The 60,327-nt window shown below is 43.8% G+C and overlaps 2 protein-coding genes and 1 long non-coding RNA gene across 5 annotated transcripts; 2 read left to right on the forward strand and 1 right to left on the reverse strand.

Moving 5' to 3' along the window:
- Positions 1-20,098: 20,098 nt before the first annotated feature.
- On the forward strand, positions 20,099-20,913 carry LOC136522547 (succinate dehydrogenase assembly factor 4, mitochondrial-like). The gene has a single exon (XM_066516354.1). The coding sequence runs from the start codon at positions 20,235-20,237 to the stop codon at positions 20,577-20,579; it is 345 nt and encodes a 114-aa protein (XP_066372451.1). The 5' UTR covers positions 20,099-20,234; the 3' UTR covers positions 20,580-20,913.
- Positions 20,914-23,326: 2,413 nt separating this feature from the next.
- Positions 23,327-37,478, forward strand: LOC136519676 (long chain acyl-CoA synthetase 4-like). The gene is made up of 19 exons (XM_066513054.1): positions 23,327-23,558; positions 23,754-23,817; positions 24,687-24,776; positions 25,924-25,980; positions 26,139-26,187; positions 26,331-26,407; positions 33,046-33,085; positions 33,171-33,265; positions 34,006-34,173; positions 34,265-34,375; positions 34,457-34,544; positions 34,997-35,063; positions 35,290-35,365; positions 35,478-35,595; positions 35,717-35,962; positions 36,079-36,218; positions 36,718-36,900; positions 36,990-37,109; positions 37,257-37,478. Exons 1-19 carry the CDS (start codon positions 23,434-23,436, stop codon positions 37,290-37,292), a joined length of 1,950 nt encoding a protein of 649 aa, XP_066369151.1. The 5' UTR covers positions 23,327-23,433; the 3' UTR covers positions 37,293-37,478.
- On the reverse strand, positions 28,509-31,313 carry LOC136519677 (uncharacterized). 3 transcript variants are annotated; one of them, XR_010775016.1, is made up of 5 exons: positions 30,856-31,313; positions 30,699-30,766; positions 30,455-30,599; positions 30,124-30,310; positions 28,509-29,326 (listed from the first exon to the last, which is right to left on the reverse strand). It is a non-coding gene; the product is annotated as an uncharacterized lncRNA (long non-coding RNA). The 3 variants fall into 3 exon arrangements; XR_010775015.1 differs by lacking the exon at positions 28,509-29,326 and adding an exon at positions 29,435-29,754; XR_010775014.1 differs by lacking the exon at positions 28,509-29,326 and having other exon boundaries at positions 29,435-30,310; positions 30,856-31,311.
- Positions 37,479-60,327: the final 22,849 nt, after the last annotated feature.

Consider the following 60,327-nt stretch of genomic DNA (forward strand, 5'->3'; position numbering starts at 1 on the left):
CGTAGTTAAAGATCCTGCACCACAGATGATGACAGGAGCCGCGGTTCGTGCTCAGTTAGACGCTCTCGAGGTCAATAAACAAGAAGGTGGTTTTGTGGGATATGGCGAGCAACATGCCTGGACTCAGAAGTCGTGCTTGTGCAACCTCCCCTATTTTGATGATCTTCTTCTTCCACATAACATTGATGTAATGCACACTGAAAAGAACATCGCCGAGGCAATTTTTGGTACAATCATGGACATTCCTGATAAGACAAAGGATAACGTTAAGGCTAGAGTGGATCAAGCGAGGTTATGCGACAGACCAAAGCTGAACATGGCGCCTCCTAGAGCCGGCAAGTCGTGGAGAAAGCCTAAGGCCGATTTCGTCCTAACGAGGGCCTAAAGGAGGGAGGTACTAGAATGGTTCCAAACATTAATGTTCCCTGATAGGTATGCAGCGAATCTGAAGAGGGGAGTGAACTTAGCTACTATGCGAATCAACGGGCTCAAGAGTCATGATTACCACATATGGCTTGAGCGCCTACTTCCGGTGATGGTTTGAGGCTATGTCCCTGAGCATGTCTGGCAGGTGCTAGCGGAGTTGAGTAATTTCTTCCGCCAGCTTTGTGCCAAGGAGTTATCTCGTACCGTGGTTGCAGAAATGGAAAGAATGGCGCCTGTGTTGCTCTATAAGTTGGAGAAGATTTTTCCACCCGGCTTCTTCAATCCGATGCAGCATATGATTCTGCACCTCCCGTATGAAGCACGAATGGGGGGGTTGTGCAAGGCCGTTGGTGCTATTCAATTGAGAGATGTCAAAAGGTTCTTCGAACTAAATGTAAAAATAAATGCAAAATTGAAGCATCCATTGCAGAGGCATACATTCTGGAGGAGGTGTCAAACTTCACAACAAAATACTATGCTGACAACCTTCCTAGCGTGCATAATCCACCCCCTCATTACAATGCTGGCGAAGATGAATCGAGCCTTAGCCTTTTCCGAGGGCAACTCGGAAGTGCAAGTGGTGCGACCAACAAGACCTTGAAACATGAAGAGTGGCGCACTATCATGCTGTATGTGTTAATCAACCTATCCGAAGTGGAGCCATACATGTTGTAAGTTCTCAACAAACTTGTTCTCAAGTAGTCACTATTTTGTGTCCAACTCCCATGTTTCTCGTTGGTACAGGGAATTTCATCGTCAATTCTGGCGTGAATCAAGGGAGCCTACCCCGCACGAAGCTGAGACCCTTCTCAGAGAGGGTGCGGGAAATGGAATGCCTGATTTTAATTTCTTGGTTCAAACAGAAGGTACAGTCCAATTTAGCTCGTACTTAGTTTGACATTACAACTTGCTCGTACATGCGAATAATATAACGAACCACCCTGCTTGAACTTGCAGGGCCAAACTGATGTGTCTATGAGTGCCGAGTTGAGACAGGTTGCCGATGGCTGTGCCTATAGGGTCAAGTCGTTGGCAAGGCAGGTTCATAGGCCACAGTTTAATCTGAGCACCCAGGATCTTGATGGAGAAATCATGATGAGGGTGGGAGGAGGCAAGAAGCATGGCCGGTACTGGATTAGCGACAGTACAATCGACACGGCCTCTACTCCCACTCTCTCCCAGATCCGAGCAAGGAGCACAAGCGCGAGCCCGGCGATACGCCCTCGGCCAACTGCTACACAGTACCAAATGGAGGCTCTCTAGGTCATTTCTTATTTATTCATCGTTCGTTGATTGTTACGTACTTTAGCTTTGCATTGTAACATTGGGATGAAATGTTATAGGCCCGGGTGGAAGCAGAAATGAAGCAACAGGAGGAGATGGAGGCGAGGATGGCGGAGATGGAGGCGAAGATGGCGGCCGAGCGGCAGAACATGGAGGAAGAACAACGGCGGACGATGCAGAGGATAGAGGAAGAAATCGGTTGAGGATTGACCAAATGTTCCAATACATGCAGAATTTTGCATCGAGTATGGGTCAAGCTTTGCCACCGCCACCGGTGCTATTCCCTCCACCTCAGCCACCCACAACTACTCCTGTGAGTCACTTGACACCTTATACTGGATCAGTTTTTACCATATGCAGTGATGCCAAAATGTTAGTTAAGTATAATCAGACAAGAATTTTTGGGTACCAAAATGTAAACCGAGCCAATTAAGTATAACTAAATTCCCTAGAATCACATCTGCAAAAGGTTGCAGTTTAGTATGGCGCCACTTGGAAAAATAAAAATTGTAAGAAACGTATAGGAGATAATCAACTTTTAGCCACTACTAGGAATGTTTAAAGGCTGCCTTCAACTTGTGCCTATGTACTGTTATCGTTTACACTATGGGAAACGCGTGCTTTGCCGAGTGCAATTGCATTTGGCAAAGAGGCTTTGCACTCGGCAAAGCCTTTGCCGAGTGCTGCACTCGGCAAAGAGCTGTCGGCATATCTTTTCACGGCAAAGGCTTCTTTGTCGAGGGCCGCATGTCGGACACTCGGCAAAGCCTTTGCCGAGTGCCGCATGTCGGACACTCGGCAAAGCCTTTGCCGAGTGCCGGAAAAGCAATTGGCAAAGATTTACACTCGGCAAAATGAAAATGCGAAAAAAACCCCAAAAATAATAGCAAAATTTTTCAAATTTTTTTTCGAGGGAGGCCGCCACCGGCCAGCGCCCGCCCGTCTTCATCGAAGTCGGTGCATTTTTTGCGCTAAGCTTGCGGCTAACGCGGCCGGCGGGATTCGAACTCACGACCTCTCCCTTGCGTTTCTGCTGCTCTACCACTGCACTACACTGTCACTTTGTGTCTAGATTCCGTTATCTATCCTCATATATTATACTAAACCGAGAGTAAATTGCTTATTTGAGGTCCTAAATGAATTCAAATCAAACAGTGGTAAACTACAAAGTTTCATAACTTTTCGGGATCTACAATTTTCATTTAGGAAGTTTTTTCATCCGAGGTCGTTTGAAAAATTTGAATTTTAAATTTGAGAGATTCAAACGTAGTTTTGCATGATAAGATGATTTCAAATCAAAAAGTTGTCAACTACATAGTTTCATAACTTTTGGAGATCTACAATTTTCATTTAGGAAGTTTTTCCATCCGAGGTCTTTTTAAAAATTCAAATTTTAAAATTTTCAAATTAAAACGTCGTTTTTGCATGACAAGATGATTTCAAATCAAAATGTTGCCAACTACAAAATTTCATAACTTCTCAAGATCTAGAAAGTTTATTTTGGTCATTTGTTCATCCGACATAGTGGTAGTAACATTGTTAACAAATGTTATATATCTCTCTTCTACTTTTATGAAACTAATATGAGAGATGTAGACTTTATAAACAACGTTATTGTCGTTTTGTCAAATGAAGAAATGACCAAAATAAACTTTGTAGATCTTGAGAAGTTATACAACTTTGTAGTTGAAAAGTTTTTCATTTGAATTCATTTAGGGCCTCAAAAATTGCTTTGAAAAACTGATTTGCCGAGGGCCAAAAAATGCACTCGGCAAAATGCCTCTTTGTCGAGTGCCAGAAAAAAGCACTCGGCAAAGACGCATTTTGCCGTGTGCCGAAAAATAGCACTCAGCAAAATACATCTTTGCCGAGTGCCAGAAAAAAGGCACTCGGCAAAGACGCATTTTGTCGAGTGTATTTTATTTGGCACTCGGCAAAGACCGTCTTTGCCGAGTGCCCGAAAAAAAACACTCGGCAAAGCCTCCGGCACTCGGCAAAGTTTGCCGAGTGCTTTTGGCGCGACACTCGGCAAAGTTTGCCGAGTGCTTTCGTCTTGGCACTCGACAAACTTTATAACCTTTACTGAGTGTTTTGCTCTTCACACTCGGCAAATAGTTTCTAACCTTTACCGGGTGTTTTGCTCTTCACACTCGGCAAACTTTAGGAACTTTGCCGAATGTTTTCGATCTGACACTCGGTAAAGTTTAGAAACTTTGCCGAGTGTTTTGCGCTTGACACTCGGCAAACTTGAGAAACTTTACCGAGTGTTTTTCCATGGTGCACTCGGCAAAATCGCCGTCACTGTGCCATCCCGTTATCATTTTTTTGCCGAGAGTTTCTCTTTGCCGAGTGTTTATTGACACTCGGCAAACTACTGTTTGCCAATAAAATAATATCGTGTATGCCGAGTGTTACACTTGGCAAAGCATTTGCCGAGTGCCCCTGACACTCGGCAAAGCTACTGTATCCCGTAGTGCATGTCGTGCGGAAAGATCTATACAGTTTGTGAGTCTACGACGCCGTGTTGTGCGTGGCCGTTAATTTCACGAACTTTGCTTTTTAGATTAACGTGCGTATTTAATTTTACAGTATTGTTATCTTATCGTGCGATCCGTGTGCTTTTAGTATAAAAGTTTAGTTATCCCGTAGCAACGTACGGGCACGCTACCTAGTATATAAATAAATTAATCTATTATACTACACCTAAAAAATCTCTAGGGGTATCGTCAGCGTAGGAAATAATCGCCTCGCTCTGCTCTTCTCTCCGTCCCGCGTGACTTCCTTCCTGCATACGTGACTCTGTTACCTATAGTTCCCTAATCCCTACGTGACCAACTCAGTTTCCTACTTGACTTCTGTTTAAACCTCTAGGTTGGGATAAGTGCCGAATAAAAAAAACAAAAAAAGGCCATCATGAAACGGGCTTTACATTGTTGACATAATTAAATTTGTATATTTCTTGATATGTCCGTCTAAGCCGTAAGCCACGTAGGTCGCTGTAGGTGGGAAAATTTCATGGCCCTGTGCGACGCACGGGCACATATCCGGTATGTGAACGAAAAACAAATACAAATCGAAAACGACTCCTGTTGGTCACTGCCGAGTCCGAGTGCACCACCACGCGGCCGCCAAGTCACGCCGCCGCTCGGCTGCCAAGCGAAGGGATCTTGCCTGCCACTGCCACTCGCGTCGGGAAGGTTGCTGACGCGCCAACTCGCTGCCCACCAAGTACCACGACGCCGAGGGGAGAGCTTACGTGACGGCTAGCTCTTCCCGCCAAAGGTGGGAGACATCGACGGACCGAGGGAGGGAGGGAGGGAGCTGCTAGAACCCTGAGCCAAGTCTCCATGCGAGATCCCTTCGCGCAAGCTTGCCATAGTCAGCCTGTTCGGAATTGTTGGCTTGTTCGTTGCTGGTTTGTAAAAAAGTACTACCGGCTGATTTGTGTGAGAAAAAAATATTGTTTCTGACTGAAAATACTGTTTATGTGATCAATGCTCATGTGAGAGGGCTGGCCAGCACCAGCCAGCCAGCCGCTCCAGCCGAACAGGCGGAGTACCAGCTGCACCGCCATCGTGACAGCACGCTGGGGACTCGCCGCGCATGCGCGCCAAGACCAGCCACCAGCGCTAGCCCGTCGGGCCAGCTTGCCGTCGTGTCGGCAAGCCCCACTAGCTCGCCGGCTCCAGTGGTGAGCTACACCGTGCCGCTCCCACTGCGTTTTTTTTTTTTCATCGAGCTGCGCAGTTAGAGAGGAAGAGCATAAAGAAAGAAAGCGATATGATTATGTGAGGGAGGCAGGTGGTGGCGTACATGAAAGGATAAAGGATGGTGGTTGACGGCAGGTAATAAATGAGGTACCTTATCTCTAACCGCTCCACTTTCTGAAATTTTGAATGAATAATGATCACAACTAAAAATAAGGTGCTATTTAGATAATGATATGGACTTCATATTTTTAATGTAATTGATTTGTGGATTTGTTATTATGTCCGTCTAAACTGCAAGCCATGTGCATCGGTGTAGATAAATACGTGACCTTCGTACAACTCACGGGCATATATCTAGTAAAAAGTTAAAAACATGGTGACAAGAATGTAAATGCCATTTTTTCCCATCGAATAATCTGCCTAAATTTCTCAATTTCTGGGCGGACCACCAGTCCACCACATTGTTTGACGTCATCAGATGGAGAACAGAAAGTCCCGGCGCGGCGTTGCCTCGCCGCGCGCCTAGTCTCTGGTACGGCCACTACAGCAGCCAGTGGCTTCCCCGAGTGCAACACTCGGGGAAGACCCTCCGGCTAATCTTCATCCGGTAAAGGCATCTTTTCCGAGTGCCGAAAATCGTACACTCGGGGAAGGCTTTGCCGAGTGCCGTGCTGACACTCGGGAAAGATTTGACGCTGTTGGCCGACGGCTGACGTCGTTTTCTTTTTTTTTTCTTTCCCGAGTGCAACCCTCGGGGAAGATTTTTGAATTTTTTTTTAAATAATCTTTGCCGAGTGCCATAGCTCAGGCATTCGGCAAAGAAATTTGTTTTTTTTTAAACCCTCTTTGCCGAGTGCCGCAGCTCAGGCACTCGGGGAAGCCACCTCTAAAAATTCTTTTTTTTTGTTTTTTCCTTTTCCATGTAAACAATAAAGCATATATATATCACAAACCACAAATCAACAACAATATATCACAAACCACATTTATATATCACAAACGACCAAATTTATCTGAAATCCACAATATATTACAAACCACATGTTCAAAAATACACACTATTCCAAGTTCACAAGTTCAATACATAAAAATGACTCCGCAGGCAGCTCAAGGCGACTGTGAGGGTTGGGACGCCCCAGGGTGCGATCCTGGCGAGTGTCCAGGTGGGGATGGCCCGACGTGCGATGACGGCGACCCTCCGACATGGTTCGACGCTGCCCCCGATTGATGCTGCAAAAAAGAGAAGAGATTGCACGTGAGTGACAAGATAAAAATGTAAGGAGTTTAAAGAAAAGTTGAAAATTTCGGTAGCACCTCCCCTGCACGGGGAGGTTTCCAAAACCTGCAAGAAAAACGTCGGCACGAAGGCCGACAACCACATTTCCGGCACGAAGGCCGACACATCAACAAATCATGTGCCGACACATTTCCGGCACGAAGGCCGACACATCCCAAATTTGAACAAGGAGTTTTAAATAATGTGAGAAGGCCTCACAAAAAATGGGGCAAAAAAAACAAAAAAAAATCTCCTGGCAATGTGAAACTAGACCCAGAAACAGCATTAGAGGGAGTACTGCACAACTGTGACCATTCATGATATGCATGAATAAGAATTAATAAACACAAGAAACTCAGAATTTTAAACAACACCATAATTATGCACAAGTGTCTAATGCGATAAACCCTGAAAAGAATTACCAGTATTAAACACGCATGGTGCTTGCATGATAATAAAGATTATTGATACTTTCCATTCATTCTTGTTAATAATGGTCCTACAGCAAACTAACAAACTTTAAAGGCTTACATAAAAATGTTCAACCGGAGGCAGGAAATTCAAAGAAAGAAATCCTGGGCAGTGGTTTACTTGGATAATGCTATCATTGTTTAGATGACGAAGCAACTGAATCCTCTTCCTATAGAACACTAAACAAATATATGTATATAAAAAAAGGTGTTTGGAGATAATGCTAGCAACTTGGTCCCTCGTAATCAATCAGCTGTATGATATTGCCTTTTCCTTTCGACTTATTTAGGTACTCGATTTCCTGACAAAAGCCATAGGCAGTTGGGTAGTCACGGCCTTTAAGCTTGATCTTTTTCAAGGCATATATTATGCACTCAGCTGATATAACTTTGTGAACCTCACTGCTACCCCCAGAGCCGAATTTTACCAAGCTTCTGGTAAAGTTTCCCATTCACCTTAAAGAATACATTGGGATCATAATTCTTCTTACGACGCTCCTTCTCAACCTTGCTAGTCCGGGAACCACTAACATCCCTAGCAGACATAGACTGGTCATTCGACAAACGACTACCAATGCCAGAAACAGCCTTGTCCGTGGCACCATTGTCCACATTCTGAACTTGTTGACTATGGGGATTCCAATCACCAACACCAGTCACACCTGCATGTTGTTTCTGAGGACCATGGTCATGTACACTCCTACATGATTCTCCCAACAAGCCTCTCTGCGGCTGCATAACTTTTCCTTCGGAGCTCTGCGAAACAGAAGGGCTGTTACCAGGTTTATTTGCACCCTCTCCTCTGGACAGAAGAACTCGGGTCGCTCGCGGAACATTGGGCTGCATTGAACCTGGGGCAAGGTGAGTCAAAATCAAATAATTACACACCTTTTATAAACCCATTCAGATATGGCTAAATCAGAAGCCTGTTCAAATTCAATCTTAGACAACTATGCAGTAGCATTTTTTTTTGGATAAAATCTACAGAAACTTCTCTTACGAAAGCATGTACTGTTGTCAGCTACAAATCTCAGATTACTATTTTCTTACATTGATTCTTTGCATCTACTACCCAAGTAAACCACAAAGTACAACACACGTGTCTGCCGCGCCTCTGTTCTAGTGTTCTGTTATACAGTTACAGATGATAATGCTATGTTCCTGTGACAGGTTCTCAGAAGCCGCAAGCCTCCGGACTGCTTGCTGGTTGGAAATCCGCGGCAAGATACAAAGCAAGATGCTCTAAAAAAAACTCGAGTTATGCCGCTTACCTTGTGTTCAAGATAGCTGATAGATCCTAGTAACCTATGGACTGGATTCACTTGCCAAAGAGGCATCAGTTAGCATTGGAGAGATGAAATCAACAGGCCAGGTTTGCGTTCATGACAGCGAGGATGATGAAGACGAAGAGCCTCAGGATACCTCAGAAAAGGGTGGACGATTGGATGGAGTTGGAGCCCGGGAGCGGCGCGTCCGCGTGCGGGGGCCGGGGGCTGCGCGTCCGCGTGCTCGGTGTCGAGCGGGAGGCCGGGAGCTCGTCGGAGTCAGACGACGCCGTGGATCGCCCAGGTGTCCAGCGCGCTCGCGTCCAGGACGGCCAGCACGAGGAGCTGCAGCCGGAGGAGGAGCCACGCTTGGAGGGTTGGCCGACCGCCGACGAGCGCGAGCCGCGAGGAGGTGCCCCTGCGTCGTTCGTGCGAGCCACCGCCGGAAGGGACAGAGGGAGATTGGGTAAATTTGGGGGCGATTTTAGGGTTTTGGGGGTGTATACGCGTGTGGGCTGGCGGGGAAACGGAAATTGGGCCGGATTGGCGCGGGTGATCGAATTCGTGTGAAATTTTTTGACCGGTACGAATATTTATCGGGACCCACCGATAAAACGGGTCCCGATAAAACCGAAATTTTGAGTTTACCGGCGAAATTCCGCCGAAATTTTGAACTCTTGAAGAAGTGAGCAAGGATCGAGGGAGAGAGGAGTTGGCGCGTGTGGGAACTGTGAAAGGGACGTGACGAAAAGGGAGGGGCACCGGCGCAGCGAGCTGCAGACTGGCCTTCTTCCTCACTCCGGTCTCCGAGGCGAGGATGATGTTTTGGCCACTACGACACGGTGCGCGTTCAATGCCGGGCTCTACTACGTCACAAGCCCCGATACCACAATCTCGACGACGAGCGCTAGGATTCTTTACGGTGTTAATTAGATTTGAACGAGCATGATGATCGCTGCTAATTAGTAGGCGAAGTAGGGAGTGGTAAAGAGGAGAGAAAAAAACAAGTCTGAAGATGTGAACATAAACACTGCAATGGGCGCGGCCAGATCGGTCTGAGCTGAACTGAAAATTTCAGTTGGGGTGGAGAAAAATTCCAGGGAAGGGTCGTCTATACGTACACCGATATTTAACAAGAAATTCCAGCTCCGGAGGACAATAAGTCCAGAGAAGTGTCCTCTGTACACGATCAATAATTAACTAGAATTTCTGGCTCGGGAGACGAATAATTCCAGATAATGTACTGAGAAGAAGTGAGAAAACAAGTGCCCTGGACAATAATGACCAACAAGCAAAATGTGAGGTTAATTCTGTGTACTTATGAATTTTTCTATATGCTTATGATGATCTGTCAAACTTACGGTTGTTGTATGTTTATAAATTAATTTGGTTGTATGCTTCTGATATATAGTCTGTGTACTTATATTTTGTATGGCCTAATTAATTAAAGCACAAACACATAAGTCATAGGACTAGTTCACAGGATATCAACTCAAAAGACAATAGTTTAAAATTGCAAAATTGAACCTTTAAAAATAGGAAAAAAAATTAAAATTTTAAAAAAATAAAGTCAAAACTACTAAAATAATTTTGAGACACAAATGATCTCAAATGAAAATTTGATAAACATCAAAGTTGTAGAGGTCATGAAGATCTACAACTTTTATTTTGGTCATCTTGTCATTTGACAAAATTTGAACATTTCAAATTTGAAATTTTAAAAAATGACAAGTTCGAACCAAAATTTGAGACCCAAAATGATTTCAACATAAAAAGTGATGACTACCAAAGTTGTTCAAATCATTAATATCTACAACTTTTATTTTAGTAATCTTGTCATTTGACAAAATTTGAACCTTTTAAATTTGAAATTTTGAAAAACGACAAGTTCGAACCAAAATTTAAGACCCAAATTGATTTCAACATAAAAAGTGATGAATACCAAAGTTGTTCAACTCACGAATATCTACAACTTTTATTTTGGTCATTTCTTCATTTGACAAATTCTTAGCACACATTGTTTACTAATCTTACACATGTCTCATATAGTTTATAAAACCATATGAGAGATGTATCACATTTGTGAACAATGTCATTACCACTTTGTCATATGAAGAAATGAGCAATACAAAATTTGTAGATCTTGATGAGTTATTCAACTTTGGTATTTATCACTTTTTCAGCTAAAATCATTTGGGGTACCAAAATCTTGTCTGAAGTTGCATTTTTTTGAAATTCAAAATTTAAATTGCTCAAACCTTTCATATGTATATATTGACAAAACCAACAGAATAAATTGATATAGAATAATTTTAGAAAAATTTAGGAAAAAAAATCATCAGATTTGGAGTTAGTATGAGGAAGAAAAACTAGTTACAAAGTTGACCCACAAATTAAAAAAAGAAATCATACTGTTCACTATAATTATGTAAGGATCATCTAGAACAGTGTCATTTCTCTTTTTAATCTATGGGTAAACTTTGTAACTAGTTGTTCTCCCTCATACTAACTCCAAATGTGATGGTTTTATTTTCTAAAAATTTCTAAAATCATGATTCAACATTTAAGTTTGATCAAACTTGGATGTGACAATGTTTTACACATTTTAAATTTTGAAATTTGACAAGTTCCAACTAAATTTTAAAACCCTAAATGATTTCAGATGTAAAAGTGATGAATACAAAAGTTGTTCAACTCATCAAGATCTAAAACTTTTATTTTGGTCATCTTGTCATTTGACAAAATTTAAACCTTTCAAATTTGAAATTTTAAAAAATGACAAGTTCAAACCAAAATTTGAGACCCAAAATTATTTCAACATAAAACGTGATGAATACCAAAGTTTTTCAAATCATTAACATCTACAACTTTTATTTTAGTAATCTTGTCATTTGACAAAATTTGAACCTTTCAAATTTGAAATTTTGAAAAATGACAAGTTCGAACCAAAATTTAAGACCCAAATTGATTTCAACATAAAAAGTGATGAGTACCAAAGTTGTTCAACTCATGAATATCTACAACTTTTATTTTGGTCATTTCTTCATTTGACAAATTCTTAGCACACATTGTTCACTAATCTTACACATGTCTTATATAGTTTATAAAACCATATGAGAGATGTGTCACATTTGTGAACAATGTCATTACCACTTTGTCATATGAAGAAATGATCAATATAAAAGTTGTAGATTTTGATGAGTTATTCAACTTTGGTATTTATCACTTTTTCAGCTCAAATCATTTGGGGTACCAAAATCTTGTCTGAAGTTACATTTTTTTGAAATTCAAAATTTAAATTGCTCAAACTTTTCATATGTATATATTGACAAAACCAACAAAATAAATTGATAGAGAATGATTTTAGAAAATTTTAGGAAAAAAAATCATCAGATTTGGAGTTAGTATGAGGAAGAAAAACTAGTTACAAAGTTGACCCACAGATTAAAAAAAAGAAATCACACTGTTCACTGTGATCACGTAAGGATCATCTAGAACAGTGTGATTTCTCTTTTTAATCTGTGGATAAACTTTGTAACTAGTTGTTCTCCCTCATACTAACTCCAAATGTGATGGTTTTTTTTCCTAAAAAATTCTAAAATCATGATTCAGCATTTAAGTTTGATCAAACTTGGATGTGACAATATTTTACACATTTTAAAATTTGAAATTTGACAAGTTCCAACCAAATTTTAAAACCCTAAATGATTTCAGATGTAAAAGTGATGAATACAAAAGTTGTTCAACTCATCAAGATCTACAACTTTTATTTTGGTCATCTTGTCATTTGACAAAATTTGAACCTTTCAAATTTGAAATTTTAAAAAATGACAAGTTCGAACCAAAATTTGAGACCCAAAATGATTTAAATACACTTTTCCCGCAAGTACCTCGTCATGTTACGTCAACAAGATGCTCGACATTTCATGTGAGTTCCTGGATACGGCCTCAACATACACCAAATATCATGCATATCATTTTTTGAATCACCAAATTCTATTATTTCATGCACCTGCAGTTCAAATTTGAAGTATGCAAAAAAAATTCAACGAAACGAAAAAAATTAACGAAATATACCAAAAAAAGTCAAAATTGTCCCAAATTTGAACAAGGAGTTTTAAATAATGTGAGAAGGCCTCACAAAAAAATTGGGCAAAAAAATTGCTTTGCCGAGTGCCATGACAGGGCACTCGGGGAAGCCAGCCTCTTTACCGAGTGCCAGGGTGCGACACTCGGCAAAGCAATTTTTTTAGTTTTAACGGCGTGGGCCGTCAAGTAGCATTTTTCTTTGCCGAGTGCCGCTCTTCCCCGAGTGTTGCACTCGGGGAAGAGGACCTTTGCCGAGTGCCGCTCTTTACCGAGTGCTAGGCACTCTGCGGCACTCGGCAAAGGCTCTCTTCCCCGAGTGCTATTCTTCCCCGAGTGCAACATTCGGAGAAGATTGGCTTTGCCAAGTGCCCGATTTTTGACACTCGGAGAAACCTGCGACACTTGGGGAATTTTGCGTCTCCCATAGTGGGCGTCGTCATCGCAACGACGACAAGAGTCCCTGTGCCCTAGCGTTTTCCTTTCTTTCTACCAACGGCCCGCTGATGTTTCCGGGAGTTCTTTTTGTTTTTGTCCCAAAGTTTCCGGGCCCAATTATCATACAGGGTGGTGGGCGCCGTTCGTTCATTCACCTTGCAAATTGACATGGGCCGGCCCCTTGGCTTTTGCTGCAAGCGGCATGCCGGCATCGGTTCCCTCTAAAAACTACGGAACCGTTTGGCAGAGGTAGCAGTAGTTATTCACTCGTGAAGTGGGAGACCATTCGGTAAAACAACTTCGCCAATAGTCGATAGATGTAAAATATCCATACTATCCATATTTATTTTCTTTTTTCTTTTTTCCATTCCTTTCTTTTCTTTTCTTTTCTTTTTCCTACCAGTATCTTCTCTCTCCTTATCTTCTTCACCGAGACGACGCACGCGTCTCTTCTTTCCTGCCTGTCTCCATCGTCTCTTGCATCCCTGCCCAGCGCTCCCGGAGGAGGCTCGCAACCGTGCTCAGGTCGCCGCTCCCGGCCGCGCTCAGGTCGCCGTCGCGGCCTCGCCCGCGGTCGGCCACGCCGTCGCGGCTGCGCCCGCGGTTTGCCTCGCCGTCGATGCCAGGCCTGCGGTCCGCCTCGTCGTCGCGGTCGTGGCCGTGATTCACCGCACCATCGCTGCTGCGCCCGTGTTCCCCTCGACGTCGCGGCCCGCGCCTGCGCTCCGTTTCGCCGCCTGCCGCCATCGACAAAGGGGCATTTCGGGACTGGCCCCACAAGGACGAAGGTTGGAGCCGGCGAAGCTAGTTTTTTGGCCTCCTCCTTCTCCAAACGGCTCCAGTCAGCGCGTTTTGCGAAGATCCATGCGTGAATCTGTTTGTTCGGATGCCGTTTGGTTGTCGAAGGCGAAAAAGAGCTCTCCGAGCTGCTCATGGAGCCCATACCAAACGGCCCCTACGGCACCCACATCTGCTGCGGAAGCTGATATGTGCCCGTTTCTACGTTCTTTATTAGTTTTGTTTATTAAATTTATTTATAGCAAAATACATAAATAAACCCTACGACATCAACGTATATTTATTAGATCCATTGTAAAATAATTTTTGATATTGAACTTTCTTAACATTGTACTCTAGATCTTCTAGATAAAAGGAATAAATTTTTTTGAGAAACTTCGGATTCAATTAATGAACAATTATTTTTGGATACAAACGTCTTTCCCGGTGTGTAAGTAGCCACACATGTCTACCTAAACTAGCATAAATATTACTTCTTTGCTAAATTATGTGCATGTGTGTTATGTCCGGTGACGAAGCCAGAAAAAAATTTAGGAGTGACTGAACAAAAGAATAAAGGTTTTTTTATTTTCTCTTAACCTTAGCCCCTTCTACCTAATACATGTATGCATAAAATTTTAAGAGAGGACTTAGGAAAACTCCACGTGCTCAGGATGGGTAGGGGGCTGCCAGACTATTTGTCCATAATTAAGCTCCCAACGATTCCTCATTCAAGCTTTTTATCACGGATTCACGGGTAGACAGTCAGACACCACTAGATCTTACGGAGAAGCAAATCGCGTGATAAAACTAATGTTTTTCTTTTGAATATGCAAAAGATTTTCGTATCATTATATTAAGTAAAAGAATTTAAGCATATAAACAACACGCTTCTATCGAGCGCTGATAAAGCTAATGCTTCTCTGTACGCTAAGGCTTCCAGGGATTTTGCATCGGTCGTTGTGCCATGAAATAGCACCGCTGAGGCGCCCAAGTACCTTCCATCTCCCGATCTTTCGATCGCTGCAACTGCTTGTTCTTCTTCGACGTGGCCGCATCCACACTAATTTTCACTATGGCGAGTGCAAATCGCGTGATAATGGGCTCTGGAAAGTGTTTTCATGCATTGCCTTCCTGTGTGCATACCAGATTAACGTGACTAGCACGCAAATGGGCCTATCGCATGCTTCAATGAATCTATCAATAAGAAAATCCAACCTTTTGCATCAGGTTCATGAACACGGAAAATATATAGGTTCATGAATCTACCGATTGAGAATGAGAGAACGGAAAGAATGCTCCGCCAGACCGGATCCGTATGAACGAGGAGAGAGAGAAACAAGTTTTATGTTACTGGTTCTGGTTAGATTGATCTCTCAACCAATAAGCTCAACGGTTTATTAGGCCTTGGTCACGCGTTCTGATCGGGGGCGCCCAACCCTACATGGTTGGTGGGTCTCCGTCGCACTGCGCTATATATAGAGGTGGGGGGCCGGCGGCTCGAGGTACGAGGTTCACCGTGAGCCGCAAGCCCCACCGACAAACCCTAGACCGATCTAAGAGGGCGCGTAGCCAGCGACGGGAAGCTCCGCTGACTTCGCCGTCGTCACTGCTACGCCGTCCGTCTGCACTGCATCAACGTCCGTGCAACCTCTACTCCACCCGTTGTTGCCCGTGTGATGCCTCCATCACCGAAGCTGAGATGGCCAGCTCAACCGCGACTCCCTCCGAGGGCTCAGGTTCAACACCAGCACCCCTCTCCTTTCTCCCACTCTCTGCTTGTTCTAGTTCATCATGTTCAACAGCACATCCACCTAGATCTACCCTAGTCGATCCACAGAAACTAACAATGGTACCGGAGCCTTTTTAACGGTAGATCTGGACCGGGGGAAAAAGAAAACAGTGGCCATCCCAACCCTAACCCTAACCCTAATCGGCAAATCGGGCCAAAATCCGAACAAATGAATCAAAGAAAGGGGAAGAAAGGGAAGGGGTGGCCTACCTCGCCGTCGCGCGGCACCGCAGTCACGCCGGCGCGCGGGGAAAAGAAAGGCCGGCCGGGGCTCCGCTCACCGGGATCCGGCCACAGGGGCGTCGCGGCCAGGCCGCTCGACGGCGGCGCGCTCACCCGCTGGGGAGCGCGCACGCCGGCGAGGGGGCCGGCGATGGCGCCAGGACCTCACTGCTTCACCGTGGTCGCTCGCTCTCTCAGATTTAGAACAATGTAGAGATTGCATAAAAGGAAAGTATGTAAAGAAAATTAAGAAAGATGCCAAACAAAGCGCAGGAATTCTACAGATTATTCACACAGACATATGTGGTCCTTTTCCTGTGAAAAGTGTGGATGGTTATGATTCATTCATAACATTCACAGACGATTACTCTCGCTTTGGCTATATTTATTCAATTAAAGAAAGAACAGAAGCGTTGGATAAATTCAAAATATTTAAAGCAGAAGTTGAAAATCAGCATGATTTAAAGATTAAGATAGTCAGGTCTGACCATGGGGGAGAGTACTACGGTCAGCATACCCCATATGGACAAGTTCCTGGACCTTTTGCAAGGTTCTTACAGGAGAATGGTATAGTCGCCCAGTATTCAACACCGGGCGAACCTCAGCAGAATGGAGTAGCTGAAAGGCGTAACCGTACCCTGATAGATATGATGCGTAGTATGATAAGTTACTCCACTTTACCGATGAGTCTGTGGATGGAGGCGTTAAAAACCGCCATTCATATTCTAAATAAAGTACCAAGTAAGTCGGTGTCTAAAACACCGTATGAGTTGTGGACAGGAAGAGTACCCTCACTTAACCACTTGCGTGTGTGGGGGAGCCCTGCTAAGGTTAAAGTTTTTAACCCAAATATTGGGAAGCTAGATCCCAAAACAGTGAGTTGCCATTTCATTGGCTACCCAGAAAAGTCAAAAGGTTTTTATTTCTACTGTCCTAACAGACATATAAAGTTTATGGAAACGAGACACGCTGTCTTCCTAGAGGATGAAATGATTAGGGGGAGCATTGTAGCTCGAGAAATTGACCTTGAAGAGAAGCGGGTGTATGCACCCACTCCAATCATTCATGAGCCATTTTTCTCACTATCTGTTGTTGCTGCACCAACAGTACAAGACACTATGGTGCCAGCACCTGTTGTTATCCCGTCTATGACAACAATGAATGATGATGAGGAACCTGTGCCTCAGGATCCTATAGAACTTATTGCCACACATGAGGGGGAGCAACAACAGCCTCAAACAGAAAATGTGCCAAATGAGGAGGCCCCTAGAATGTCTCAAAGAATTAGAAAATCAGCTATTCCTGCTGATTATGAAGTGTACAACACTAAAAAAATTCAAATGGAGGATGATCCCACCTCATTTGAAGAAGCCATAAAAAGTGGTCATTCATCAAAGTGGCTTGAGGCCATGGAAGATGAAATGAGATCAATGAATGCAAATAAAGTTTGGGACTTGGAGATAATTCCTAAAGAAGCCAAAACAGTAAGCTATAAATGGGTCTACAAAACAAAACTTGACTCTCAAGGGAATATAAAGAGATATAAAGCCCGACTTGTGGCAAAAGGCTTTACACAAAGAGAAGTGATTGATTACAATGAGACCTTTTCTCCAGTCTCATGTAAGGATTCCTTCAGAATCATAATGGCATTAGTGGCACATTACGATTTATAATTACATCAGATGGATGTAAAGACGGCATTTCTCAACAGAGACTTAGAAGAAAATGTTTACATGGCACAATCGAAAGGTTTTGTCATGGAAGGAAAAGAACGTTTGGGATGTCGCCTAAAGAAATCCATTTATGGATTAAAACAAGCTTCAAGACAGTGGTACTTGAAGTTTGATCAGACAATAAAGAATTTTGGGTTTAAAGATAATGTTGAGGACAATTGTGTCTACGCAAAGTTTAAGAATGGGAAGTTTATCTTCCTTGTCCTGTATGTGGATGATATCTTACTTGCTAGTAGTGATGTCAGTCTATTATTGGAAACAAAGAAGTTTTTGTCCTCAAAATTTGATATGAAAGATCTTGGTGAAGCTTCGTTCGTTCTAGGGATCGAGATTCACTGAGATAGAAGTAAAGGGGTATTAGGACTGTCACAAAAGGCATACATAGAAAAAGTCTTAAAGAAATTCAGTATGCACAAATGTAGTCCCTCACCTGCTCCTATAGTCAAGGGCGACAGATATGGGGATTTTCAATGCCCTAGGAACCAATATGAGATCGATCAAATGAAAGTGGTTCCATATGCTTTAGCTGTCGGAAGCTTGCAATATGCTCAAGTGTGTACGCGCCCTGACTTGGCATTTGTTATCGGGTTACTTGGCAGATTCCAGAGCAATCCTAGAATAGAACACTGGAAATTGGTAAAGAAAGTCTTACGTTATTTGCAAGGAACGAAAGGCCTCATGATGACGTATAGAAGATCTGATTCACTCCATATAGTGGGATATTCAGATTCTGATTATGCGGGAGATAATAGAAAATCCATGTCTGGATATGTGTTTACTCTCGCAGGGGGAGCTATTTCATGAAAAAGCTCAAAGTAAACCGTCACTACATCGTTCATAATGTATGCCGAGTTTGTAGCATGTTATGAGGCAACGGGGCAAGTGAACTGGCTAAAGAAGTTTATACCCGGTTTGAAGGTGGTTGACGACATCAATAGACCACTGAAGTTATACTGCGATAATAATCCAACAGTACAGTATGCTCACAACAATATGTCAAGTGGTGTTGTTAAACACATTGACATAAAGTATTATGTTGTGAAGGATAAAGTCCGGGATCAAATGATAAGTCTTGAGCATATAAGTACCGAAAAAATACTCGCGGATCCGCTTATAAAAGGCTTACCACCCAACGTGTTCAGAGAACATATAGCCGGCATGGGTTTAAGGGAAAGCCTATGATTCTTGGACTATAAAGGGCCCAAAAGTTAAAGTAACTATTTCAGATCAGAGACGTGCATTGTAGCTGTTAAATCTATCGGCGATTGACCGTGACGATGAGACATGCTCTATGCATCATCTGTGAAGAAATGAGTAAGGATAAAAGGATTGAAGTTTAAAGTTTAAAGATAAAAGTAATAGTGAGATCAAGAGGGAGAATGTTAGATTGATCTCCCAACCAATAAGCCCAACGGTCTATTGGGCCTTGGTCACGCGCCCTAATTGGGGGCGCCCAACCCTACATGGTTGGTGGGCCCCCGTCGCACTGCGCTATATATAGAGGTGGGGGCCGGCGGCTCGAGGTACGAGGTTCACCGTGAGCCGCAAGCCCCACCGACAAACCCTAGACCGATCTAAGAGGGCGCGCAGCCAGCGACGGGAAGCTCCGCTGACTTCGCCGTCGTCACTGCTACGCCGTCCGTCTGCACTGCATTGACGTCCGTGCAACCTCTACTCCACCCGTCGCTGCCCGTGTGCTGCCTCCATCACCGAAGCTGAGATGGCCAGCTCAACCGCGACTCCCTCCGAGGGCTCAGGTTCAACACCAGCACCCCTCTCCTTTCTCCCACTCTCTGCTTGTTCTAGTTCATCATGTTCAACAGCACATCCGCCTAGATCTACCCTAGTCGATCCACAGAAACTAACAATTCTCACTAAATTTTTTGTTAGATAAAGAGGGTTTATTTCATCAAGCAAATGAAAATGTCCCGGTCTACATCACACAGTGTATCTGACCAAATCAAATAAAAGATAGCTAGGCTTTCACAAGATGCATACATAAAAGATTAACCAAATCAAATAAAAACAAGTTCATTCTGGATGGTTTTCACAAGATAGCTAAGCTTCACAATACAGATTTCCCCACCCTTCTCAATCTTTTTGGATTCAATTCCTGCTTTTCCAGCTCCAGGTACTCATCATCTCCTGCCTCCCAGTACTCATCATCACTGATGGTTTCAGAGCCATAAGGAAGTTCGCGTTCGCCCAACAGACGGCCAAATTCTTGAGTGGTCCACTCTGCAAAGTGAATTATTTGGGAAATGGTACTGTAGCATTTTCGTTGTTATTTGACAATTAGTGTTCAATTATAATCTAATTAGGTTTAAAAGATTCGTCTCGTGAATTTCGTCTAAACTGTGTAATTAGTTTTATTTTTTATTTATATTTAATGCTTCATGCATGTGTTAAAGATTTGATGTGACGGAGAATCTTGAAAAATTTTGTAAAATTTTGGGAAGTAAACACTAAGGCCGTATCGGACTGAACTCATGATTCAGCAGCCTTTGCGTTATTCGCATCCACAGACCTTGCAAAAGCCTTGAATAATTTGAAACGCCTAGCCTTCGTAATAGGCCGGTCAGAACTGAGCCCATCTCTTGGGCCTGGGCCAGACAGAGGCCGCCACATTTCGCATTGCCTGCTCGCACTGCGGCGGCGCACACATCGACTGCACGTGAGTACGAGACGACGCGTCGACGCGAGAGCCGGGTAAGAGAACGCGCCGCACCGGCAGCGGACGGAACCAAGCCAAGCCATGGCGGCCAACCACGGCCTCCGCCGCCTCGCTTCCGCTCTCTCCCACGGGCCCCAGCCTCCTCCGACTCCTCCAGCGTCCCTCCTCCTCCGCGTCGCGCTCTCCAGCTCCGCCCCCTCCACGGGCCCGCCGCCGCCGACGGCGCCGCCGGAGGCCGTCAGGAAGGGTGAGGGAGAGGAAGCGGCGGAAGCCAAGGGCGCCGACGCCGAAGCGGGGAAGGAGGAGGATGAGGACGACGGCGGCGTGCACGTGAACAAGGCCACCGGCGAGATCGGCGGCCCGCGGGGGCCCGAGCCCACGAGGTACGGCGACTGGGAGCGCGGCGGCCGCTGCTCCGATTTCTGAACCGCGCTGCCGCTAGCCGCCAGCGTGAGCACGAAACCTGGATGTGGTTGCGTATCATACTGTTGGATCTCTCATCTGTGTTAGAATTGCGTTTTGCTTTGCCTTGTGGGGAATAAACAGACTTGACAGGAGTCGATTCAGAGTGCTCAGAGCACCTCGATGGTTTTTGCTTGCATGCCTTGATTTTTCATCCCGTGCAGCTAGAGTGAACAGGTGCTGTTATTAGATTGCCTCGTCTTGGTTTGTCAGTTTGTCACCAAACGTAATAAAACAATGGAACACAGTGCACACATCATTGTGAATTTCACACGAGCAAAGGATGGGGAGTTCCTTCTTCCCTGGTTCCCAATTAGTAGTGTCTGCTAAGCATCCTCCGGTTTCTGTTGGTGTCCTTGATTTTTTATCAATTGTTTTCACAGAGACAGAGCTCATCAATGTTGACATGGCAGGACTTGAGCTAGAGCGAATTGGGATTACTGTTCGCAGCGTGTTTCAGATTGCGGCTATTTGTAGCGTTGTTTCAGAATGGGTGAACTGAAGGCTGTTGATAGCAGAGGCCGTAGAGCGATAAGTAGTTCTTTTTGTCTCGAGATCATTCATCAGTTGGGTATTTAGCTGCGCTGTCTGCAATGGTAAATCTGACAGCCGGCAACGGCAAGCCCTTTCTTCGACGTTTGATGTTTTGCTTATATATATATATATATATATATATATATATATATATATATATATATATATATATATATATATATATATATATATATATATATATATATATATATGGAGAGTATATTCAGTAGCCAGCCACAAAATAAGTTATTCTGTAGCCACCTCTATTTACGATAATTTTATATACTAATTTAAGATAATGTCAATACATATTTACGATATACCATAACGTTATAGTAAACCACTCAGTAAAGAGTTATTATAATCTTGTAAATTAACATAGTAATTATCGTAACTCAAAGAGGCTACAGAATAAGTTAAGTATTCTATGCCAACTTGCACTTCCATATGTGTCATTAAAAATGTTAGCTTTCCTTATGTAGTTACGTGCCCTGCTTCAAATTTCATCCCCTGTTGCCACGCTTCCGTTGGTGAGACAATATTATCCCTCCCAGTTGAAAGAAGTAGATTTTGGGTCACTTACCTTGCACGCCATTTCCATGCATGAAGGGACGCATTACGTGCTCCTAGTTTATGAATGAAAACAATAAAGTTACAGCAGTGGACAAATAGGAATACAAAATCATTCGTGTATTAGTGTTATGATGAATTGATGATACGTACATCACTAGACCTCGCACAACTACAAACGTCCATGAATTCTATTAAACACATGGAATAGAGTATTCCCTATATAACAACACACACAAGTAAATATATATAACAAGACACAAAGTAAATATAGTACAAGATATATATGTTCCATTCCGCGTGTGAGAAATGAGATTTCTAAAAGTTGCCGAAGAAAAAAAAAGTGACTCCTTAATATTAGAGAGAGCCAGCAAACGTGTCCATGTGGACGTTGCAACATACCGTATATGGTACGCTTTCTTGTACGGTCACCTGAACAATTTGTGATCGGAGAATATACCAGTGGCACAAGTACACAAATTAAACACGCATGGTTTTAATTCGTAACAGAGAAAGAGAGAGAAAAAAAAAGTTTTGCTCTCAGGTTCTACAAAATAGGTTTTATGTATGTATAGCAATAGCAACGCTCTTTGAAAATAAACAAACTCCCTATTGCACACGACACGTATTGGAAACTTTTTTTTCGACTTTGAGATATGTCCCGTGATCCGTACACATGCGTACTATATGAAACTAAATCCCCCCAAAGTATGGTTGTGTACTTGTGCAAGTCTTGTACGTAGTTCTGCCCAAGTCCACGGTGTTTTAATTAAGTTATCCGTTCGTGAGCACGGAACATGGAGCTAGCAACTAGGGCCTCGTTTAGATTTAGGAATAAGTATTTGGTACTGTAGCACTTTCGTTTGTATTTGACTATTATTGTCCAATCATGGCCTAACTAGGCTCAAAAGATTCGTCTCGTAATTTACAATCAAACTGTGTAATTAGTTATTTTTTTATCTACATTTACTACTCCATGTATGTGTCCAAAGATTTAATGTGACGGAGAAAGTGAAAAAACTTGCAATCTAAACAAGGCCCAGGTTATAAGACTGTCTTGGACAAGGAATCTATATGGGTATTTAAATCTAAAATAGATAGCAAGAGACATAAAATTAGTCTTCAACAGAGTACATATACAGGAGATCTATTTTGAGTTGCCTGAGAGGCACAACCCAAATATGGACATCCTCTCTTCTGAAAACTCATTTGTAGAAAGGATTCTTTTTTTGGTCTTGTTGTTGAAGAAGATGTCGAATAGGTATTAAACATTTTCAGCCTGTTCGTTTTGGCTGAAACGATCGTGGATTATTACTGCTGGCTGGTTTGGTGTGAGAGAAAAATATTATTCTGGCTTATAATCCACGATCGTTTACAACTAACCGAATAGGCTGTTTATCTGTAGCGATATCCAAAAGACGAATGAATCTTGTATTTTGTATTTTGTATTTTGTATTTTGGGTGTTGTCGACGCAGATAGCCTAGCTAACTTCCAGGCTGCATGCTTACCTTTCTCCCCCGGCCGGCCATGTGATGTGAGCTGTGACAGAGAAGCAAGTCAACGTTCAGCACGTACATAACGCGGAGGACTAGAGGGCCGGGGGCATTGCTTCTTAGGAGCATACACATCTTGCTCAAACCTCTCGGCAAAGGTATCGGCACTCGGCTCTCGGCTCTCCTCTCTCTGACCCTTCTGTCTGTCTCGTCGGAGAAGATGAAGCACCTGGTGGAGGTGGAGCCGGCGACGGCGACCACGGGGCCGGCGTACCGGAACGCGCGGGCGAAGGACGGCCTCCTGCAGGCCCCGCCGGGGCTCCACAGCTGCTGGGACATCTTCCGGTGAGCGATCGATGATCTTTGCCGCTAGCTCAGTCTCTCCTCTCCACCTTGTCAATCCTTCAGCCCGCCGGCCGGCAGCTGCTGCTAGACATGATTGTTTATTTTTGTTGCTGATCGCTACCATTACCATACGCATGGTTTAATTTGCTCGGTCCTCCAATCGCGCGGTTGATCGATCGGTTTCTGACTTGGCAGGACGTCCGTGGAGAAGTACCCCGACAACCCGATGCTCGGTCGCCGGAGAGTGGTCGACGGCAAGGTAAGAAACTAAGAATGGACTTCTTCTACTTCTACCCCCTCCCTAGCTTGGAATTCATGAGTATTTTTTTCGTTTCACGTGCATTTACTTCTGAACCATTGCTTCGCCCCTCCTGGTAGAAGATAAACCGGCAACCATGCTTCGTTCTAAATTATAAGTCGCTTTGATTTTTTGATTTATTTATTTTACTATGTATTTAAATATAATATTATACTAAATAGATAATAAAATAGATGTAACAAAAAAAAATTAAAGCGGTTTATAATCTAGAACGAAGGAAGTACTAGTTTTTTTTGCAAGGACATTATGCATTTGGATTATCGTGGAAAGTGACACCCATTTAGTACCGGTAGTCAAACACGGGAAAAATCGACATTTGTCTCTGACCAGAAGAATGGTCTAGTTCCGTACATGTCATGGCATAGAACAAGTCAACAGCTTGCATAGGCCACGTTTGCTTGAAGGAATTCTGGAATAATCTAGAGGAAACTGGATAAATCTGGAGAAATTTGTGTATGAAAAACACTGTTCTGGATGAAAAAAGAAGCGGATCAAGCCAGGTTTAAGGACACGCGAACGGGGACAGAATTTACTTGCCCTTTTTTTGTGTGTACTTATACGTGATGTTATCCCTTTTTCTTTTTTTACCATTGTCACACGTACACTTTATTATAATCGCTCCGTTCGGCTTGCTGAAACTTGGCTGAAACTGACTGAAAAACACTATTCTGGCTGAATTGTTGTAAGAGAAAAACACTATTCTGGCTGAAAAAACAAGCCGAACAAGCTGGTTTCTGGGTAAGCCGAACAGGGCCAATAAGAGGATTTTGATGGGGTTCCAAACTTACAATGGTTTTCTAAAACTACAGGCGGGCGAATACACCTGGGCGACTTACAGGGAAGTCTATGATGTGGTGATGAAGCTTGCAGCCTCCATCGACAAATCCGGAATCAAACAGGTACTGTACGTACGTAATAATCACAGTCACAGACACTGCTGCTTCCATCTTGGATCTGCACAGCGATGTTGACACAAGGCGATAAAAAAAAGCACAAAGGTGTAGTGTAATATATGGAAACATTCAGCGACGGATCCAGAAAATATTTTAGGAGGCTGAACAACACTATTGTTCGATCTTAAGTCTCAGCCCCCCTATAATATAGAATTTTGTCTAAAAATTCATGGGGGCTCCATAGAAGTTCTACTGCTGCGAAATGGGTAGGGGAGCTTGAGGCCCCCCCTCACCCCACCCCACCGCTGTGTCCGTCCCCGGAAACATCCATCATGGAAGCGTTCATGTAGCATGTCCGGCTCACCACTCACACAGTCACATGCATATGTTGACACAAGGCGATAAAAAAAAAGCACAAAAGGCGTAGTGCAATATATGGAAACATCCATCATGGTGTAGCATGTCCGGCTCACCACTCACATAGTCACATGCATATGCATTCAGTATTAATGTGGTTGTTCAGTTCTTAGTTGGAGGCATAACTGCTGAGAGACCTGCGCCACAAATCCAAGCCCAAGCTGTTGAAATACTTTTTGGTATCGCAATAGGAGTACTGGCCGGCTCAGTGCTCACCATCAAGCCACTGAGATGATAAGGTTTCCTCTGTAGCTATGCATGAGTTCACGATATCATATACTATGTTTATATCATATATACGATATTTAGTAGGAGTAACTCAGAAGGCACCTTAAATGAAGATCGAACGAGTAGACGTGTCCCTTCCAATGAGCGCTGCTTAGTACATCCAAGAACTGTTAGAATCGTCCGAAAAACTACTTGATCCATCTATCTATAAAAATATCATCATTAGTCGTTACTCGTTAGGATTCAGGAGTTGACCGAGATGTTTATATCTGGTCGTCACTTTCTCTACAAGCAAGTTGACATTGGTCTCTCTCTCATCCCAATCTTCTGTTCGATTGGCTGGAGTGATAGATATCATATATCGCAGTTAATTGCAATGGGATGCCATCTACTACTAGTGTCGTTTTCCATGATCCTTTCGGCAGGTTATTATATATATATACACACACACACTTGCTAGATCAATCGATCCATTTATTTGATCAAGTCAAACATATATCTGATTCAGGGTGAAAGCTGTGGTATATACGGCGCAAACTGCCCCGAATGGATCATCAGCATGGAGGTAACCATAATATTATTCATTCAAATGTTGCCTTTTGAAATTAATTATCTTTTAAAATTTTCTGCGCTCATTAAAATGGTTCTCATTCTTCTTCTTCTTTTTACCAAGCTCCCTTCTGACCTCTTGTGTATATATGTGTTCAATCTTGTTTGGTATAGGCTTGCAACGCGCTTGGGGTTTGCTGCGTTCCCCTCTATGATTCTCTCGGTAATAAATAAATAAATAAATTGGTCAATGCTTATTAGCGTTCTTGTATGCAAATAAATCAGACGAGAAAACCACTAGCAAGTTAAGATGCTACTTGCACAATAAAGAATCATATCCTCCGATCCAATCGTCTCTGTGTGTAGGTGCTGGGGCGGTGGAGTTTATCATTTGCCAAGCCGAAATCCAGATCGCGTTTGTGGAGGAAAATAAGATCGCAGAGGTAGGGCAGCTTGCTCAGTCGTCATTTATTACTTCTCTCCGAACAATTAATGTCTGTTCAATTCATTTAAAATTTAAATACCGGTGGGCGGAAACACTTCAAATCAAATTAGATAGATGATATAAATTTTCTACCACTCCTTATATAAAAAAAAAAAAACTCTACCCCAATTTCCTCCAAAACAGAGGACAATTACCTTTCACTTTTACTTCAACATTTTGTTTTATTCTGAATTTCTTGCAATAAGGTTGCATTTTACACCTGTATCATATTTCACTTTAGCATTGCCAATATCCTCCAATAGATCAGCATGTTTTTTATTAGATTTTATTTAGCACTATGTTTTTTATTAGATTATTTTGAGTGGAATGTTTTTTATTAGATGCTAGCAAACTTGCCCGTGCGTTGCAACGGGAGAAAAAAAAGTTATCAAATGTCAAACTCCAGCCGGCACAAACAGATGTAAGTTAATGTACATATAATTGAAGAGCTAAATTGGGAAAGTACTTATTGATAAGGAATAAAATTGACGTATGTACGTCTCAATTCAGTAGGAAGCATTTATAAGACACATTCGAGCAATTTGAGCATCGAAGACATGATACTCCACTAAATAAACTGGAATGGACAGCCAACGGAGCCTATTCCCCCCGATCGACCTACAGAATACAATTCTGCGGTTCCTACAGAGCATTTCGGAGTGATCTCATATGGAAAGCATTCACTGAAAACAAGTGCAAAGTATTCGTCTGGACCATGGCGCGAGAGAAAATCCTCACTGCGGATAATCTACAAAAGAGAGGTTGGCCACACCAAGACCGATGCCCCCTATGCAACGGCCCGTTGGAAACGTGCCTCCACTTAGCCTTGCTTTGTCCGTTCACCAGAGCAGTATGGAATCTCATTCTACATTGGGAACACTTTGATGCGAGCATAATCCTCCCGCCCGAAGATCCAACCCATTTGATCTCGTGGTGGGAAGAGGTCCAATCCAAGATAACCAAGGACGACAGAAAGCACTTCAACGGCTTGGTAATCTACACCGTCTGGGACATTTGGAAAGAGAGAAATAGAAGAATATTCACAAACACCCACGAAACGGCAATGCAGGTGGCCTCAAGAACGAAAGAGGACATCCTTCGGAAGAAGATGGCTCATTCTTGGGGAGAGTAATCGTCCTAGACGATTGTACAATTTTATCACCTCTTTACCCCCCTTGTCCTGCTCGGGGATCTCCACAACTCTGGTATATAAACTCTCTTTCCTATGTTAATGGAAAGACAGAGCTCCTGCCATTGCGTTTAAAAAAAAAAACTTGCTTCATGACTTCATTATATCCATCCAGCATTTACTGACTGTTATTGCAGAAGTAGCGACCAAAAAAAAACCAAAGCATGGCCATCCGATACCAGTAAAATATCAGTATAACCATTGCTAAATGTTTATATTGAACAAAGCTAAGCTGCCACATTTGTTTCTACCCAAAACAACAAACTACAAGCGGATAAGTTAAGGGAGTCCTGGTGCAAAAGGGATTAGAATTGCTTAAAATTTCATAAGTTACATCACATATCAAATATATACGTACATCACCTCTAGAAAAAAAAGAGAAAAATGAGTTTCCCACTGGTCTTTATCCCATTGTGCAGCAGCGAACTGGCTCAACGACCTTTTCACCTGCAAGCCAAATGGAGTAAAAGCCGTTCTTCACAAGTTGGTCTTCCCAATCTTCAGCACAAGGGGCCATTGGAATTGAAAAACAAAAAAATGATCTTAATTGTATTATTGTTTCCACAATCGTGAAACTAATCCATCGTCAAATCTAATTGAAAACATGCAGACATACACCATGGTGCAGTTCAGTTTTTTTTTTTTGGGAAAATGGTGTTCTTGCCCCTTACACAGATGTGCAATTGTGATTTTGCCCTCGTTTTTCTAACTTTGTGATTTTGCCCTTAACTGTTCACAAGTCAACGCGATTTTGCTCCTGGTCAACGCGAATTTGCCCCTGTTTTTTACCGTTGACCAGGGGCAAAATCGCGTTGACTTGTGAACAGTTAAGGGCAAAATCACAAAGTTAGAAAAACGAGAGCAAAATCATAATTTCACAACAAAGTAGGAGCAAGAACACAAGAGCCCCTTTTTTTTTTTTGCCAGATCGTTAGATGAGCTGCTGGACCTCGCAAAAAAAATAAAATAAAAAAAAAGATGAGATTGCTGGCGAGATCCCACCAAACCATTGTCACTAATCAGATCCTCTTTATCAACAGCTTCATCACCAGTCTCAACTCCAAATACAAAATGTGATTTGGAACTATTGCTACAGTTCAATTGTACGGACACATTGTGACATCTGACGGATATTTTTTATTTAACTTGGAATTCAGACTGGAAACCAACACACACTGTTGCAATGGAAAGCAAAAGATCATTCACACATAAAAAAAAAGAGACAAGGATTTCTCCAAATTAGACCAAACATGGCTGACACTATACTCAAGTAAGCTCACACATTCCCTCACCAATCCGTGCTAAATATATGCTGGACAAAATGTCGCACTTTGCTATGTCTGATATGTGGAACTGAAAGAAGCTTATTTATATGCAAAAAAAGAATCTCTACAGCGAACTGAAATAAATCAATATATCACTGCAGTTACGATGTGATTTCTAACCAAGCATAAACCTCAATTATTTTGACAGCTCTGAATTTATAACTACAATCAGAATTTATATCAACAAAATGGAAACTTGAAGATACCACCCTAACTTGAAATGAATATGCTTGATGAAGTGGCACAAATAAGTAATCTGAAGCAAGACTGGCTAGGCAAGTCAAGGTCAGCAAAGACTCCAAACATGCCCTGTATCACCAACCATGTAAACACGTCAACCCCTCCTATCTTCTGTCCTCACCATCTGAAAAATTATGCACCTCATGTGAGTTAAGAATTTCCTACTGTTTACAACAGTGTGCAGGGGAAAGGATATTTATGCTAGTGTCTTGTATATGGTGGAAAATTCTCAGACAACAAACTGCATCCTGATAAAAAATAGAACAAAAGTACAGAACACTTTCTAATATGTCAATTGTAGACCAATCTAATGCATCGCTAATTAGAAAACAGTACTCAAGTTTGTACTAAATAGGTAGGCTCTGGAGCTTTGGTCTTGAGCAATAACCACTTCTGAGAGTGCTCCAATGCAAGCTTCTGAGACTTCTCTTACTTGAGCAATCTGTTTCCAATCTTGAAAGGGGAACCAACTTTGTAGTCCCAAATAGCTAATCCTAGTCAGATAAAGGAGCCAGCAACTACCCTAGTCCGGAGAGCGTGCATCATCCGCATCTGATTCACAGACTGAGGCCTTGTTTAGTTTCCATCAAAATTCCAAGTTTTTTCACTCTCTCTCCATCACATCAATTTTTAGACGCTTGCATGGAGTATTAAATATAGGTAAAAAAATAACTAATTACACAGTTTAGTTGAAAATCACGAGATGAATCTTTTGAGCCTAGTTGGTCCACGATTGGACAATATTTGCTAAATAAAACGAAAGTGGTACTATTCATCAGGTTGAAAAAACTTTCGATCTAAACAAGGCCTGAGTCAAAATTTGCAAGCAATTTTATTGAATTAAAGAGCTACTTTGCTAGCTGTCTAGGCTACTGAATGATAATTCATTGTTGGTATATCTCAACACGGATATCCACATACTCATCGATCATCTTGGCCTCCCCATTGCCCTCTTATCTGAAATGTCAGTCTCCTGAAATAGGCAACAAAAACAGGATCAATATTAGACACATTCCAAACATCAGCTTGCCGCGGCACACGCGCCACCCATCCGGACACCGCGAAGATGCATGTCTATACTTGTTATAAACCCCCAGACATTAAAGATCTGCACACAACAGATTTATCCATGTTGAGCCTGATTGCAACATTATCTTGTGGGAACGACCAGGTTAACCAATCTATGCTAACAGTATTGCATCCCAGGTAGAAAAAAAATAGAGAATCAGTGAAAAAAATAATAGCCACAGACCTTGCCTAACAGTAGCAAATAGCAGATCCGACCAGTTCTAATCAGGCAACCTCGATATCGCGTTTGGAATCCCTGTTGTCAACACCAATCCGGCGAGACCAAGATTCAAAACTGGCAAGGTCGAGTTGGGGATGCAGATACTTCGCTGTCAACAAAGATTATATTGGTGTTTTGATTTGACAAGAAGAAGAATCGTGAGCTACAATATATAATAAGAGGGGAAAAGGGGGGAAAATATAGAAACCTGAATTCGAACGCATCATGGAAATCCCTTACCCAATCCGATTCCGTTCCACGTTCAATTCAATTTTCCTAAACAATACAGAGCAACGGGAGTTCAATTCGAGTTTGATCACCAAAAAATAACAACTGGAGTCCTGAAGCCGTAGGGAGAGGATTACTGGAGGTGAAGCCGAATCTTCCAATTTCTTCAGAGTGACGGAATCCTGGCACCGCTCGGAGCATGGCTCGTCAATGGCAGCAGCGCCGGCGTGTACGGTGCGGGAGTGAAGGAGGAGGCTCGGGGAGGGCCGAGGGCCGCGAGGCGGCTGCGGTGTCCGCTCGCGCAATTCCTGGGCTGCTTAAATAGCCGGAGATGGGGAGGAGGAACGGGACAGCAGAGTTTGGCGGCCGGTGAACCTCGGCTCGAATCCAAGCCGGCCATGGCTGGAAGGGCGAGGGGATGGGGCGGCTGGAGGTGGAAGAGAGCGGAGGGAGGTGGTGAGGGAGAGGAGCTGTGTGCCCTGTGCGGGACAGACGGAGCGGAGGAGGGAGCGCGACGTGCGGGAGAGACGAGCGGTGAAGGGTGTTCGTTTCGTGGTAAACGACAGTGGCTGTGTTCACTGGCCGGTGGTGGCTGTGTTGCGAGAGAAAAATAGTGTTCTACGCTTCGTAAACGAGCAAACGAAACAGGTAGGGAGTCATCGTCCAAGTGTGGGAGAGGGCTGCGGAACGAGTGGGACAGGTGGTGTGAAGAATGGGCCAGACAAAAACGGCCCAACCAAAAAAAAAGCTGAAATTTTGTCTTTTTATTATAGAAAAAAGTCTATTTTACCTTCTCGAACTATCCTCGAAATTTAGTTTTCTTCCCTGAACTTGAAAACCAGGTAAACTACATCTCTCAACTTTTAAAACCGTTCATTTTACCTCCATAACCTAGTTATAGATGGTTTTCAACGGTGGTTTTGTCTTTTTCTTTTTTATTTATTTTGGTTGAATATTTAAAAAATCATGGTAAATCACAGAAAAATCATAAAATAGAGAATTTAATTTTGTTGGACACCACATGAGTAGATCTATATAGTAAACATATAATATGGTATGCTTTAGTGCAAAGTTTTTGCTATAACTTTAGATCTATGCTTTTCTGTAATTAATTCAAAACTGCAGTTTCTATGGTCCAATTGTGGTGAAATTTTTTAGTGGGCTAATTATTATATGATTGAACTGTAGTAAAAATTTTATGCTCATTGGATCATGTATAACTGAGTTATAGATTTATTTAGTTTTATGCTTGTTAAATAGTTTTAAATAGTTAAAAGTGTGTAAAAATAGAAACGAGTTTGAAATTTGTACTACAGTTAAGCATACAATAATTAGACCACCATAAAAATCTCACCACAATTGGACCATAGAACTGTAGCTATGAATTAATTATAGAAAAACATAGATCTAAAGATACAATAAAAACTTTGTAATAAAACATATCATATTATATGTTCACTGTGTAGATCTGCTCTTATGGAGTGTAACAAAATTAGATTTTTATTTTATAATTTTTCTGTGATTTACTATGATTTTTTAAATATTCATTCAAAATAAATAAAAAAGAAAAAGATAAAACCATCTTTGAAAACCACCTATAACCAGATCAGTGAGGTAAAATGAACGGTTTTAAAAGTTGAGGGAGATGGTTTATCTTGTTTTCGAGTTTAGGAAGGAAAACTAAACTTCGAGAATAGTTAAAGAAGGTAAAATGGATTTTTTATTATTATTATTATTAGGAATAGATACGACGATGTTTACCTGAAGTATAGGAAAATAGACGTGCTCCTGCCACCCAATCACGATAGGCCTCGGCTTGGTCGGGGCGTAGTGAAATTATTGGCCCAACAGTCGGCCCGATCAGACCGTGCGTTTCGGGCCGGGGGTCGTCGGTCAGACGGTGACGTCGCGCCGGCGCCGGCGCCGCCGCCGCCGTGAGCCCCAAAGCCACCCCCACGTGGCACGTGCTTGCCGCGCCGCCGCGATGGCGTCCGCAGCGGTTTGCCTTGTCCCGTGAGAGAGGTGAGGGCGACAGGTTCTCCCCTGCCGGCGGCCCCCGCGCAGCCTGACCGCGAGTACTCCGGGTCGACGGACTGAAACGGCGGGGTCAAATCTGATCTGCAGGTGTTGGATTTTCTCCCCATTCTTACTCCAATTTTCCAATAGCCTGTTCAACAGATCGAAACATTTTTTTTTACGAAATTCGTTTCGAGGAAATGTGCGCGTAGTGATTATTGCAGTGTAGAATTATTTTCTAGACTAGCTCTTTAGCTGATTTATTTATATTTAACCGTATCATGTTTGTTGATTACTTTCAATGATGACAGCTCCTGAAAACTTGTCATGCTACTTCGAAGTATCTGAAAAGTAAGTACCTCCGTAACATGATGTTGATTGGTTAGATGGTTCATCACTTTGGGACTCATGGTTTTTCTTTTGCTTCATTTGCCAGCGGTTATAAGCTTTGGAGGGGTCACAAATGACCATAAAGATGAAGCTAAAAAACATGGCCTGTCCATTTTCTCTTGGGAGGAATTCCTGATCATGGTAAGCATTGGGCTTCTTCAGCTTACTTTGTAGATTACAGGTGTTCTGGTAGAATGTTATGGAGATAAGTGCTTCATGACGCCTTTTTTTTTCTAGGTAAAATAATATATATTACTTTTACCAAAGTGGCTGAAAAAATCTGGATAATTTTGCCTTATTTGTATCTTATTATTATTCTTGGATGCCTAGTTTCATATGTGCTAAAGGTTTCACAGACAGATATGTGAAGAAACCACACCCCGAATGAGGAGGAAACTCAACATATCAGCCAAAATATAACTACATGCCAAGAACAAAGACTAGCACGTACTAACTATAGCTACCGTTAAGACTAGCATGTACTAACTATAGCTACCATTTTGAAACTTGTGCAGATATGTCATATCTTTTACAGAGTGGAGTATATATACATATTTATGCCTCCCTTTTATTTATACCTAGACTAGAAGGCTAGAACTCCATAGTAAAATCTTTGCTAGCAATGGCCAAAACTAATTTTACCAACTGGGGTTGCATATTATATGATAGAAGTTTGTATCGCTTCCATAATTTTACTACCATGTTGTACTAGGAAAAAAGACAAAACTTGTGCGAGCGCTTGGTGCTTTCTAGTGTTCAAGTCATACACAAAACAATAACTTGTTGAAGTAAATGACATTTGTATATATCACTCAAGCAAATCTCATGCTACTGACCTATCATATGATGCGCAAACTCTTGACTACCATGTATGCTTATAGGGTGGCTCTCATAATTTTGATCTGCCTGAAAAGAAGAGATCTGACATCTGTACAATAATGTATACAAGTGGCACAACGGGAGACCCTAAAGGAGTTATGATATCAAATGAAAGCCTTCTTGTAAATATCGCGGGCCCTGATTCTGTACTTCAGTATATTGGTGAAGTTGTAAGTAGAATCTCGAAATTTCTTTATGAAAGAACTCTGATGTCCATTTGCATAGAGCTCATGTGGGTTGCTCTCCACTCTCTTATTGCAGTTAGATCAAGATGATGTCTATTTGTCATATCTTCCACTAGCCCATATCTTTGATAGAATGTTTGAGGAAGTGTTCATTTACCATGGATCAAAAATTGGATTTTGGCGTGGGGTATGGTTCTTGGTTACTCCTTGTGTCCTTGCTGACCTTTAGGCAATGATGCATATTGATATTTGTGTTATGTATCTGTAGGATGTCAAACTATTGGTTGATGACATTGCAGCACTAAAACCAACAGTATTCTGTGCTGTTCCACGTGTGCTGGACAGGATATATTCAGGTAAATTCCAAATGTCGAATGTTGACACATGAATGTTTAGCTGATCAGTTATTTTTGTATATTAACTGAATGGGTTTAGTTGCCTATAAAGTAAGCTGGATTACAATTATTTTTTGGGCGTAAAATATCTCTCTAATTGATTCAATACCCAGATATGTCCCGGTTCTGTTATGTCATCATGTTTAGATTACAATGTTTCTTGTGATTTCCTATTTCCAAAGGCACTCATAAAATTCATGTTACAGCTGACACATACCCAAACTGTTTGCAGTAATCCTTTTTATAGGTTGATCTGTTGATAGTCAGTTTACTTTAAGCGGAGATAGTTGTAGTTTAAGAAATAGAGATCACGTGAGATAGCCTTCAGTGGAAGATTACATGTAATTTGTTCCTGTAATTGCCCTCTTCTATGGAATTTGCTGATGTCTGATGCATTTATTATGTTTATGCAGGTCTTACAGCTAGGATTTCGTCAGGTGGTATACTGAAGAAAACTCTATTCAACATTGCTTATAAGATGTAAGTGTGCATGCAGTTAATACTGAGATTACTATTTTCCTTTGTGAGGAGTACTCAAAACTTGCAGGATGGCCACCTAGTTTCTTAAGGTGTTCTTGTTTTGTCATTCCACATTGTTTGTGATTCTATTGCTTTCTTAATTTTTACCGTATCATGCCTTTGCATTCTGTAAACTATTACATGCCCGATTCAATTTTTGAGTTACTAGAAATTATCATATCACCAGGAAACTGGACAGCATGAGGAAAGGAATTAAACATGAGAAGGCAGCCCCATTCTTTGACAAATTAGTTTTCAGCAAGGTACAAGTTGATAACTCAATAACAGCATTTTAGTAACCGATCAGATGTAATTGAAAATGCTGGTGCAGCTTCGGCAGTATGTTGTTATTCTAACTTAATGCTTATCTTTAAGGTGAAAGAAAGGCTTGGTGGAAATTTAAGAGTTATTGTATCTGGAGGTGCCCCTCTAGCTGTACCAGTGGAAGAATTTTTTAGGGTTGTGACATGTGCTTATGTTATTCAAGGCTATGGTATGGATCTTTCAATGTTGTAGTTCCTTTACTTAGTATAATGAAGCACCTGAGGACATAGTTTTTCTGCGATGTGTGGACTTATACTTTTAGATAATACTGTGCACGTTTTAATGTTTAGGACTGACGGAAACTTGTGCGGGATCTATAGTTTCGATACCAAATGAATACTCCATGCTTGGGACTGTTGGTCCACCTGTTCCACATATAGATGTACGCCTCGAGTCAGTTCCAGAGATGGGTTATGATGCTTTGTCTAGTGTCCCACGTGGAGAGATATGCATAAGGGGAAGTGTTCTGTTCTCTGGATACTACAAAAGAGAGGACCTTGTGCAGGAAGTCATGATTGATGGCTGGTTTCACACTGGTTAGTTATTTCCATAACTTCAACACAGTGTGCCAATTAACTATCTTTACACAGGTGGACATCGTGAGTTTATCTTGTAAATAATGTTTCTAATTAAAATAATCTTTGTAATGCAGGAGATATTGGTGAGTGGCAACCAGATGGATCCTTAAAAGTGATTGATAGAAAGAAGAATATTTTCAAGCTTTCGCAGGGGGAATACGTTGCAGTGGAAAATCTAGAGAATGTATACGGTGTTCTTCAAGATATAGATTCAGTATGTAACAAACTCAATGAAAAATGCACTATCTTAACAATTTTTCATGCTGCAACATAAATTTTTATATTCATTTCTCCCATGCTTATGGTGCTTGTGGAAAGAATTATCTATTTCTTCTTAATATAATGATATGCAGCTCTCTTGCATGTTTGAGGGAAAAAAAAAGAATTATGTAGGCCACTTGATTTGAAATTGTTATGAAACTATTAATGGGTGTTGTTTGGTTGGAACAAAGCTCATTATAAGGCTCTGTTGATGCCACATAAGTTTCTAAGTCCTGCTTGCTTGTAAAAATTTTGGTCATTATAAATATTTGTTACTCTTATTTCAGATTATTTTCTTGAACTATATAACGTCTATCTAAAAATGAAACTATATGAGGGGGGGGGGGGGGGGGGGGGGCGGCTTCGCATCCAAGATGTAATTTGTTCTTTGGTCTCTCTTGTATCCAGTTTATCATGTCCCACCTTTTCATGTTTCTGTTAATCTATTTCAGATATGGGTATATGGGAATAGTTTTGAATCTTCTCTTGTTGCTGTTGTCAATCCGAACCAACAAGCTCTTGAACGCTGGGCGGAACAAAACGGTATTACTGGAAGTTTTGCTGAACTATGCGAGCATTCAAGAGCCAAAGAACATATTCTTGCAGAGCTCACAAAGATTGCGAAGGAAAAGAAGGTAACCTATCCTAATTACGATTGCTACATTATTTGTTGCATTTAGATGTTGTTAAATGATTGCTGTATATTTTATCTTCGATTTGCCAGCTGAAAGGCTTTGAGTTCATAAAAGCTATCCATCTTGACCCGTTGCCATTTGATATCGAGCGCGATCTCATCACCCCAACATACAAGAAGAAACGGCCACAAATGCTCAAATACTACCAGGTTAGATGTCAACTGAACACAATTATATCCTCTCTCTCCCGACCAAAAAAATCAAATGGATTTATCAATTTATTTATTTTGACCTTCTAGTTCGTAAAGTAAGACAATTCTCCACCGATTTCATTTACTTTGTTTAAAACTGGTCAGGGAGTAATCGATGCGGTCTACAAGAACATGAAGTAAGACGGCACATTTGCAGTCACAAGGGTATTATTGTGAATTGTAGTGCACAGATTTGTCTCCATGTTATTTCAGCAGTTACTTGTATGATGGTAAATGGTATCTTATTGTGGTGTGTGGAATCACTTGGAGAGTTGTCTATTATTGTATTGAGATAATAACAGGAATAAAAATAAAAATAGTTTGGGTACACAATGCGGTGCAGAGCGTGCGCACAGACTTTGAGCTAAAGGTTCTATTTGAAATTACATAAGGGATCAGACAACATTAAGCGCTAGGGACTAGGCTGACCAAAATTAACTCAGCTGAAGTCCATGAGGATACACCGATCAGCCGTTCATGAGTCGCTGTCGGAGTGCAATCTAGAGGAAGAACCTCACACGCAACGGTGCCTTGGTCTTCCACACAACAGTTTAGCACTATGGAGTTGAGTTGCTCCATGGAACATCGCCTGATGTGCCCAGTGCGCTGTATATTCTCCATTGTTGGTCCAACGCGAGGAAAAGGAATCCACCACTCCCGGCTGAAGTTGGAAATGAGATAGCAAATCTCACAGCCAGAGATATTCTGCTAAGTTGAAACCCCGCATGAGACAATTGTTTTGCCACCTCAATGGGGCTTGGGTTTCCAGAAGTAGTAACTTTCACAATTAAAAAATGGAGTCGTTAGCCTCGTCCCCTCCCCCTCCCGCCTACGCCAGCCCCATGGCGTCCGGTCCTAGATCCGCCACCGCACCGCGCTCAGCCCCCAAGCCAACCACCGGAACCGGAGTGTCCTCCCGAGGCCTCGGCGACTCGCTAGATGCCCTTGCCGGCCGTCGGGGACCCCCCCCCCCCCCCCCCCCCCCCCCCCCCCCCCCCCCCCCCCTCTCTCTGAGCTCGCCACTACCGCGGGCTCCCTAGCGCCGTGGCCCAGGGCCTGATTGGTTTGCAACCAAAATTTTCCATGCCCAAGTTTTGGCAAGCCAAAACTAGGTAAAAATTTTACCATGGATTTGACAAGTCAAATGTGAGACGGTTGACAAGTTTTGGTAGCCAACCAAATGATAGCTAAAATCGTGGCTTACCAAATCTTTGGTTTGACAAATTTTGAAAGCCAACCAATCAGGCCAAATCCGTCGTTGTTAAGATTATCTGTTCTTGGCGGCTATAAATACCTAGTTGCGTCATCAGTTGTAATCAAGCAAGAAAAAAACCTAAACTTAGTCAGCCTCCTGTGGGAGAGCAATGAACAAGTTCGTCTGTGCTATCCCTAGTTCCACCATTACATCATGAAATGGAGCAATGGACTCCTATTACAGCAGGGTATCAACCATTCATCCTTGATTTACCCTTGAACAAATCTGAAAGCAGTTGGTTAGCTTTTGATAAAATGATCTTTAATTATCTTGTCGATAGGCCTATTGTTTCCTCTTTTTTATTTATGCTTGTATGGTCTTGTGGTAGTTTTAGGTGAAAAGGGGCTTGTTTAATAGTTGGACTATGATTTTGGAAGCTATTAGAATGTTGTAGTTCAGTATGATTAATCAAAAAAAATTTGGTTGATAATAAAAAATGTTTTTTTCTCTTTGTGAACATTTATATTTTACATCATTCTTTCACTTTCTTGGTGAAATTGCGTAGTCATATAATCTCTAGAGGCAATATCAAAGGTATGTTATCATTTGTATGTTTCTATCATGCTCCTTACTGGTTCAACAGCTTATCATGATGCTTATTAAGAATTGCACTCAACTACTACCCTTCAGTTACATCATTCATATGATCATATCTGACTAAAAAAACATTATTGTGAGACCCAACGTAATGCAAGTGACATGATTGTGAGCATCATATTGCATTTTCTATTTGTACCATAAATATTGTGATGCAAGTACTCCTTCCTGGTCATGTTGAAATCGGGACCCCTTTTGGTTTTATAAAGTTTAATCTTATTAATTATGATACAGGTTGTGAGAAAAAAAATACCTAGAGGATGGGATCCAGAATACACACAAGGAGGATGTTCTTCCCATATTGGCGATTAGTCCTACGAGCCCCGATGCCTCTTGAGGGTGTATCCATCCTATGCACTATCACCTGCATCTGAGGTTGATCCTGAAGTGCTCCATCACTCTTGGAATGGCTCAATGAGCAATGGATCTACTCAAAATCCAAATCTTAATCTCGAGTTGGTGGGAAGAATCCATCAACCTGCAAGTAATCTTCAACCAAGAAGGCCCTTTGGTACTGTTGCATATTCTGGGGCAATGGATTTGCTCGTAATCCATATCATAATCTTTGGTTGGAAAGAATTTGGCAACCAAAGTAATAATCGTCAATCAAGGAGACTTTTTGGTACTGCTACACTCCTGAGGTTGCTAAAGATAAAAAGTGCATGAGGTATGACGTGCGGGTACTAGTTTTCTATTCGAGTAGAATTTTTTTGTCATCAATGTTAACTTAGTTGTTAGAGCTAACAGTTATGTGATTATGTATTTACAATTAATTCATTAAATTTTGCCTGTTATATATTGTGATCCACAGATTTCCAATCGTGAGAGTTACTCCTGTTGTCTTTGTTTTTATTTGCGTAGGTGACTGGTGGGATTTTTTTTTAATTTTAACACTTTTTGTAAATTAATTTTAAATCTAACACTGTTTTTTTTCTTCAAAACTAACACTTTTGGCCGCGCCTATTGCCATGGCGTGGCCAAAAGCCTGTGCCGCGCCATGCATGGTGGCGCGGCGGGTGGATGACGTGGCGATGACCAAAAATACTGACCGGTGACGTGGCAGGGTCTGCCGCGCCACCGATCTTGGCGCGGCAGTGACGCGCCCTGATCGATGGCATGACAGAGCCGAATAAAAGCGCCGCGGCCCAGTCCCGCCTGCCCGAGCACGCCGCCGCGCCTGGCCGCACGCCACTCCCAAGTGCTGTCTCCCTCCCTCCCTTCCATTCTATTCCCCGGCCGCCTCCCTCCTTCCTCGGCCTCGTTCAAGGTAATGACCTACTTTTTATTTTTATTTGAACGGTGGATTGGAATATTATGAATGGGAGTTAAGGTTATGAGAAAAATTATGTTTGGGAACTATGGGCTACGGTTTGGAGGAAGACATTAGTTTGATTTTGTCAATGTTAAGGTTAATTATTTAGTTAGAAATATGTTTACCATGTATATTTTTGTTGCTATAAGTGTTGGTTATATTATTTTAGTTGCAATGCAAATGATTATATTTTACATTAATTTGTGTTGTTTTGATTGATGTTTAATTTAAACCGTTTTATTAGATGGAAGACATGTTTCAGGAGCAGTTGTGGCGAAAACAGGGTCGTCCTAGAGAATTGTACCCCGACGAGTCTAGCAAAGATGCCCCATCCCTCCTGACCTCCCTGTCCCTAACTGTGACTGTGGTCGTCCGGCCGACGTATTTCAATCGAGACATCCGGACACAGAGGCTCATTGCTTTTACACATGCAGTCGTTTTAATGTAAGTAATTATTTTCGTATGTTTTTTTTTCATTTGCATTACTAGGTTACTAATATTTTTTGGAATTTTATTGTGTAGGCCCATGAGAGGTGCTTTTTCTTTTAGTGGATCGACGGTGCAAACAAGTTTGACCCTAGGTACCTCCTTTTCGACGATTGGTGGAGAGGACGACATCCATGAGAGCACTTTGAGTGGTGGGTTCCACCTCCCCGTAACCCCCTCCAATGACGACTAAGGAGAAGCACTTAGCCGCAGTTAGACGACTCGAGGAACCTCCTCTGTGCGATTGCGGAGATCGAGCTGTGATAAACCCTGAGAATACGTTGGAGTTTGTGTCCAAACAAGCATGAAGTAAGTGCAAAGCGTATGTGTTGAAATGTTGAGCTATATGTGTTCATGTACTAATGTGACCTTATTTAGGTGTTTTCAATGGCGAAATGTCGTTTCAGGGAGTGGTTGTATGATCCTAAGAACTAATGGCCAGAAGAACCTCCAAAGGCAAAGCAAAAGAAGAAAGAAAGGTTAATTTACAAAGCACCTCCAGTCAAGTGCGAATATGGTGTTAAATTCAACTACGGTCTAGTCCCTTTGGAGCTTGGAATAGGCCATTATTGCAGCCATATGGTTTACTATGATGAGGTTGGTTATTTTTGTGGTAACCATGAAATCATATTTTGTTTCTTTTGCTAAGACATATATAATATAATTTTTCGTTTGAACAGAACACTAGGAAATGCAGGTGGAAATGTTATTCTTTTCATCCAATGCATGAGAAAAGCTCACATCTATGATCCACCATATTTGGGGGGAAATAAACTTAAAATTACATGTCATCCAATTTTTCCATCGTACAAAGTGTGTGCCATCAAAAGTGTATGGACACTCAACATCTAGCCCATAAATCGTCATCCTCTCGGGTCGGTGAAGACTACAATTGAGAGACCTAGCTTTGATACCATTTGTAGGGTCGAGATGACGGACTAGAGGGGGGTGAATAGCCCTTTCTAAAAATTAATGGCGCCGACTAACCGAAATAAATGTGGAATTAAAACTATCGGCCTAGCCAAGACTACACCCCTCTATCTATGTTCTCAAGCACCTTAAAAGGATCCTAATTAAGCAACTAAGGTGTCGGGCTAGCTAGAGCTCACCTAAACAATTCTATAAGCAAGATCACACAAACCTATGCAACTAGTACTTCAAGCACCGGGGGAGCTCCTACACAAACTAATAAGCAAAAGTACAAAGCTCCTAAGCTCACTAGCAATGCTTAATAACAAGGCTACACACGGCAAATTAGAGAGCTCAAATTACTTAGCTATACAAACTAAGCAAGGCAACTAATTTACTACAAAAGTAAACTAGTTACACAAGGGAGCTACTTCTATGTTACACTAAAAGCTCTAGTTTGGTTTTGAATAATTGATGAAACCTATGCACTAACCTTTGTCATGAGTTGTGAAATGAGTTAGGTTGGTGCAATCCAAGTGTGGAGCATGGTGGCAATCAAGTAATGGTGATGATCACATGAAATGATGAAGATGGCCACATGTGATGATGATCAAGTGCTCAACTTGGAAAAGGAGAAAGAGAAAAACAAAACCCTATGGAGATCAAGGCAAAGGTATAAATAGGGATTTTGTTTTAGTGATCAAGACACTATAGAGAGTGTGATCACAATTAGGATAGATGGTTGTACTATTAAGAGAGGTTCTCTACTAGATAATTCGGTCATCTAGTGTCACTAGGTGTTGGACTTCATGCATTGCATTTAGGCCTAGTGTGCAATCGAAAAGCAAGTTTATTGAAAATGTTTTGAGAAATACTAACTTGGCTCTAACATGTTTTCAAAAAACACTTTGAGAGTTAGCATTGCTTGTGGGGAGTAGCTCGAGTTGACATGGATCAAAACATGAAAAAGTTTGCAACTCGGTGAGCTAGTGGGGGTGCCTAGGTGGCACCGCCACCCCTAGGGCAGTGCCCACCAGGCCATGGCCGAGAGCAGTAGGTTTGTGTTTGTCACCGGACATGCCGGTGTACATCGCCTCTGGTGTGGCGGTGCACCATCACTGGGTGTCCGGTGCCACCGCTGTTTTTCTCCAAAGACAGGCGCAAGCGAAGGGGGTCACCGCCATGGGTGTGGCGGTGCACCACCCTATTTTTCTAGAGAGGGTCATTTTCGGCGAATTGGCTGGGATGGTCACCGCCACCCTTAGGGCGGTGCCACCGCCATGCCATGTTCGATGACCAATGGCTAGTTTTCAAGCCATTGGGAAGTGACCATTGGGGCACCGCCACCCCTGGGGCGGTGGCACACCACCGTGTCCGGTGCCCCTGCGCAGACAGCTCCAAGGGGGTACAACGACTCTATTTGCTTGTGTGGCTATAAATAGAGGGTGTGGTCGGCCTTGGCCACTCTTTTGGCACCTCATACACTTGTGCACATCCTTTGGGAGCAGAGCAAACACAATCCACTCACTTGCACACTTGATTTCATAATTTGAGTGAGATTGGTGAGCCTCTAGTGCATTGCATTGAGTTGCATCATCTTGTGGCACTAGCTGGGTGATTTGGGCTGGTTGTGAGCTTGTTACTATTGGTGTTTGCCAACAACTAGATGGCCCGATGATTGGAGGATCATTGAGCGGAGTTGGTGATTGTCTTCGGCCTCGATCGGTTGCTTGTGCGGGTTCTTGACCTTCTTCCAGGGAAGAGCCAAAAGGTACTCTATTGGATTGCGCGTGTCATTGAGCTACCTCACTTGTGGGTAGGTTCCTGTGGTGTCCATTTGTTGGACGAGATTCGTGCAACACCTCTTAGCCGTCGAACCACCAAGTGTTGGTCGACACAACAGGGACTAGCGTGTAGGCAAGCACGTGAACCTCAGGAGAAAAATCATCTATCATTCTTGTGATTGGATTTCTCCCTGTGATTGGTTGTCTTCATATTGTGATTGGTTCATTCCTTGACACAGCGGTATAATCACCCTACCCACTCCTTTATATTCCTTGCAAACTAGTTGTCAAGCTCTTTAGTGTAGTTAGTCTTTGAGAGCTTGTTAGTTTGGTTAGGGTGGCTCTTTAGTTAGTCTTTGAGAGCAAATTAGCTTAGTGAGTAGTGACCTAGCTTGTTGTGTGCCTAGTGATCATAGCAACTAGAATTGTTGGATAGGTGGCTTGCAACCCTTGTAGAGCTAGAGCAAAATTGCATCATGCCATTTGTTGTACTAATCAATTGCTCTAGTGCTTTGTAAAGTTTTTAAATAGGCTATTCACCCCCCTCTAGTCATATTAGGACCTTTCATACACAAGCAAGAAGGTAACTAGCAAGCTACACAAGCACAACTAGTTACAAGAGCAACTGCAACAACACGAGCACAATATATGAATGAATAAATACAAGCTTGTGTTGGGGGATTGTAAACCAACGGGATGAACAAGGTTGACACGGTGATTTTTATCCTGAGGTTCACTTGGTTGCCACCAAGCTAGACCTCGTTGTGTCGACCGCTCACTTGGTGGTTCAGCGGTTAATAGGTGTTTCACAAACCTAGCCCATACGTTGGGCGCCACAAGAACCTACCCAAAAAGTGAGGGTAGCTCAATGATACGCTCTAGTAGAGTTGCTCTTCATGGCTCCCATGGGGCGAGCACAATGCCCCTCACAATCACTTCTCTGGAGCACCGCACAATCTTCTTTGCATGCTTCGACGAAGACCACAACCTCCAAGCCGTCTAGGTGATGACAATCACCAAGAGTAACAAAGAAATCCCCAATCACAAAGATTTCCTAGTGCCACCAAATGCAAATCCCGAATGCACACACTAGGTCCTCAATCCCTCACTCAAATTAGCACTAAGCTTAGAGAGGGAGAAGAAGGGAGAGGTGGATCTTTGACCTCTCATGCACACCCACAAAGGGCTCTCAGCGGATAAAGATGAGCGAGTGGGGATTCATTTTTTGTTTTTGAGATAGATAGGGCCTGCTCCTATGAAGTCATGTGCCCACATCCGGACGGGAGTCACGGATGGACGCCCTGTACCAAGAATTGGGCATGGCTAGCGCCCAGACGCATGGACGGATGCGCGCATCCGAACGCCCACACAGCCTGCCCCTGTCCATCTTCACCCCGCCCCACGAGTGTGCTCTGCCCCTATCTCTGTGTTCGTAGGTCCTTCCCTGGCCCCCTCCTGTCTCTTCGACACCCCACGCGGACGACACACTAGGGCTAGGATAAGCGGCTGAGGACAAGCACGTCCCTAGCGTACCTCGACCTGCATCACCCCGTCCACTGGCACCCAGCACTCCTGTCCGCCGGCCCCTGGTTTGCCCCCAACCGAACAACATAAAACACTTGCAACATGAATGCATTATAAGACTGAAAACAAATGGAACATTTGGAACATGCTCTTGCAACATATGTGTGAAACACATGAAATATCCAATAAAATACTTGCAACTTGCAACTTGCAACATGAAAACATTGGCTGCAACATCAGACTAAAATAGCTGAAACATTTAGAACATACTGTTACAACATATACAACGTCCAAATAAAAAATGGTTGCAACATACGTCTATAACAGACAAAACATTTTGAACAAACGCTTACAACATGTCTCTAAAACTCTTGCAACGTATGCAACATGTGCTACATCCCCTAATCTACTTTTGCAACATCAAAGATAAAACAATTGCAACATACATCTGAAATTACTAAAACACTTGAAATATGCATATGCAACATAGGGAAAGGATGGGCCGGTGATGGGAGATGGACGGATGGACGGCGAGGAGTGAGCGGCACAAGTGACTGGGATGGGCGCGCCGTGCGGCCAGTGATGGGGCATGGGGCGATGGGGGAAGGGCATGGCGTGGTAGCCAACGAGCACGTGGGGGGAGAGGCGCGGATGAATGAGCGGTCATGCTGCTGTGTTGGGTGGATAAAGATGAGCGAATGGAAATTTGTTTTTCTATTTCTGAGTGAGATTGGGGCCACTCCTGCAGAGCCGCATGCCTGTGTCTTGATGGAAGTCACGAACGGACGACCTATAACAAGAATTACCGTTTTTAATAGGATTAGGTCCACTTTTGGCCCCTAAACTCTCATGTCGGTCTAATTTTTACCCCCAAGTACAAAACCATCTGATCTGGGCACCCAAACTTTGAAACCCGTTCAGTTGAAGCCCCTTGACGTGTTTGAGGCGGTATGCGCTGAGATGTTCCTAGTTTTGAGTGGCCACGCTGGCGTCGACGGCCACGTTGGATCACGGCGTGGGTCAAAACACGAGCCAGGGCGCTCAGCTCTGTCTCTCCCTCTTAGTTCCTCTCCCCCGAACCCTAGCCGCCGCCGCCGGCTCCATCGCCATAGCCGCTACCGCATCCTCTCCTCCGGTGCCTCTACGTCCGCAGTCTCCCCTCCGCCCGCTACTGCATCCTGTCCTCCGGTGCCTCCACGTTGGAGGATTGAAACGAACACAGTTAGGTACGATTGAATCCTTCTGCGTTTCTGGATGTAGGGATGGAAGTACTGAAAGTGCATTTGCCCCCTATGTGGGTTTTGGTATATTGATGACATCCAAATTAGGGACTAATGTGATCTTAATTAGATGTGTCGCAGCTATTAGTCCCGTGAAAGATTCAAAGAGTTGATAAAGATAAAATGGTATCCCTCAATTCTTGAAATTATAAAGGCGGACGAACTCAAACGCTCTCCAAAGGTTTTAATTTTGATTTTGAGTTTAGCATCCGCCGCACTATAAAGAGGGATGCAAAGTGATTTGGTCTGAGGAAGATAGAGTGCTCAAGCATAATAATTAAATAAAAATTGGGACACTCTAGCACTTCACGAGCACATAGAATATTTTTTCTATGACTGGCGGTGTCGAAAGTCCCGACGTATGTCGAAACTCCCAACGGTCGGAAGTCCCGACCTAAGCCGGGAGTCCCAGCACCTATGCTTCTGACTGGCTAGCTGTCTGTGCTCGTCGGAAGTCCCGATGATCATCAGGAGTTCCGACACTGACTTGACCCAAGCCGGGAGTCCCGGCATCAGTGGTGCTGACTGTTTGTTCAACTGTGCGCATCGGAAGTCCCGACGAACGTTGGGAGTTCCGACCGTCGGAAGTCTCGATGTTTGCCACGAGTTCCGACACTGACTTGCACCCGCAGACTTCTGACCCATTGTGAACAGTCTTTTCTGTTAACGTCGGAAGTCCTGAGATCTGCGTCGGGACTCCCGATGTAGATCTGAACGGTTGAATTTTCACTTGGAGTATAAATACTCCTCTCTTCACTTCTAACCGTTATGGACTCATTTCACAGTTGACTCACTTCGTGCTGAACAGCTCCCAAGCAACTAAAGCACCCCTCTCCTTCCTCCTTTGCTCTAATCTTTGATTCCCTTAGGGTTTGAGTGAAAGGAGAGTGGATTAAGTGAGAGCATCACTTTGGAAAGCTTGAGCACTTGATTTCTTTGTCAAGCCGGTTGATTTTGCGTCTATTACTCTTGGGGATTTGCCCCTAGCCGGCTAGGCGTCGCCCAAGAGCTTTTATCTTGTGGAAGAGCCTTGGGAAGTTTGTATCACCCTTCGATTTCTTAGTGGAAATCTCAAGTGACCTTTGTGGTCGCTTTGAGAGAGGCAAGGAGGTGGAAAAGACTCCGACCTTAGTGGTCACCTCAACAACGAGGACGTAGGAGCTCCTTTGTGGGGTTGCCGAACCTCGGGATAAATCCTTGTGTCCCGCGTGCTTGTTGTTGTTGTGATTGCTTGAGATTACTTGTATGTGTTTGTCTCTTTGTCTCCAAAATCTCCATTTTAGGGTTTGGACTCGATCTACGGTTTGGAGGCATTACGGCGTCAAGGGAGTGACCCAACATCTTCACCAAACCACTAGGAAGTGAGGTTGTAAGATTATTTATCTGCAAAGTTAAATTTGGCACTGCTTTTGTAGTTCACGTAGGCATCGGAACTGCTGACGTTTGCATCAGACTTCTGACAATGTCAGGAGTTCCGACCCAAACGTCGGGACTTCCGATAGTGGCTGACAGTTTTGAACTTAGCATTTGCAGTAAATTTTTAGATACGCCTATTCACCCCCCCTCTAGGCATTGTTAGATCCTTTCAAGTACTCTTAGGTTAGTTACCTTGGATCCATAGTCCTAAGACTGTACTATCTGTTGTAGGAATAGACCCTTTGGAATTTGTTTGTGTTCGATTTCACTTTGGTGGCGAGTTTTTCAATGATGGGAAGAAGCTTCATTATCTAGGTGGAAATGAGGAGATGTCATTCATCGAGCGTGACAAAATATCTTTGCCTAAAGTAACTGGACATCTTAAAGACCATTACAATGCTTTAGAGCCTGTTCTTCTCCATTGGTTGTTCCTAGGCAAGGATTTACTGAATGGGCTCAGAGTTTTGGTAGATGACAAGGCTTGTTTGGACATATCTGAATGTGTTACTGATGGAGGGGTTCCAGATGTGTTTGTTGAGCTTATTGAAGTAAAAGCTGATGGCATGGAGACTGAGGAGGAAGAGGATGGGGAGGACCAGTGTAGTGATTGGGAGGAAGATGCTCAAATGGAGAGTGAAAGAGCAGACAGTGAAAGCACTGGGATGGAAACACCTCATGAAGACAATGTGGTGGTTGAGGATTTGGCTATGATGAACATGTCATCACCAAAACAAGTGAAGAAGGACTTAGTAGGTGCTACTAAGTATTTGAATTGGGTTAGAGAGAAAGAAGCTCCTGTACAGAAGTTAGTTATGCAAGAAGAAGTGTCTGTTCATGAAGAGGCTCCTGTATAGAAGGAATACAGTTCAGATATGGATGATTCCAGTGATTAGGATTACTTGCCTGGTGATGATGAGAGCAGTGGAGAGGATGAGGAGGTAATCCAGATTAGAGCTGAGCTAAAGGAGTTAAAGAAGAAATTGAAAGCTGGAGGCATGTTGGTGGTTGATGAGGAAAGTCATGAATTCAATGTGGAATGTGCTAATGAAGAGGATGGCTGTGATTCCCATGCTATGGATACTGATGAAGAGGATGATTCATATGATGAAACATCTGATGGAGAGTTGGTTAGGAAGGAGAAGAAATTCCCCAAGTTTGGTGTCAATGCTCTAGTGCCAGTATTCAATGTTGGGATGGCTTTTAGTGATAAGTCGACATTCAGGGAGGCTGTCATCAAGTATGGGCTGGCAGAAAGGAAGGTGATTAAGTTTGTGAAGAATGAGAGCACAAAGTGTAGAGCAGTTTGTTCATGGCCAAAGTGCACTTGGGTTTTGCATCTGTCAAAGACATCAAGGGCAAGTAGTTGGCTTATAGCCACATGTAAAGATGTGCACACATGCCCACCAAGGAGAGACAACTCTTTAGTGACATCAAGGAGAATAGCAGATAAATATGAGAAGTTGATACTGGCTAACCCACAGTGGTCAGTTGAGAGTATGAGAGAAACAATTCAGGAGGACATGTTTGCAGATGTTAGTATTTCAAAGATTAAGAGAGCCAAATCAATTGTGATGCAAAGGATGTATGATGCAACCAAGGGGGGGTATGCTCTGGTGTTTGACTACCAGCTTGAACTGCTGAGAAGCAATCCTAGGAGTACAATAGTAGTGAAGCTTGACACTGAAGAACTTGAACCCATGTTCATGAGGTTTTATGTCTGCTTTGATGCATGCAAGAAGGGGTTCCTTGCTGGTTGCAGGAAGGTTATTGGACTGGATGGTTGTTTTTTAAGGGATTAACCAATAGAGAACTGCTTTGTGCACTAGGTAGAGATGCCAACAATCAAATGTACCCAATAGCTTGGGCAGTTGTAGAGAGGGAGACTAAGGAGTCCTGTGACTTTTTCTTATCTTTGCTGAGCACTGACCTACAGTTTGGTGATGGTGATGGCTAGGTATTCATTTCTGACCAACAGAAGGGGCTCATCAATGCTGTAAACAAGTGGGCACCTAAGGTGGAGCATAGGATGTGTGCCAGGCATATCTATGCTAACTGGAGGAAGAAGTTCACTAACAAGAAGTATCAGAAGCTTTTTTGGAGATGTGCAAAGTCTTCATCAATGAATCTATTCAACTACAACATGAACAAGCTAAGGGCAGAGACACCACATGGGGCTGATGCTATTTTGAGAACTGATCCTGAGCATTGGAGTAGAGCATGGTTCAAAATTGGGTCATTCTATGATTATGTGGACAATAACATGTGTGAGTGCTTCAACCACTGGATTCTGAAAGCAAGGTTCCTTCCAATCATAAGTATGCTTGAAGGTATAAGGCGCCAAGTTATGGTAAGAATCCATGAGAATAGGAACAAGGCAGAAAGGTGGACAAGTCTCATCTGTCCAAACACCTACAAGAAGCTGATGACATATGTCACAGCTAGTGGGTTCTGCCATGCTATCAGCAATGGCCACAATTGCTATGAAGTAACCTACTAGGATCACAGATTCACTATGAATTTGGATGAGAGAACTTGCTCCTGTAGGTTCTGGCAGTTGTCAGGTTTGCCCTGCCCTCATGCTATTTCCTGCATCTACTATGCATCCAGGCCTTTAGAAGAATTCATAGCCAAGTGTTATTCTATTGAGGAGTACAACAAGACATATGCACACTGCCTGCAACCAGTGGAAGGTAAGGCCTTCTGGCTAGTATCAAATAGAGAAAAGCCATTGCCCCCCAGGTATGTAAGGATGCCTGGAAGACCAAAGAAGGAGAGGAAAAGTGTAACAACCCAAAAATCCATACACTAAAAATACCAACTACAAATTTTTTCTTAGGACTCTCATGTGATGATGAGTGTCATGTATAGAAACCCAACCTAAGAGATGCATTAGGTCTAACCCCAACCCAAGTCAACACATAAGCATGGCATGACATTAGTTAATTATGTTTATTTAAATTCTAACAAATAAAGTATTTCATACATTGTTAATTCAAAATGTGATTTGGATTTCCATTTGAGTTATGATATGCTTAACAACTCCAATAAAGTAATAAACCATAAAATAATTAATACTCAAACCAAAGAATAAAGGTTTAAAGAGAAAAACTAATTCTATTTTTGTATAACAAAACCACACCTACTTTTGTTATACAAAATAGCTAAATAAATTACTAAAATTTATATAAGTATGTTGTGGGCCTCATATCAAAAACTCCAATAAATATGGTGCACTAATTTGGAATTCAATTTCAAAAATCAAAATTGAATTCAAATAAAGAAGAAGGAAAATAAAACAGAAAAAGAAAAGGGAAAGAAGAAGGCCTCGCAGGCCTGCTCGGCTTCATGGCCCAGCCAGCGCCGGCCAGCCCCGCCAGTGCACAGCAGCAAGCCGGCCCACAAGCTCGCGTAGGCCCAGCAGCCAACCCGCACGCCGCACCCGCCCACGCGCCTCCCCACCATTGCTTGCAGCCGCTGCCACACGGGCCCCGCATGTCAACCCTCCTATTCATCTTCTCCACGCCACGCTCCCGACCGCTCACGCCGATTCCCCTCTCCGACCGAGCCCCGACAGCACTGGCAGGGGCGGGCCAGGGGGTCACGCTCGGGGCATGGCCCTGTCTCCTTAGCGCCGCGCCCACGCAACCTCGCGCCACCGTAGGATGCATCGCACGTGTCTCCATCGATCGATCACCGTCCGCCATGGAAGCTTGGTGCTCGGCTATAAAAGCCTGGCCTCAGTTGCCCTAGCGCCCTGAGCTCTCAACGCCTTGCTGCCACTTTGTGGCCACCCTCTGCACACCCGAGCCAAGAGAGAGAGCCAAGAGAGAGAGCCAAGAGAGGAAGAAGGAAGGGAGAGGGAGAAAGAAGGAGGAGGCGCCGACGGAGCACCTCCGAAGCCGCCGGAGCAAGGACAATGCCACGACACTGCATGGCACTGCATGGCTTCCAGAGCTACATGGCCTCGAACCGCCACTGCATTGCCACCCTATCATCGTCGACACCAACGGTGAGCCCCCAGTCATTCCCCTGCTCGCCACCGGACCGCACCATGCCGGCCATGGCGCTCCACACCGGGAGCACATAGGCCAGGGCCATCTCCGGCCTCTGGGAACACGCGCACCCATGCGCACACCCGCGACCATGCCATGACCACCCCGTTGGAGCCCCGTAGTGCACCCGCGTGCCTCGCCATCGACACCATGTCGCCGTGGCCGCCAGGGAGCCCCTACCGGCCACCTGGAAGCCTGAAGCCCCGCCTTGAGCCCTGGACGCCTTCGTCGTGCACCCATGGATCCGCAGAAGCCCCTATCTACCTAGCCGAGCCACCAGAGAGCCTACATGCATGACATCGCCACCGGTGAGCACCGCCGAGCCGCCAGCCGCCATGGCCAATGCCCTGGAAGGCCCCGGCCACCACTTAGACCCTAGCATCATTATCGCCGTGGCCTGGGGAACCTTTTCCCCTCCCCAATTGGACACCAGCACCACCAAAGAGGCTCACCAGCGAGCTCGCCACCGGCAAGAGCACAGCCGCGGGAGAAACAGGGGGAACTCCCCTCGCCGGCCACCCGCGCGTGCACCCGGTGCACATGAACCGCGCCTAAGAGAAGAAGGGTGGACTCAGTCCACCGTAGACCTATTTGTGGTCCATGGACCAGCATCTCTTGGTCCACCGTGAGCCACGCTCACGCCCCAGCCGAAGACCACAGCCCAGTGGAGGCCCACGGCTACGACGTGGCAGCGCCACAGCTTGCCACGTGTCTGGCCCGGCTCGGCCTAGACCGGCCCAACCCAAGCCCACCAGAGCCCGTTTGAGACCCGGACCATGTTGACCATTGACCGGTCAATGTTGACCTGGCCCCACATGTCAGTAGCACAGACACTCTGGGCCCACATGTCAGATGCTGACGTCACACGGGACCCACACGTCAGAAGCCAACACAGCCAAGGTGACGTCATGCTGACGTCACGATGACATCAACTGCTGACATCAGCAGCCCAGGCCCCACATGTCAGTGACTCTGACCGTTGACTCGCCCGTGGACTGACGTTGACTTTGACCAGACCCACCTGTTAGTGACCCAAGAGCCCCAGGACCCACCTGTCAGAACTGATGACGTTGCTGACGTCATGCTGACGTCAGCTGGACCCCACCTGTCAGCTCGGAACCGAGATGATGACGTCATGCTGATGTCAGCGTGCCACGTGGACCAGTCACTGCGTGACACGTGTCAGCCCAGGATTAATTCAGCCTTTTTCTAATTTCAAAAATGATTTAAACTTCAGAAATTCATAACTAATTCATATGACCTCAGAAAAATATGAAACCAGGACCAAAATTCATATAAAATCGAGCTCTATGCAATGAACCCATGTTTGAGTGCATTTGGCTCTTTTGAATTTTTGTTGCTTCTTTGTGCTATTCTATAGACGTCGCTAAACGACTATAATGCGATCGTTTGCAGACTTGGAGGAGAACTAAACAGACGAGGATCATGAGTACCATGAGGAGTACGGAGATGACTACACTGAAGGTGCCACATCCCACCCAATCTCGTAGCACCTATTACGCATGGCTAATGTAGAACTGTTATTGCTTTACTTGCTGTTATAATCAAACTATGATAGGACTTGCATGGTAGTATGCTTACTTGATGGCCTTACCTTGATGCAACCTTACCCCTGCATACCCTGCTCCTAGGTTAGACACACGCTTACTGCTATATTTTATTTGCTTGTACTTCTACTATGCATATACTATATTAATGCGTGGTGTATTCTGGACTAGGGGGAGAGTGCTGCATGTGTGACTTAGGTGTGTGGAGGGGGAGGGTTGTGTCGACCAAGTTAGAGTATATGACGAGCCTGGGGCAAGTCTTGCCATGGGGTGCTACCTGGGCACCCCTAGAAATGGATACCTGTGGTGGGTAAATAGTATATGAGGTGGTCCTGGGTGTGAACCTGTGATGGGAGGAGCTCGAGATGGAGGTGCTGTGGTGGCATGATAAATGGAAACCCTGATGGAGACATTCTGGCTTGGTCATCCCTAAGGACTTACTAGTACTCAGATTCACCAGGAAGCCTTACGTACCACTCGCCCTATATGGTGCGGGACGGCCAGACTACTTGGTAGGATATTGCCACTACTGCTAGGTTGATAGCAGAAAGTGTAAGGAGGTACGGGGCGCGGAGGATTTCCCCCACACCCTTACGAGACTTCATGGAGACCTTGTGGACCCAGCTCATGACTCACAGTTTCAGCCACCCCAGACTAGACTTGGGGTGTACTAGGGCTGAATGGTAGAGTGGCATTATCCTAGGCTAGCAAGTGGTCGGAATCAGCCCAGTTGATGATGGTCTGCGAGGAAGGCGGATCTTGTGGTTATGTAAAACCTCTGCAGAGTGTATGGTTGATCGATCGATACATATGCCGATGTGTCGGCTATGGACCTTTTCTAGGATTCGCTTAAACTAGATAGTGAGATGAGTCCTTCTCTTCTTCCCCTGTGAGAGAGTGTCAGCCGTAGCCAGGGGCTATGGGCCTTGAGACAGTGCCAAGAGGGAGTTGGCCTATCGACTGAGCGATGGTATGGTTATGGTATAGTGATGGCATGGTGATGGTGGTATATCGATCCCAGGATCAAAACCTGGCTCTAGAATGGAAATGGGGTGGAATGTGTGTGGGAATGGTGTTAAAACTTGACTTTACTTTTATATACTTGCTATGCTAAATACATAGGAAACCCCAGCCTTATAGGTTCCTTTTGACTATATCCAACTTGCATCCAATTTCCACAAAGCAATGCTCATAGGGTTGGGAGTGGCCAGTACAAATCATACTGATAAATTTTGGCACACAGGTTCTGCTGAGGAGTATAGCTCCGAGGAGTTTGACGGTTGAGGAATTCGTTTCTACGCTCAAGTTTGGCGATCTTATCTTCAAGCTATTCTGAATGAATGCTACTTTTAATTCCGCTAATGCGGCGATGTAATAATTTATGTAATTCCGTACTATTTGTACTCTGATATTATTGTTGTATGGATGTGATATTCGACTGGAATTTGGGTAATATGATCTACAACGGTCTTATTACACTTCGACGCTGTGGATTTCCCTTCGCGGGAAACAGGGTCATTTCAGTTGGTATCATAGCCATACTTGACCATAGGACAAAACCCTTAGGGATGGACGATAGAATAGGACGTGAACAACCCTTCTTTTGGTTATATACCGACCCTGCATTTACTTTTATGCAAGGCTTATCTATTATTGACCTGCTAACACCTGTCCCTTAAAACATGCAGATGGCAACGAATGTCGACTGGCCGCCTCTAGGACCGCTACCTCTGGACCATGCCAAGCTTACCTTCGACCTACGTGAGCTCGGGGGTTTTGCACAGACCCTCTGCCGAGTTCTCGTCACATTAGGTATCCCTGACGAGCTTGTTAAGGTTACCTGCACCAAGAAGCCAGCTCAGGAAGGAGGAATCGAAGGACCGGTTGTCACCTCAGTCGAGTTCCCAGCTAGCACTACCCTACCTTCTATCCTAGCTTTCACCGAGTTGACTGTAGAGGACATAGTTGAGGAGGGACTACGAGCTATCTCTCACAAGGCACTTCACAGAGTGATGAGGGACCACTATGAGCACTTGAAGATGACAGAGTTCTGTCTACTTCCCCAGGCCCTCAACCTCAGCCTTACCCCTAGTGAGCAGAGTTTCATAGCCGGCAGAGTTATCCTTGCCAAAGAGGACAGATGCCTCCGTGTCTCAGCTATCCACCTACTAGAGTAGGACAAGTACGTGACCCAGCTAGAGCAGAGGAGACATTAGGACCAGACCCTTTTGTGGGAGTACCAGGAGCGAGACACGCAGGGAGCACAGGAGCGAGCTAGTCTACTTGAGACAGTTGCCAAGCTACAGGATGAGCTCAACCGTCATGAAGAAGTCCATAGAGCTGAGGTCGTTGACTTACAAGACAAAGCAGCCGACCTAGGCAACAGGAACTGCTACCTCGACAGCAAGGTCTTGGAGTTGCAGAGAGAGTTGGACGATAAAAAGGCCGAATTCAATCGCAGAGGAGACAGAGAAAGATCCAAGGGGATTGATATGCTGAAGATCCAATCTCAGAACAAGACCATGACTCAAGAGCTAGAGGAGTACAGAAAGAAGGCCGTTCATAACCAGGGTCACCTGATTGAGGCACTTAGGTAGACCGAGTACCTATAGGACAAGTGTGAGAGGACATGGCAGGCTTGGCAGAAGTCTGATAGGAAGCGCCTCAGAGAGATGAAGGGTATGTGGGATCAGCTACCCAAGGAGATTCGTAGCAAGACAAAGCCTAGGATAGAGGAGTTTGAGCGAGCCCCGACTTGCCTCAACCTAGACGCCTACCCTACCCTACCTGGAGCCAAGCCTACTGAGGAGCTCACCGAGGCCTTGAAGTACATGTCTCGACTTCACAAGTCTGATGAGGAGATCGAGATCAAGAACAGTTGTATCCCAGCTGTGGTGTAGGAGTTAGAGTAGGATGACCCTGCGTGGTCAAGATTCATGTCAGTAGCTTCCGTAAGTTGTACCCTATGATGTACCCCTTATGAGATGTATTATGAGACATTATGCGTAGTACGATTCTCGCACGTCTTCAAGTGTAGCTACTGGAGATGATGCTATGTAATAAAACCCATGTAATGAATGTTTTGGATCTTATTGCATCTTTATGAATCTTATTGCCTCTTTGTAATAAGTGTTGGATAGTATAAATGTTTTTCTTTAAATCATCAAAATCATGTAATCATATTGAATTAAAAGCACTTATGGCACAAACACTAAATTCTCTATGATCCGTATTACAGATGTCGAACCGTTGATCTAATCGCCTAATGAACCGTGGATGTGTGCCCACCCCTGAACCAATTGAACCAAATGGGGGGTGTGGTGGCAACAACCGTGGCCATGGCCATGGACGTGGACGTGGAGGGATACCCTTCCACCTAGAGAATACTCCGCCGCCTGAGGAGAACATTCCACCACCACCACCACCAAACCTAGCAGAAGTGATGGCACAACAGACCTAGCTTCTTACAGCTCTTGTTGAAGGAGCAAACCATCGCCAGGGAGGTCAGCAGAATGACTTCCAAAGGAAGCTAGAAGGATTCCTAAAGCTAAGGCCACCTACCTATGATGGCACCGACCCTAACCCGCTTGTAGCCAATGACTGGCTCAAGGAGATGGAGAAGAAGCTTGACCTCACTACTTTCATCGACGATGAGTGTGTTGGAGCAGCCGCACACCAGCTCATAGGTGCAGCACGCGCCTGGTGGGATAGTTTCAGTGATTCCCATGAGGACCCTGCCAACATCTCGTGGGACGAGTTCACCAAAGCATTCACTGAGTATCACATTCCCAAGGGTGTCATGGAGGCCAAAGCTGAGGAGTTCCACAACATCAAGATGGGAAAGGATAGGGTGACTGAGTACACTACTCGTTTCACCAATCTTCTTCGCTATGCACCTTCCTATGTTGTGAACTCTAAGAAGGAGAAGCTATACTATTACCGCAAGGGGCTTAACCCGCACATCAAGCTGAAGTTTGGCGGTATTGAGAGTAACACATTGCATGCTCTGGTGGATCGCTGCATCCAGATTGAGAAAGACCATCCTGAGGCTAGAGAGGAGTATAGGGAGAGAAAGCGTAAGCCTGAGGAGTCCTTCTGTGGCCATGATCACAAGAGGTTCTGTAGAGATGCACCATCTAGGGAACGCTCTTGCCACAACAGGGATGACAACCCTGAATCGAGTAGGGGTAGTGGTGGCTACACCACCAAATACTCCCACCCTGCTCAGGATCGTTACACCCGGGACCGTTATGCTCAGGACCGCAACACTCAGGACCGTTTCAACTGTCCCCGCTCAGTAAATGAACGCCCCAACATAGAACCGCTCTGCACCACGCATTGGAAACTAGAAGGCACCCGTGCCAACCCCTACAGGCGGTGCACCTTTCACCTGCTTTGCTTGTGGCCAACCAGGTCACAAAGCCACTGAGTGCCCTAGAACTCAGCTGCTCAGAAGTCTCAGTTCAAGGGATCTGCTACTCGTGGACGTCTCAACCATCTAGGACACCGAGGAAGCACAGGCTGCCCCTGACGTTGTGTACGGTATGTTTTTAGTTAATGGCAATACTGCATCAGTTCTATTTGACTCTGGAGCAACTTGTTCTTACATATCATCCAAGTTTGCACGAGAGCATGACCTGCCTGTAACCCCACGTGAAAAGCCTATCATCACCAGTTCACCTTTAGGAGACCTAAAGTGCACCCACATCTGTAAGGGAGTGAGTCTTACCATTGAGGGTCTTATCTTTAAAGCTGACCTAACCCTATTACCTTCCACAAACCTAGATGTCATCTTAGGTATGGATTGGTTAACCATTCACCGAGGTATCATATCATGTTCACCTAGATATGTCCAAGCGACCCACCCATCAGGCCAAGTCATTAGATGTGAACCCCAGTCCGAAAAGTCCACCTCTATCCTGTGTGCCCTTAAAGCCAGTTCAGAATCACAGAAAGAGGAGAAGATAGTTCATGATGTGCCTATGGTCAGAGACTATCCCGATGTATTCCCTGAAGAATTACCAGGTATGCCACCAGACCGTGATGTAGAGTTCATCATTGATCTCTTACCGAGAACAGGACCCATTGCCAAGAGGCCCTATCGCATGTCAGTTGATGAACTGGCCGAGCTCAAGAAATAGCTTGATGAGCTCATCTCGAAGGGATATATCAGACCCAGTGCTTCACCCTAGGGATCCCCTATTCTATTTGTTAAGAAGAAGGATGGCTCAATGAGAATGTGCATTGATTACCAGAACTTGAACACAGTCACCATCAAGAACAAGTACCCCCTGCCAAGAATCGATGATCTGCTTGATCAGCTTCGAGGTGCCAAGTATTTCTCCAAGATTGATCTCAGATCCGGCTATCATCAGATGAAGATTCGAGAGAGTGACATCCCAAAGATAGCTTTTGTGACTAGGTATGGGCAGTTTGAGTTCACCGTGGTGTCCTTTGGACTCACGAATGCTCCCGCATACTTCATGAACATGATGAATAAGGTTTTCATGGATGAACTAGATAAGTTCGTGGTAGTATTCATTGATGATATCCTTGTCTATTCATCCACCGCTGAAGAACACGAACATCATCTAAGAACGGTGCTTGAGAAACTAGCCCAGCATCAGCTCTACGCAAAGTTCAACAAATGCAAGTTTTGGCTATAGGAAGTTGCCTTCCTAGGCCATGTACTATCAGCTGAAGGTGTTGCAGTTGACCCAGCTAAGATTGAAGCTGTGAAAGAGTAGGATCAACCCCGTAATGTGTCAGAAGTCAAAGTTTCTTGGGATTGGCTTGATATTATTGCCGATTCATTGAGAACTTCTCCAAGATAGCCATGTCCAATGACCAACCTTCTAAAGAAGACTAAGGAGTTTGAATGGATGCCCAAGTGCGAACAAAGCTTCCAGGAATTGAAACAGAAGCTTACCACAACTCCTGTGCTAGCATTGCCTGATATCAAGCAAAGATTTCATGGTCTATTGTGATGCATCCCGTCAAGGACTTGGTTGTGTACTGATGCAAGATAGGAGAGTGATAGCATATGCGTCTCGATAGTTGAAAGAACACGAGAACCGTTACCCAACCCATGATCTTGAGTTAGCAGCAGTTGTGCATGCCTTGAAGATCTGGAGACACTACTTGATAGGCAACAAGTGTGATATCTATATAGATCACAAGAGCTTGAAGTACTTTTTCACTCAGAAAGATCTAAATATGAGGCAACACCGATGGCTAGAGTTGATCAAGGATTATGACCTGGAAATTCACTATCATCCGAGAAAAGCTAATGTAGTCGCAGATGCTCTTAGTCGCAAGAGTTACTGTCACACCTTGATCACTGAATCCGTACCACCTGAGCTCAAGGAAGAGATTGATGATTTCCAACTAGAGATACTACCGCATGGCTTGTTAAATGAGCTCCGCATACAATATGATCTCACAGAGCGTATCCGTCAAGCTCAGAAAAGTTGCGAAGAGAATCGAATATCTCCGTGGTCTGATGAAACTAGGCTATAAGACCAACCACCAAGAAGATGAACAAGGAACCATCTGGTTCAAGAACAGAATCTGTGTTCCATCTGACACAGTACTACGAGAGGAAATTCTGTTAGAAGCTCATGGTTCCAAGTACTGTATCCACCTGGGAGGTTCAAAGATGTATCAAGACTTGAAGAAACACTTCTGGTGGAAAGGCATGAAGACAGACATTGTAGGACATGTGGCATGATGTGACACCTGTAATAGAGTCAAGGCTAAACATCAAAGGCCTGCAGGTTTGCTAAAACCTCTTAACGTTCCTGAGTGGAAATGGAGAGCATATCCATGGATTTCATAGTTGGATTGCCCCGATCGCAGAAAGGCAATGATTCCATCTAGGTGATTGTTGATCGCTTGACCAAGATTGCTCACTTTGTACCAGTTAAGACCAAGACCAATGCTGAAAAATTAGCAGATCTATATGTTGAGCATATTCTCAGACTGCATGGAGCT

The sequence above is a fragment of the Miscanthus floridulus genome, chromosome 18 (genome assembly GCF_019320115.1).
Source record: "Miscanthus floridulus cultivar M001 chromosome 18, ASM1932011v1, whole genome shotgun sequence".
Taxonomy (NCBI): Eukaryota; Viridiplantae; Streptophyta; class Magnoliopsida; order Poales; family Poaceae; genus Miscanthus; species Miscanthus floridulus.

Coding starts and splice junctions, on each gene's coding strand:
- LOC136519676 (XM_066513054.1), top strand. CDS start 23,434: ATGAAGCACCTGGTGGAGGTGGAGCCGGCGACGGCGACCACGGGGCCG. Junction 34,545..34,996: donor GCTGGACAGGATATATTCAG/GTAAATTCCAAA, acceptor ATGTTTATGCAG/GTCTTACAGCTAGGATTTCG. Junction 36,219..36,717: donor TTCTTCAAGATATAGATTCA/GTATGTAACAAA, acceptor AATCTATTTCAG/ATATGGGTATATGGGAATAG.
- LOC136522547 (XM_066516354.1), top strand. CDS start 20,235: ATGGCGGCCAACCACGGCCTCCGCCGCCTCGCTTCCGCTCTCTCCCAC.